This window comes from Coptis chinensis, chromosome 2, assembly GCF_015680905.1.
Source record: "Coptis chinensis isolate HL-2020 chromosome 2, ASM1568090v1, whole genome shotgun sequence".
In the NCBI taxonomy this organism is placed as follows: Eukaryota; Viridiplantae; Streptophyta; class Magnoliopsida; order Ranunculales; family Ranunculaceae; genus Coptis; species Coptis chinensis.
In genome coordinates this window covers 108,441,116-108,502,063 of record NC_141457.1, presented here as the reverse complement: position 1 = coordinate 108,502,063, position 60,948 = coordinate 108,441,116, and the positions used below count along the sequence as shown (strand labels likewise).

Here is a 60,948-nt window from a genome sequence, read left to right as displayed (position 1 = left end):
GAGGTTATAGAGGAAGCCTGGAACTCGATAGCTGTGGATATCCCTGATATTAATCTCCTTAAGAAGCTGGAAAACACTAGGAACAAGCTGACCATGTGGAATAAATATGTCTTTGGCAATATTTTTACGAATATTAAGGCTACTCAGGCTAGGCTGGACTCTGTTTTGGCAAAGCCTTTTAGTATTGCTAATTACAGCAAAGCTAAAGAGCTCAAAGAGGAGCTCATGGAATGGTATGACAAAGAGGAGGATTTCTGGAAACAGAAATCCTCCAATACTTGGCTCAAAGATGGAGCAAGGAATACAAAATTCTTTCATATCTCCACCATCTATAGGAGAAGAAAGAACACCATTGAAAAGATTAGGGATAATGATGGAGATTGGAGAGAAGGAAGGAATGAGGTGGGGATCTCCCTAAATCAATACTTCCAGGGGATCTTCACCTCAGACCAGCCTGAAAGAAACGATCATGTCCTTAACCTGTTTCAACCTTGTGTTACCATGAGGGAGAATGAGATCCTCATTGCGGTGCCCACTATGGGGGAGATCTGGAATGTTGTGAAAAAGATGGGAAGTCATAAAGCACCTGGACCTGATGGTTTCCAGGGCATTTTTTACCAGAAATGTTGGGAGACCATAGGTCCAGATGTTACTGCTTTTGTACAAGATTTCTTCACACAAGGGATCCTCAACCCTGAGATGAATAATACACATCTCACCCTGATCCCTAAGGTTGACAACCCTGATCATGCATCTAAGTTTAGGCCCATTAGTCTCTGTAATTTTGGATATAAGATTATTTCCAAGATCATGGCGAACAGACTGAAAGGCCTTATGCACAGAATAATTTCCCTTTTCCAAGGGGCTTTTATCAAAGGCAGAAACATTGGGGATAATGTGGGGATAGCTAGTGAAGTGTTCCACAATATGAAAAACATGAAAAGTAAGGATAATGGGTGGCTGGCACTTAAGCTTGATATGGCAAAAGCATATGACAGAGTGGAGTGGTCCTTTCTGGATAATATCTTAGAGAGATTGGGGTTCCAAGAAAAGTGGAGACAAATGGTACAACAATGTATAACTACTGTATCTTTTCAGGTCATGCTTAATGGATCACCTATAGATAGCTTTGCCCCTGAAAGAGGGGTCAGACAAGGAGACCCCCTATCCCCATATCTCTTTATACTTGTATCTGAGGCTTTATCCAGGATGGTAGCCATGGCAGAACAAGAGGACAGGATCCATGGGATCAAAATAAAAAGGGCATCTCCTGCCTTAACTCATTTGCTGTATGCAGATGATCTTATCATTTTCACCAAAGCCACTATGGTGGAAAGTGGAAATCTTAAGAGGATCCTGGATGAGTACTGTGAGGCTTCAGGCCAAAGGGTAAATTATGAAAAATCTAGCATCTTTTTCAGCAGGAATGTGTCTTTCAGACAAAAAATTAAACTAAAAAGGTTCTGGAAAGTGAGAAACTTTGCCCCAAAAGAAAAATATTTGGGGGTTCCCATAATGCTCACCAGGAAAAGGTCTGAGGACTTTGATTATCTGGTGGACAAAGTCCATAATAAGATAAGAGGATGGAAAGCCAAGGTCCTTTCACAAGCTGGAAGGACTACTCTGATTCAAGCTGTGATCCAGGCCACCCCCCTTTATGCCATGTCCGCTTACTTACTCCCAGTCTCTGTGTGTAATAAAGTGGACAAGGCATGTAGAGAGTTTTGGTGGTCTGGAAAAGAGGGCTCAAAAAGTATCCACACCTTGGGGTGGGATAAGATCTGCAAACCCAAAGAAGTTGGGGGTTTGGGGCTGAGAAAAGCAAGAGATTTGAACAAGGCCATGCTGGCTAAGCTTCCATGGAAAGCTGCCACAGATGTTAATTCCCTATGGACTAGATTTATGTTTAGCATCTATGGGAAATGCTGGATAGGGGATAGGAAGAAACCCCCAGATAAAGCCTCCTTTTTCTGGAAAGGGGTGCACCACACTTTTAATGATATCAGTGGGGGGCTGATATGGGCCATTGGCAATGGTGAGTCTATCTCACTCATGCATGACCCCTGGATTATGTGTAACAATAAACCTATCACCCTAGAGGAGTTAGGAGTGCAAGCTCCTGAATGGAACTCCTTAAAGGTATCAGATCTGTTTAAAACAGATAAGAGTGGATGGGATGAAGCAAAGTTGAGACTCTATCTGGATCCCTTTGTTTGTGCAAGGGTCCTAGAGATCAAAATAAGACCACAAGCTAACTTGGCAGACAAGATGAGATGGGGGCATGATAGGTTTGGTGAAATGACTGTGAAGTCAGCCTACCACTACCTAAACCCTAAAGATGAGATGGGCCAAAACTCTGAATGCAATATGCTCACCCTGAAAAGGATATGGAGAGCCCCCATCCCAGCTCAATCTCAGTTCTTCATCTGGAGGCTGTATATGCAGATGTTACCTATGGGAAACATCCTTGCGGAAAGGAAAATGGATGGGGACTTTTCATGTATTTTCTGTCTCAAAGATATGGAAAGTGCTGAACACTTGTTCTTTCAGTGTGAATGGATAAGAGCTCTGTGGTTTGGCTCACAAATGGGAACCAGAATACATGAGGACCAGCAGCTCTCACTTAGAGCAAAACTGGACATCATTCTGACCTAGTGCAGCTCAGCTGAGTTTGAAAAGGGATTGGCTGGCACACATATGGTATATATGCTCCAGCAAATATGGAAAGCCAGGAATGAATTCAAGTTTGAGAAAAGAAGGGCAAATAGAGAGAAAATGATCAGGGAAAGCCAGAGGGGAGCAGACAAGTGTTATAAGGCCTTCAGAGAAGCATCCTCAATCCCTAATATCTCCTCTTCTTTTGACAGAAATAGTATAAATGATAAGTTCCCTATAATACATAATGAGAGTGTTGTAATTCGATTTGATGCTTCGTATTGCAGGGAAACTGGATGGGCTGGAGCAGGAGCTATCGCAACTGATAATGAGGGCAACATCATGGGAGCAGCGGTGAGGAGGTACAAAGCAAAGGAAAAAAGAGAAGCAGAAATGGAAGTCGCTTGCTTTGAAGTAAGAAGTGGGCAAGAAGACTGGAGAGACAACATTTTGTGTTTGAAGGAGATAATAGGGAGGTTGTAGAGGCAGTACAAGAAGACCACTGCAGATGGGAATGGAAAGCCGTCGGAGAAGTCATCAAGCAAAAAATGGCAGATGTGAACTCCTCGGGTGTTCGGGATGGATCAAGAGGAAAGTTAATGGGGACTCGATAGGCTAGGTTAAAATGACAACAACACCTAGACCTAGCAGATCTTCCAAGTTGTTTGGTGAGTAAAAACCGTAGGCCTATGGTGGTGTAAGACTAAGTTGTTTTATTTGCTTCTTTGATTATATAATATTAGTAAGATTTGCAAAAAAAAAAAAAAAAAAAAAAAAAAAAAAAGAGTTGGAAATTTGATATTCCATTTACTCTTACCACCACTTTGTTGGTAAAACGATAAAACTATGAAAATGGAAGCGGATGAAATGTCAAGCCACTCAAGTCAAAAGTGAAATTCTAACGTGTAATGATGTTATTCATGCTTTTGACAAAAGTTCTTATGCAATTTGGAGAAAAAACATTAGCTCTCAACTAGGTGGACTCCACAGTCCAGCAACTACACCAACCCAGTAAGTAAATACTTGCACATCTGGAAATTATCTTTTCTTATTCGAATTAAACAACTATTTTTTTATTTTGTAAGTTACCTTATAGACGGACCTTTTTTTTTTTTTTTCCATAAGTTGATTTTATTGGAAAGGAGTGCAAAAACACAGGTAAAATAGTGAGTGAGTACCCCACTTGTGACGGTGTGAATTACAGAGAAAAAACAGAAAAAAAGATTAACTCCCTATTATAAAAGTTCTCTGTGGGTCTCCTAAGCACATTTGTCCAGTCTAACACCAGTTCTCTAAAGTGGAAGTTACGTCTAATTTCCATGTTAGATAACCAAAACCAACATAAACCCTTAATCTCTAGCATAGTGTTATGAAAAGCTCCGTATTCTGAAAGATATGATGGTTCCTAGCTTTTCATATTGTCCATATTCCTGCATATGGTAGAATGCTCTTTAGGATCGCCACCAAACGATTTGTCTCTCCGTCTTGGGCAATCAAAATGAAATTCCTCATATAGATGGACTTGCACGACTTACAGCACGAAAGCGATTTAACAACTTCATTTTCGAGCTTCAAAAATCTGGAAACTAAAACTGAACCTCAAGGTCTAATTTGTTGAATGCAAATCTCATGCTTGCGACCATATTTAGTGTTTGCTTACTGGTATTCATCTCAATAACCAAAGGCTAGCAATCTACAAATAACAAAAAAAAATATTTATCAAGCAGTTCGTAATTAATTGCCACAGAAAATCTCATTGCCACGCAATCGGTGACACTGTGACACATTACACATATAAGCAGGGCTACAGGGGAACTTTCAGAAAAAGGGATGCACGTAACCAAACTACCATGTTAGATAGTGGATCCAAACTAATTTTTTGGCTTAGGAGACAATGAAGCATCTACATTTTTGACTTCAGTTGAAGTGCAATATGCCTAATTAGATCGCATTGAATTTTCTTGTTGAACAAACAGTTGAAATAGATTACAAATACAAAGTACACTTTGAATTGGTCGGCTATGCATGTCGGAGTGCAGTTTTATAAATACAAAACTACTGCCCTATTTAGTATCGATGCACCAAACTACAGTGCTTTCAATGTGCCTTAACTTAAAAAATCAATCTATTTGCACCAGTTTCCACTTTACTATTAATTTTGCTGTCCTTAACATCTCTGGTTTTTCGAAGGACGAGAATTTTCTTGCTGAAGTTGTTATGTTGTTCACCACGGTGGCTCAGTCACCATCATCTTCCTGAATCATAAATCGCACTGGCGCATTGCAATATGTTGTCCTTGTACCATTAATTCTGAGACTAGTTAGCATATATACTCCAAGATCTAAAATCAGAGACACGATCCTGATATCTGTATATCCCGATCCCACATGCACTTTTTTTTTTCAAAATATTAAATAAAGGAGTTCGTCTATCCCGAGAATATTCTTATAGGAACGAGATGTGTAATCCAACGGTCTCAAAATCAAAAACAAATTCACATTCTCTCTCTTTCTTTTTATTTATGATTTTCAAGATCCAACAGTTTTGGAACTCTCATCCTACTAGAATATTCTCGTGGTAGCCCAGGCCGGCGTAAATAAAGTTGTGACTCGGTACTAAATTTTTGCAGTGCTTATAGTAGTAATTACAGTATTTCAAAAAAATTGGGTGCAGTTCTCTAGCTAGCTTGTTTGTTCCATTAAAGAGACTAGAGATCACACGTACTGGACAAAATTTAATGAGTCTGAGAATTTTAAGAAGTCTTCGAAAATCAGAAAACAAATTCTCAAGTGATCATTTTCGGTATTCCCTTACACTGAATGATCAGAGAATACATACTAGTGGTTTCATCACTATCATCATATTAAAATTATATGTTCTTCTTTTCATATATTCTTTCATTACTTTTTCATGTCCATTTGGAATTATTTGAAAAGGATGACACACAAGTGTGGGAGATTAAATGCTCGATGATGCTAGTGTCAGGTATGTAGTGGGGAGGTTAAGCTAATGAAAGAAATTGGGTGATACGACAAAATAAATCGAGTTGGAATTGCACCCAATGTTTTGAGACGTAAAGGAAGGTAAGCCTGTCCATCCCTCGACTTGACCCTCGCACTTATCCTTTCAATTTTTAAAACCTTGAAAATGTGCTTGATAGTTTATACTTAACAAAAAATTATTGATAATACTATTTCCATTCATCATTTTCTTTCTCTGGGCAAATCAGAGAATAAAGTTTAAGAAACATCAGTCATGGACTCATGGATGGACCTTTGTCAATTAGATTCTATCCCAAAAGTAAACAAAACTTATGGTAGATCCAATTCTAATTCAGTGGAAATGTAGATGATGGGTTTGATACCTACTAAAGGTTTCGATGCCTGATAATTAAAGATTTAAAAACCATAATTAATGTACTACAATATATATTTGATTTTTGAGTAGCTTGTTAGAGTGTGTGGACCGAAAGGAATAGTTCCACATTGAACAAGAAAGGAGTTCATCATGGGTTGATAAAGTGGGAAGATCACTAAAAGACCGGTGCCTTTTAAGATTTTGGCCAAGATGTAATGGGTGGTTAAGTGGGGGACAATACTTAGTTAATACGGAGGGAGGCCTGTGCGGTGTGTGTGTCCCAACAACTGGCCCCGGTATTAGATGGTTTGAGGGACAAAACGGATCATCACGAGAATCGATACAAAAAAATCATTCAACCCGAATCGAGTTGGATCTAGTAGGCTCTGAGGTTGAGAAAAGCCCCTCCCTTAGGTTTCCGTTACCCGATTCGGGTGTAGATACTCTTTAGAGTGTGTGGGGCCCAATGGGTGGTTAAGACAATATCGGTACTAGTTATCCCATTTTGATTGTGTCCCAACATAATTTTTTTACGGTTTTATGATTGAGATGATTTTTTTTCCCTAAAACAATCAATTACGAAACAATCATATGATTTATATTCGTTGCGTTACCCATTTTCTTTTCCAGGAAGTTCATATCATAATTACATTTTGATTTTCGAAGCTTGAGATTTTGCAAGCACGTTAGTCAAATTATTATGCCTAACTATCGAAGTATACAATTTATATGAATTAATTAACTTGTGCAAAATTGGTTCAAGCATTTATGTGTGTGATTTATGTCTGACCACTTGTAAATGCCACTGCAAGCACTGGAAGGAAGATTACTATGCCGAAAAGTATAACAATGCTACAGGTAAACCATTCATCTATCACCCAATTCAAGAGCAATAAGGTAGTTATGCGTCATTAGATATCTGGTCACCAGGTGCTTGTCGTCAACTTGTTGCGATGGTTGTAAATTGAAAAGTTGCCTTCAATACTACTATACTAGAAGACCAGAAGCCACATAGGTGAGAATCTGAAAGTAAGGATTCTACTATCTCAGTTCATTTTGTGCAATTTGTTCAAAACGTGTTGTTGTAAAGTCGCGTGAGTTGTGACAGCCTGACAAGCCCTCAAATGTGTACATGTAGAAAATTGCATGAGGAACAAAGCCATAAGATTATTCAGTAGAATAAACCGAAAGCCTATGCCTAATCGGCTATTCTATAGAAGAAATTTGAAATTCTCAAACATTCTTCAACAAAAGGTGTGAAAATGAGATTTATAATCTAACTATTATAAGTCAATTTATAATGACTGGATATTTGATTTTAATAAAACATTGCGCGAAAGACTTATTATAGTTGAGGCCTGTAGTAGCCGCATGGGATTTTTTTTTTCGCTAATAACATGTCTTATATATTAATTAAATCATAACTGGAACATAGTTATCAGCAGATTCTCAGGTAGATGAGTCATGTCTTGGTTATGGATTGCCCATTTCGCCAATTCATTAGCCTCTCCATTCGAAGATTTGTAGATCTAGTGAAACTTACAAAAAGAAAACACATTACATAGAACTGAAATAGACAACCTAATCGGTTCTAATTTCCAGTTAAAAGAGTTCATCTCTTCAGGACTCTCTAAAGATTGGATAACCAGCCTAGTGTCCCCTTCAAACAAAAAAAGGTATCTCTCAAACTTCTAGCCAGCAGAACTACAACCTCTGCCAGCTTTCATTTCAGCCTCCTCTGGGTCACTTGCCAGCTTTCATTTCAGCCTCCTCTGCCAACTTCTAGGCATGCACTAAAGATCAAGTTCCATGGGAGCTGGCCGGCTACAAGGTGGGATGTGAGAAAGCAAAAACTTCAATATATTCTGGTCACACGCCTTGAGAGAAGCTAATTTTTGCGCAGATAATGATAATGTTGGGTATGGTATATATGGTATATATATGGAGTTAGTTTAAATGTGAATGTGTTATTCTCGTATTAGGGTAAACCACCATTTTATATGAGGTTTGAATGAGGCCTAGATGCCTTTTATTATGTAAATCATAGTTTTCAATAATATGACTCTATGACACATCATCTACATAGTACCAACTGCAGGAAACTTTACTCCAAAACTATGCTTATTTTAAGTAAACAAGAAAATCAAATTAATATATCAAATATATATTATGAACAAACATTTAGTTCAACAAATGAATTTAATTTACCAATGATTAAATCCGAGCCTAGTGATAATCATTATGTCTTTAAGACAAATTTGTTTTTTTTTTGGTGTTCAAGGTTGATAATCAATTATCTCCCAAGATAGAACGGGTTTTCATTCTAAAGAATGTAGCACTTCAATTCCAAAGAACCAATAAACACATCATTGTGTTTGTACTCAAACAACCAAAAATTTGTAGAGAGAGAATGCACGAAAAATAATGCAAATGACTTTTTCCAAAGATTATTTTAAACAAAACATGCAGTCGAGTTTTATAGAAGAGAATGTACATTTTCGAAGAGGTGCATCTTTTCGAAAAAATACGAAAGTTTGAAAAGACACAACCGTTCAAGCAAAAAGACAAATTACGTTACGGTAGTTACATAAACTACCTTCTAGAATAAATATTACTTACACTAAGAGCCCAAACTTAAAGTATAAGTCACATCATTTCTACTGAAGTGGGTACACTCAAGACAATTTCTCATTTATTACTAAATGATTTTTAGACAACTCAAATGTCTAAGAATTCCTAAGATAAGGAACTTCTTTTCTAAACCATTTTTCCAACACCAACACGTGTAACTATATCTTTCTTATCAATATATATACAAAGCTTACCTTATAAAAAAAAATTGTCATTCAAAAAAGACTTTCAACACAACTTGTTGCACACGTTTGTCTTAATTATTTGTAAAACTCGTTATCAATCAAAGTTTCACATGATAAAAATAAAATAAAATAAATGGTTTCTAAATATAATAAACCCACATAATTTTTTTTGTTTGTTTTTTGTTTTTTTAAATAATACATTTAATTTGATATCTAATATAAATTATACAAAAAGGTTTGGATGTCAAGCGCCGCTACAAATTGTGAAGCAATCCCCTTCTGGATACCAAAAACAATCATTTAAAACACATTCATTGGAACCAACTGTCATTACATTGTTAGTTATCCAATACTTTATGCATTATGCTAAGCAACTTAACAGTTTTCAATGCTAAAAAACCAAATGTATCAAACACAAATGAAACAGTGTTGGTTAGTGCGTTTTTTCGTGTTTCTCCACTTTTGTTGCAGCTGCGCTATTGGTTGTTTCGCTATTGGTTGTTTCTCCCATGCATCCCAAAGACTCCATTACCAAATCCTGTTTTCCTATTGGATTGTCGGTTTAACAAAGGTATCCGATTGCAGCTAGGGCTGGAAATGGTACGAGTTTGGGTCGGATTCTCACTCAAAACTCTCTATCATATTCGGATTTCAGGATTTCAGATATCTATATCCATATCCATTAAAAAATTAAACACCAAAAAATACATTATTTTAATAATTTTCATATATAAATGTAAAATATAAATTAATTTTTAGGCTTCAAAATATGAATCTTGTTAAATGGTTCGGGTTTCTAGATATTCGGGTCGGATTCTAGTTACAAACATAGAAACCATATCCAATAAAATAGATTTGGGTATGGTCGGATTCGAATTGAAATCCGTACCATTCCCAGCCCCACTTGTAGTGTTGGACACTTGCTTGGACCATAGACTAGAGTTTCAAAACTCTAAGAAACAGCAAAGTCAAGTTATAGAAGCAGGGATGTTCTAAGGTTGAAAATTAAAAATTAAACTAAACTTGACTTTCTTGGGTGTGCACCTACGACTGCATTTAGGCCTTGTTTGGCAGCCTGTATAAGGACACCCTATCCAAGAATAAGTGACGTGGCAACAATGTATAAGTTGTATTGTTGTTTGGTCCAACAAAAAAGTTAAAACCGTATGCAACCCGATGAATAGCGCGAACATAAAAACGGTGATATAAAAATCCAAATGAAAAGGAGAGATACGGTAAAACACGCTTGGGAATCATGAGAGAGAAATAAAAGAACTTGTTTTTGCTCGTGAAAAAAAGTTTGGTCTTCTTCTTCCTCCATTCTCTCTAACTTCTTCTTCTATTTTCCTTCACAGTTCTTCTTTCTCTTTCTTCAATGGAGGAACCAAAACCTCCTCATCATTCTCTAACAAATTCCACATGAAATAACATTTGAAATCTTTGACCACCATTAATGACTAGACCCATGCACTATTTTTACAAAGAATAAAAAACCATAAACATCTATTGGAATTTTGGAGTATTTGTTTTTGCTTATAGGGACTGTTGGAGGGCATTGGTTGCTTAAAATCGTTTGTTTTGAGTGTTTTCAATTAGTCTTCCTAACTTGAAGTCGTTATGCATGAAGAAAGGTAATTTTACCATCAAGTTCAATTTTTCAGAGTTTTGTTATTTTATTTTGCTTTTATCCCATTTTTTTTTGCTTTAAACAAAATAATAGGCATGGATTAACCAATCAAAGTGCGAACCAAACATTGGACAAACTAAGTTTGTGACAGATAACACCTTTCAAATAAAGTAATTCATCTACAGATTTGTGTCACCTAAACAACTTTAAGTAGTACAAATTAAGTTGCAGCCAAACAGAGCCTTAACTCCTGGCTAATCAGTGTTCAAGATTCCGAACGGAATGTCGGAATTCTATTGGATATTTTGATTTTTCAAAAAGACAAAAAACAACATATAGTCGAAATATTGATGATTATGAAATTAGTCGAAATCAAAATATTGTAAATTTCGGTTTTCCAGATTTTCAGAATTCCAATAATTTTGAAATCCTAAATTATGCACCTAATGCATTGTGCCATTGTGCAATACCAATACTCAATTCGTTCAATGACTTGCAAAGTTGTGAGTGACAAATGGACTAAAATCACATAATGGTAATACGCGTTATCCCTATTTGGAATTTTGGACCACAGCACTCAATGAAACAAAAGTCATTGAAGTAGATTGATTAGAAAAGTTTGAGTCATAGTCCTTCCCATCCAATTTATTCAATTCTAAGTCATTGAGGTAAATCTATAATACAAAACAACTCAATTTTTAAGCAAAGTTATAAGGGCTTAAATGGTGGTCCTAATTTCTTTGTGATCTGTGCTAATGCTTGAAAAGTACTACTTATCTGGATCTCTGCTAATGCTTGAAGAGTCCTATTTACCTAATACTTTAAAATAGACAAAAACCTCCAAAACCTGACTAAACCTTCAAAACCCTTTTTCTTCATGCCCTAAAAAAACTTAAACGAAAATCATCAAGCCAAAAACTGCTAATCAACCAGTTTTTTTTCCCGTTTTATTCTCAAAATTTGCGTTTGTTATTTTTGGCAAAATATATACAGGATAACTTGCCATTGTTTTCTCCTTAAAGTAAACACAAGCTTGGCAAAGTACTTCCAGACTCAACACTCAAGTACTAATGGATAAATGGATGAGGCTATAAAGAATAGAGGAAAAGGAATCAATGTATATACAAATGGATTCAATCATGTAAACATTGGTGAGTAGTTTTGTTGAATCCCTGCTCCTGTGGATTTGTTTCATAGTTTTATGAATGGAGAATTTCCAATCTTGAGGTTGGATCTATCACTCCATGAGCAACACATATAAGCTGATCCTATGTTAATTTTGGAGGGATCAGGTAAGGCCGCAAGGCACCATGGTCAGTGTTATTTCCTTCAAATGACTTCCCACATATCATGTTTGGAACCTATACCCACCCACCCCAAAAAAATAAAACTACACATTGAAAATAGAACAAATGATATAATGTGGTGACTTGACTGCCAGTTGATAAAACATAAAATGAATAGTTTACCTACGAAATGAACGATGAACTCAAACGTAAGTAAAACTAAAACTATTTATGATGCTATGTTGCTTATCAAAGTTTCTACTCTCAATTCTATCGAAATAGAGTGGAGTAAGAAATTCGTTCCACTCCTAGTGCTCTAGCGTTGAGTGTTTTCTAATCTAATTAATCAGTCTTAAATCTAATGAGAGTTTTACGAAGGGTGTTATACTACGATACCTATATGAAATTGATTATGTTGAATTTAACTACGAATGCTATGGAAATATGATTGATTTTGAATCTAGATAAAGGATTAGAGGGGAATTGAATCCACCTCGAATCCAACTTAATAACCTAGCATAGATTCTTGTATCTCGATTCTTACATTCTTACGGCAAGAAATTCGAGTTCTAATCCCTAGTCATGGCATTTCTACCAAATACTAACTAGCATGTGAGGTCGTCCACCCATTCTCATGGCGAATCACGATCTTCTAGAGTGGAATAGATTCTACAACGATTCTACACTATACCACTAAGTTTTCATCAAAGCTTCATCAACCCCTTTAATGGAGGTTTTAGCATTGAGTCATCAAACCATCATTTCCCATTGAATTATAACTACACATCATAGTAAAATTCTAACTTAACTAAATTAACTAACAATGTTTTAATCTATTTAAATTACGAAATGATAATCAACAAGAATTAAAACTAGATCTATAAATTGAGATGACAAAAATCGAAATTGACAAAATAACTATTTTATTTATCTAATCAATCAAGAACAATGATTCAAAGACTTAATCTAAAACAAGAATTGAAACTGGAACTAAAACTTAATTAATCTAATCAAAAACTAGATCTAGAATTATCTATATGGTTTTAGGTCTAACTAGCTACCATTAACAAAGAGCTAAGCTTTTGTTTTATATGTCAAGATCCAAAAATCGTGCATGGGCTTGGAGCCATGTTTTGGGCCGAGAATCGTGCCCAAAACCCAATTCTTTTCAAATCCAAAAGGCCTCTTCAGTTGCAGTTGGCTTCAACAGACTTTCCGTCCACTTCTGCTCCTCTGATTGGGTCAAGGCTTAGACCATTGGAAAGCTCTTTCCAAGCTGGTCGTTTTGAAATAAGGTAGGCCCCATTCGAGGTCCGAGTCCAAAGATACGGCCTTCTAAGTTCTCACGACTTTGAGAAATTTGCTTTTACGCCACGTCGACTTTTCTTTCGACCGGCTTTTAGAAAGGCTTTGTCTTCTTGAATCTTGGCCTTTAATCACAGAACTCCTTAGCAACCGACCTTTGCTCCTTTATCTCGCTAAAGTGGCACATTTCTGCACGTAATGGACTTTGACGTCTGAAATACATAAAAACACGTAATCAGTATTAACTTTAATTATTACTCACATAATAGGTCTAAAAGTATGACTGTTACAGGGTTAAAACTACAGTTTTGGGCTCTTATCACCAGTCCATGTACTTCGATTTAAGAATGGACTAGCATATAGTGTTAAGACGAAGAAAAAGATAAAATTTATCATTGACCATTTATCAAAACTACGCAACAGTCCTTTACAAGTGGTAAAATGATTTAATGCTCAAAGGACCAGAGAGCATAAAAAACAACACTACTAATCTAACATTCTTGATAGCTTTAGGAAGAACAACACCTTCGTCTTTTAGAAACAGAATCTACTTCATGAACTCCCTGTAAAACCACATTCTTACCATTCATCATCCATGTTATGTCATGTTTCTATGCTATATATTTCAAATTTTCAATCTATGCTTGAAGAGTCCTATTTACTTGGATCTCTGCTAATGCTTGAAAAATACTATTTACCTAATACTCTAAAATAGACAAAAGCCTCCAAAACCCGACTAAACCTTCAAAACCCCTTTTCTTCACGCCCAAAAAAACTTAAACAAAAATCATCAAGCCAAAACCATGGTACGAATCTATAATACAAAACAACTAAGTTTTTAAACAAGTTATAAAGGCTTAAGTGGTGGTCCTAATTTCCTCGGGATCTATGCTAATACTTGAAAAATCCTATTTACCTAATACTAAAGAATCTGCTTGAAGAGTCATATTTATTTAATACTCTAAAATAGACAAAAACCTATTTACCTGATACTAAAGTGTACGCTTGAAGAGTCCTATTACCTAATACTCTAAAATAGATAAAAACCTCCGAAACATACTAAACCTCCAAAACCTCGACTAAAAACCTCTAAAACCCATTTTCTTCATGCAAATAGGTATAGTTATTTCACATATTAAATTATATAATTGTTTCATTGTTTAAATACCCATATAGCTTCTCCTATCGTTTGAGAAATGTGTATAAATTGAATATGGATTACACAAGGAATGAACAATTAAAGTTGTCTACGTACACTCCACTTCTAGATGAACAAATTGTTCTCAATACATATACTCGGCTAAGATGATTTTCTAAGGCATATTCAGTTAAGGGTATCACAATGACACTAACAAGTTCAATTTAAATGTCAAAGAAAAAAAATGATAATTCTACTGTAAAAGTTAAATTTACGTGTATTCATTTAATTATAATTCGAGTGGCGTAACCACGAATTAAACTCTAGTTTATCATATACTAGTGAATGCCTGTGCCAGTCGGCACTCTAGACACATTGCTTTTGAACAACACCCCAAAAGAGACCATCTCTATGGTAGCATTGTATCGATGATATAACCATTTCCAACAATTTTATACTTCATAATCATTTCATACACATACTCAAGTGAGTTTAATTATTGCAATTCTATGCATTTCATTTTATCACAAACCAACTCATTACACATACTCTTATACATTCATTAATTTAATACATATCAGAATGAGAATGATGAAAATAAAGGGAGAGAGTCTTCAATTAAGAGCATCATCATTTTTTTTTAAAAAAAATAAAAAAATCCAGCAGAGTCTCCTTTGTATTTTCAACATTTCAAAAACCTAAATCCTGTCATAACCTGAAAATCAAACAATACAATTCTCATAGATCAACCATACCAAAATATATAACTTCATATGTATACATAACACAAATTACTTCTAAAACTAAAAGACAACTCATTAAACATTAAAGAAGACTTTGCATAATTTTTCACCTGGGGCTAATTCTAGTAACGAAAGGAAAAAATAAAATAAAATAAATACTCCACGCCCACTTATCGAGTTCCTCATTTCTCTCATTCTCCTCTCTATGCATACTATTCACACCATTCTGCTACCATATGGATAAATCTGCCATGGAGCAAAGACTACAATCATGTCGCTGAAAAATTATGGCAATTTAACTTGGTACCGCAAAACAAACCACATACACATGATTTTTTTTTAGACTTGATACATTTAGCATATTGTTTACAAAAGAGATGGTTTTCAAAATAAAATAATCTCTATTCTTATTTTAAGTATCCACGCTTATCATCAACAAAAAAACTATCATAAAACTTACATAGCATATATATGGATACAATATATTCTTTTATTTTCTAAACCAATAAAAGTAACATTCTTTAATTTCTCACTTGCCTTTTCTCATTGGTATCGATGTCCTTAGAGAAGAACGGGTAACGACATTTGTAGTACAATTTCTTGCATTAGGTGGAAGAAAACGGATATTCTTTTGAAGAAGTACATCCGACATGGCCACATAGAGTTGCCCATGACTGAAAACCGGTGTCCTCAAATCAATGCCAACATATTTCATCGACCGGCCTTGCGACTTATTAATTGTCATGACATAAGCTAGTCGAACAGGGAATTGTCGTCTTGATAGTTTGAAAGGCAACTCGCATTTGAGGGAGCCGAGATATTCTTGGGATGAGTACCGGATTTCCAGCTTTCTCTCGGTCAAAATTTTAGCTTGAAGGACTTTACTCAGATATTGAAGCACCATAAGTCGCGGTCCCATTGCAAAGGCCATCTTTAGGTGCTATGTTCCCGAAAGCAACATTATAGGGCATCCGTGTTTTAACTTGAGATTGAAAGGTGGTAAGCTAGAAGGGTCGAGGGAGTTGAAACTTCGGTGGGATAGTGAGCCCCACTTGATTATCAATATCATCTTCGATGATTTTATCTGCCGCCAAATACTCAAGCTTCACCAGAAAACAAATTCAGTGCAACCTCATTAATTGCACTCACATCATCATTACGGGCAAGCAAGAATAGTGCGATCGGTTAAGAAATTTGGAGATTCGGTGTGTCCATAACATCCAATTGGGGATAGACAGAGAAGATGAGTTCTTGGATATTGGTACATTTCAAGGCATTCCATTCGGCAATTTATGCGCATTCTTTGGGATTCGAACCAATCTAAATGAATCAAAGCAAAAATGAATTCATTAGTTTCTAAAATAGTTCGTTTATATATGGAACTAATGGAGAAAAAAAACATTCTAATTAGAAGGCATTAGTAGCACACCTCCAACAAAAATCGGCTAATTCGACATTCTCGGACTCGCCATTTCAAGCCGCATGTTCTCGTACTCAAGTGCAAAACTTCTAAATAACTCCAAAGGAAAAGCCAGTAGTGATGCACCAACAAATTGCTCTCTCGCCTAACGGTATAATAGCAAGTGTTTGTCGAAAAATCACCACCAAGAACTCCGTAGTGATACCACCAAATATCTTCTTGTTTCCACAAATATCTTGAAGTGTTCTATCCACGGCCCTCAACACAAGATCTATGTTGCATGGGCACCTCGGTCCCAAACAATTAGTTTTGTTTCTTTAAATAGGTCGACAAGGTCAGAATGTTTAGTGAAGCCGCAAAAGTAGTATCCATCACATCAATTGGAATTTTAAATGTAGAATGAGCGGTCGCCCACCGCATAATAATGAGATGCAATTCGATGATGCCACCATGATGACAATAAGACCGCGTCTTTTGGCGTGTGCCTTTGCAATTGTATTATACAAAAAGTTTTCCCCTGCACTCACCGCTCCATTAAAAAGAAAAGTTTGCCTTTGTCACCATATAATGAATCACTCACGCCAAAGATAAGCATGAAGTTGTTAGGCATTAAGGCGACTCACATCAATCTGCTGACCTCTTCTCCTATGCCTTCATGCTGAAGTTGGCGTTGCTCCCAAATGAGCCTATTGCCAACAATTTTGCTCCAATCCTCCTTTTGCTTTGGCATGGGCGGGAAATCTTCCAATGTCTTCCCAGATTCTAAAAGGATTTGTTCCACCAGATATAAGCCGTAATCTGTTATTTGCTCATCAGTTGGATCTGGGATGTCGTGCTTTGTTCGAAGCCAGTGTCCAAGATCATCACATATACTCGATGCAAATTTGCTCCAAAGTAGATCTGGTCGTAACGGATGACACTCTAAAAGAATTACACAAAACAACCTCCGCAGTTGATATCCAGTTTTCATTATCGCCGCCTCTTCTAGGCATTGTATCCACTCATCATCAGCTTCCAACAGCCCACGGGCAATACATGCTTCTTTGTATGTGTAATGCAATACGGTATCACCAACTTTATAAAGATATGCAAAGGAGGTAGGCCCTTTTACAACAGTAAGTAGCAAACGTAGATAAAACCTCTCCCCGGCATTGGGGCTTTCAAAATACATCCTACCAATGGAAGGTCCCTGAGTCCTAGGAGTCCACTCTTGAGAGTCTTTGTGAAAACATAGTGTCTTGGAAATTCTTGATAGGTAAATGCTCGTGCATTTGGATCTTCAAAGACAACACTTAAAGAAAGTCATCGCCGTGTTGAGGTTTGGGTCTCCGGCTCGGGCAAGAATTGCATCCATGGGCTCTTTGCTATTGAAAACAACCCTATGCATGCCTTCCAAATGAAAAGCCAATCGTTGACACTTGGAAACTCTTTATGCATTGATTTTGAAATAGATGCCATGCAAACTAAGGGTTGGTCCAATGTACCTTGCATCGATATATTCTTCAATCTCATCATTTGTTCCTACCGCCACCATCGTTGCTTTGTCATAGCCTTTGTAGATGTACTTGTTAATATATTTAAAAGCTTGACACGATGCACAAACTTCAACATTGATATGGCGGTCAAACATTTCGCATGATATGCATTGTAGGGAACAACATCTCCATTATCAACTTTAACCATTTTATTCCTCCTCTTCACAAAATATTTCTTGCCGATTGTCGCTCCGGTAAATGGAGTACCCTTTTTATCCATAATTGTTTCCTCCACAAACTCTTTTGGATAGGCTTTGGTGCATCGACCATTTTCCATACATGAAGCACTCGGATCTCGATCACCACGGGGGCCATGAACCATGCACTTCTTCACCGTTTCAAACAATGCAGGGTGGGTGTCGGGTCCGGGAATTCGCACATACAAATTTATCCACTTGCTCACTGTTTGGATCTTGTCATCATCGCTGCAGAAATAAAAAGGCAATGCATGTGTGGAAGACCCGCTTCTGAAATTCAATGGTATAGACATATGCAACGACCGGCCGAAGATATCATTCTTCAAGATTTCTTTCATAATTGCTTTTCGCGTTTCAGCTCGAATACCGCGCAACTATTTCAGGCGAAGTGTCGAAGTCCGGTGTTCCTTGAAAGATCTTTAATTTCCCGCCAATTAGGGTTTGTAAATCACCGTAAGAAAAATATCCGGGTGCTTATAGTGCCGGGTGATAGCCATTGAATCCTGAAAAATCTCGTACATGTGCCTTGGACTTCCAACATGCGAGGAAGGCAAAATGAACCGTTGGCCAATTTGATCGGGGACTTAATCCCTCAAGTGCAACATCATCAAGCACTTGTACACATCCGAACGGATGGTGTCTTGATTTAGTCTAATGTATCGCAGACGGGTTCGCTCATATGCAGCCCAAGCATCAACCAAAAATTCATGCAACAATTTACACCCTAGCAAGATGGATGAGTACTCGCGGGTCGTTCAAACAAACGGTAGGCGTAATACAATAATTGGGTGAGTCTTGCATTACTTGGAGCATTTCTCTTGACGCCCCACAACTTCAAATCAGGTGACCAACCCAAATCCCCATAAGGAAACAAGAACATAATGCAAAGGCAAATAAAGCGGGATGGCATTCGCTTATCCCGTTCCAACTCATGCCCTCCTCTCAAGCTTAAGTACAATATCACACATGGCATCAACCTTACTCCCATCTCCAGGCAATATCACTGCAATCTCATCAGTTGTTGGAAGATTGTACCTTCGTCTATCCGAACGCGGATCATAGTGTAGATGGACCGGAACATTGTTATTCTCAGAAGCATTTTCAGTTAAAACCTCAAATGCTTGCTTATAGATATCACAAAACTTGTGGGTCTGCAGAAGAGTTTCTTGTACAGTTTTCAACATTTCTCTTGACAAATTCGGGTTGCGATTGTAGCGGTGATCCAAAGCAGCTAGGGGATCATAAATATAAAGTTGCGAAAACTTAGGTTCCATCCCCGGATCAGGCAACAATGAACCGATTTGGTGCCGCAACTCCCCATGGACAGTGAATGAGGTTGGACCACGCCCATGTAACACACGATCGTTAAATTTGCAACCAAGACTGATAAAGGCATTACACACATTATATTGCCGAATCTGCTCACGGAATAATCTTGCACGTTTATTAGATCCTTCGAATAAAGATTTAAGTGCCGAAGGCAGTGGAGAAAGAAGCGGTAGCTTAACTTTTCCTTTGTAAAAAAAGCAAGTTCCAAATAAAGGTCGGTTGCGCCTTGATTTTGATAACTGTTCATCTTTCCAATGAAGGGCCGAACAAAATGGACAGAGAACATCCATCTTTCCTAGAAAGTGGCGGCGATTTGGAACAGGAAGCACATGGGCTCTATGAGGATTAAGAATTTCTTCTTCACTTTCATCAAATCGGTCATATCATGATCAATTTGCAAAAAATAGACCTATGATATATCACGCTTTACGAAAGATATGTTGAAACCTAACAAAAGAGTGAGAATTTAAGCACTTGACTTACATAGTGTTATCCTCACAACTTTGCATCATGGATATCTTCCGTGATAGATGAAGAGGACCCAACTTTCGTGACGTTGACCTCGTTTTCTTAAAGGAATTGATATGTAATCGACATAACGTCTTTTTCCCTCCTTTTCGATTTTGTTGTGCTATAGTCCTTTGATCGATATCTTTTTCTCTTCAAGACGCCAGGCAATAGATCTCCGATTAGGAGGTGCAATAGAGCTTTGTAGGGGAGGCACAATAGATAAGAGATTGGGAGGCACAGTAGATCTTCGATTAGGAGGCGCAACAGATAACACATTAGGAGCTGCGGGAGATAGTCGATTAGGAGGCACAACAGATAATCTATTAAGAGCCGCAGGAGAGCTTCGATTAGGAGGCACGACAGATAACCAATTAAGAGCTGCGGGAGATTTTCGATTAGAAGGCACAACAGATAACCAATTCGGAGCCGCATTAGATCTTCGATTAGGAGGCACAACAACAGATAACCTATTCGGAGCCGCATTAGGTCTTCGATTAGGAGGCACAACAAATAAAATATTGGGAGTCGCAGTTGATCTTCGATTAGGAGGCACATATACCAGATTAGGAGACACAACATTTCTTCGATGTGGAGGCACATATACCGATTGGGAGGTTACGCTATGGAATTGGAATTCGGGTGAACTAACGATTCCCTTCCTCTCTCTTCAACGCGCTCTTTAACCATGATTGCCTAGGAAGGCCAATTGTTAAAAAATTTGGAAACACACAAAGTTAAAGAATCAAAACGGAGCTCTAATCAAAGCGCGCAAATGAAGACTCAAAGTAGTAAATATAAAAAGGAAACCAACCAAAGAATGCTCGTAGACTTTTCACACTAAAGTAAGACCACCAGTGGAACGAAGTAAGAAATTGCCTTCACTTACTTCTGAACGGTCAATTTAAATAAAATCACTTCCTATTAAATAAAAGGATTCTCCACTTCCTATTAGATATTGAAATTATAACAAATTGGCAAGAGTTTGAGTTGTCGAGATATATCTAGGAATTAACAAAGAAAATTCTAATTCTAATTAAGTCTACATTTTAACCATCTATTCTCCGCTACCGATATATATCTAGGAATTAACAAAGAAAATTCTAATTCTAATTAAGTCTACATTTTAACTTCTGTCATTCTCCACTATCGATGGTAAAAAAAAAGAATTCGAAAGTAACCCAATTAAACGCTCTAGTAACGACACCAGTACAAAGTTAAAAAAAAAATAGCACACCAAAGACAAAAATAACGACACCAAAGACAAAGTTAACAAATACCCATTTTTTAATTCAAAAAGAAAAAACAAATAAGTTAGGGGGTTCAATAAAATTCGAAAAGAAAAATTGAAATAAGCTAGAGGGTTCAATAAATTTCAATAAATTTAAATATGCAAACAGTATAATGTATCAACTAACACTAAGAAAAACAATCTCAAGTTAACAAATCTCAGATAATACCAATGCAAAGATTCAAACAAAACACCTAAAGATGTAAAATTTCAACCATTTTCAAATAACTCACATCAAAACACCCAAATCTAACAACAAAAACCAAACTAAATTACAATCCAATCCAAATTTCCAATATCAAATCAGATCCAAAACCATTAAAAATGATATTCAATAGATAGATACTCAAATAGAGATTGTAATCGTACCTCTAAAATGCCGAAATAATTATATTTCAAATTCTTTTGGCAGAGCTTTGAAAACAATGCATGGAAAACAATGTATCGATCCTTTTTCCATCTGCATATAATGATGATGGATAACCGCTGCCTCTTTGCACTTTTGGATTTCTATTCTACGCCTATGCAAGTGGCGTAATAAATTGATGATGATTTCAAACTATGGCGTGGAATGTTCGTGCCAAGAGAAAAAGGAAACGATTAAGCTAGGAAGAGGTTTTTCCAAGACGAGATTAAACAAATAAGCTAGCAGGTTTTGATGGCTTATTTCTGTTTTTTTGGATAACCTTTGGTTTTTTTTTTGGATAACTAAACCTTTGTCCGAGGCAGAGTTTAAATGAGCAAAACTTTAATAAGCTTGAACCCCTTGACCGGTGTAAGAGAAGCGTAAGCCCGTGAAAAACCAAGTGAGAGTCGTTCGTCTCTTTTCAAGAAATTAAAATGAAACCCGTGATCTCTACCATTAGATCTTGGTCAAACAGACGGACCGTTCTTTATTATAGTTTTGTCTTTTAGAAAAAAAAAAAAAAAAAACCCTATCTTATTATATAGATTGAAATTATAACAAATTGGCAAGAGTTTGAGTTGTCGAGATATATCTAGGAATTAACAAAGAAAATTCTAATTCTAATTAAGTCTACATTTTAACCATCTATTCTCATTACCGATATATATCTAGGAATTAACAAAGAAAATTCTAATTCTAATTAAGTCTACATTTTAACTTCTGTCATTCTCCACTATCGATGGTAAAAAAAAAGAATTCGAAAGTAACCCAATTAAACGCTCTAGTAACGACACCAGTACAAAGTTAAAAAAAATAGCACACCAAAGACAAAATAACGACACCAAAGACAAAGTTAACAAATACCCAATTTTTAATTCAAAAAGAAAAAACAAATAAGTTAGGGGGTTCAATAAAAATGAAAAAAGAAAAATTGAAATAAGCTAGAGGGTTCAATAAATTTCAATAAATTTAAATATGCAAAACAAGATAATGTATCAACTAACACTAAGAAAAACAATCTCAAGTTAACAAATCTCAGATAATACCAATGCAAAGATTCAAACAAAACACCTAAAGATGTAAAATTTCAACCATTTTCAAATAACTCACATCAAAACACCCAAATCTAACAACAAAAACCAAACTAAATTACAATCCAATCCAAATTTCCAATATCAAATCAGATCCAAAACCATTAAAAATGATATTCAATAGATAGATACTCAAATAGAGATTGTAATCATTACCTCTAAAATGCCGAAATAATTATATTTCAAATTCTTTTGGCAGAGCTTTGAAAACAATGCATGGAAAACAATGTATCGATCCTTTTTCCATCTGCATATAATGATGATGGCAACTGCCGCCTCTTTGCACTTTTGGATTTCTATTCTACGCCTATGCAAGTGGCCGTAATAAATTCGATGATGATTTCAAACTATGGCGTGGAATGTTCCGTGCCAAGAGAAAAAGGAAACGATTCGCTAGGAAGAGGTTTTTCCAAGACAGAGATTAAACAAATAAGCTAGCGGTGTTTTTGATGGCTTATTTCTTTTTTTGGATAACCTTTGGTTTTTTTTTTTTGGATAACTAAACCTTTGTCCGAGGCGGTTTAAATGAGCAAAACTTTAATAAGCTTGAACCCCGCTGACTGGTGTAAGAGAAGCAGTAAGCCCGTAAAAACCAAGTGAGAGTCGTTTCGTCTCTTTTCAAGAAATTAAAATGAAACCCCAAGATCTCTACCATTAGATCTTGGTCAAACAGACGGACCGTTCTTTATTATAGTTTTGTCTTTTAGTGAAAAAAAACCCTATCTTATTATATAGATTGAAATTATAACAAATTGGCAAGAGTTTGAGTTGTCGAGATATATCTAGGAATTAACAAAGAAAATTCTAATTCTAATTAAGTCTACATTTTAACCATCTATTCTCCGCTACGATATATATATATCTAGGAATTAACAAAGAAAATTCTAATTCTAATTAAGTCTACATTTTAACTTCTGTCATTCTCCACTATCGATGGTAAAAAAAAAAAAAAATTCGAAAGTAACCCAATTAAACGCTCTCTAGTAACGACACCGGTACAAAGTTAAAAAAAAATAGCACACCAAAGACAAAATAACGAGTTACCCAAGACAAAGTTAACAAATACCCATTTTTTTAATTCAAAAGAAAAAACAAATAAGTTAGGGGTTCAATAAAAATCGAAAAGAAAAATTGAAATAAGCTAGAGGGTTCAATAAATTTCAATAAATTTAAATATGCAAACAGTATAATGTATCAACTAACACTAAGAAAAACAATCTCAAGTACGTTAACAAATCTCAGATAATACCAATGCAAAGATTCAAACAAAACACCTAAAGATGTAAAATTTCAACCATTTTCAAATAACTCACATCAAAACACCCAAATCTAACAACAAAAACCAAACTAAATTACAATCCAATCCAAATTTCCAATATCAAATCAGATCCAAAACCATTAAAAATGATATTCAATAGATAGATACTCAAATAGAGATTGTAATCGTACCTCTAAAATGCCGAAATAATTATATTTCAAATTCTTTTGGCAGAGCTTTGAAAACAATGCATGGAAAACAATGTATCGATCCTTTTTCCATCTGCATATAACAGTGATGGCACTGTCGTCTCTTTGCACTTTTGGATTTCTATTCTACGCCTATGCAAGTGGCCGTAATAAATTCGATGATGATTTCAAACTATGGCGTGAAATGTTCCAGGCCAAGAGAAAAAGGAAACGATTCGCTAGGAAGAGGTTTTTCCAAGACAGAGATTAAACAAATAAGCTAGCAGGTTTTTGATGGCTTATTTCTGTTTTTTTTGGATAACCTTTGGTTTTTTTTTTGGATAACTAAACCTTTGTCTGAGGCAGTTTAAATGAGCAAAACTTTAATAAGCTTGAACCCCGCGACTGGTGTAAGAGAAGCAGAAGCCCGTAAAAACCAAGTGAGAGCTGTTCTGTCTCTTTTCAAGAAATTAAAATGAAACCCGCATCTCTACCATTAGATCTTGGTCAAACAGATCTGGACCGTTCTTTATTATAGTTTTGTCTTTTAGTGAAAAAAAAAACCCTATCTTATTATATAGATTGAAATTATAACAAATTGGCAAGAGTTTGAGTTGTCGAGATATATCTAGGAATTAACAAAGAAAATTCTAATTCTAATTAAGTCTACATTTTAACCATCTATTCTCCGCTACCGATATATATCTAGGAATTAACAAAGAAAATTCTAATTCTAATTAAGTCTACATTTTAACTTCTGTCATTCTCCACTATCGATGGTAAAAAAAAGAATTCGAAAGTAACCCAATTAAACGCTCTAGTAACGACACCAGTACAAAGTTAAAAAAAAAATAGCACACCAGCACAAAATAACGACACCAGCACAAAGTTAACAAATACCCATTTTTAATTCAAAAAGAAAAAACAAATAAGTTAGGGGGTTCAATAAAATTCGAAAAGAAAAATTGAAATAAGCTAGAGGGTTCAATAAATTTCAATAAATTTAAATATGCAAACAGTATAATGTATCAACTAACACTAAGAAAAACAATCTCAAGTTAACAAATCTCAGATAATACCAATGCAAAGATTCAAACAAAACACCTAAAGATGTAAAATTTCAACCATTTTCAAATAACTCACATCAAAACACCCAAATCTAACAACAAAAACCAAACTAAATTACAATCCAATCCAAATTTCCAATATCAAATCAGATCCAAAACCATTAAAAATGATATTCAATAGATAGATACTCAAATAGAGATTGTAATCGTACCTCTAAAATGCCGAAATAATTATATTTCAAATTCTTTTGGCAGAGCTTTGAAAACAATGCATGGAAAACAATGTATCGATCCTTTTTCCATCTGCATATAACAGTGATGGCACTGTCGTCTCTTTGCACTTTTGGATTTCTATTCTACGCCTATGCAAGTGGCCGTAATAAATTCGATGATGATTTCAAACTATGGCGTGGAATGTTCCAGGCCAAGAGAAAAAGGAAACGATTCGCTAGGAAGAGGTTTTTCCAAGACAGAGATTAAACAAATAAGCTAGCAGGTTTTTGATGGCTTATTTCTGTTTTTTTTGGATAACCTTGGTTTTTTTTTTTGGATAACTAAACCTTTGTCTGAGGCAGTTTAAATGAGCAAAACTTTAATAAGAACCCCCTGACTGGTGTAAGAGAAGCAGAAGCCCGTAAAAACCAAGTGAGAGCTGTTCTGTCTCTTTTCAAGAAATTAAAATGAAACCCGCATCTCTACCATTAGATCTTGGTCAAACAGATCTGGACCGTTCTTTATTATAGTTTTGTCTTTTAGTGAAAAAAAAAAACCCTATCTTATTATATAGATAATTAATAAGTTGTTAACTAATTATAGTAATTAGAATGGTGGGAGCCTAAAGCACAAGGGAAATGTGTCCTGGGTTGTTGAAAGTTTGAAACAATTCGTCTCATATTATATACGTACTTTTAACGCTGATAAACAGTTTCACCTTCCCAGGATAGGATTATGGAAAAAAAACCTTCCCGGGATAGAGCATGAGTTTCCATTACACCCTATAATTTATATATCTTAATTCCCGAAGAAAAAGTGATTACTGGACTAGGTTGTGAATTTTTTTAAATTCATCTCTTCATCACCGTACCATATATACGATAAAATTCTATAAATTATTCTCCCTCAACTTGATCTTTTCCGGCTGATTTGTTGTCAGATTAATTCGGTTTTCTTTTTAATCTGGATCCTGCTCCTGTCTCATTTCATATATTAAATTCACTTGCGTGTCTTCTTTTATCATTATATCTCCTAATTAATCTCTAATCTTAGTTGGTGTGACATTCCAAAGTGTCTAAGATAGCTAAGTTCAGAAGATTGGTAAGTTCTTGAGACATGATCAAAGCAGATGGACTACTAAATTAAAGTGACTTTTCGACTAAATTACACTTTGCATGTCTAACGAAAACAACATTGGAACTTTTTTTTCCATTTATAACTTGTAACATGGACACAATTTAGTAACTCATATCTCCACACAATTTAGTAAATCATATCCACATTCAATTCATGCTATTAACTTTCTGAATTAGCGAAAGTAGTTATTTTCTAGCCTACTTTGTTTGAATTCCAACTGCTCCATTTTATTCAAAGAGTAACGCAAAGAATTTTTTTGAGTTAATTAAGCTTTGGATTTTGTTTATATATATGAATGTTTTTTTTGTTTTGTTTATATATATGAGTGTTAGAGAATGAAATCTTGAAGTAATATTTCAAAAATAGGAAAGTCTGGGTTCTAGTTAGGCTAACACATCATCAGATTGGTTCACCACGCCTAAATAATGTCAATTGTCTACGCGTAATTTAGATTAGGACATAATACCAGGGTGTTTCAAATTTTCAATTCTACTGAACAATTTTTTCTTTCTTTTTCCCAAATATCTGAACCTTCTCCCAACCTGACATAATGCTCAAACACTCTTGGTGAATTTTTCATGTAATACTACAAAAAAGAAGCTAGCTGCACCAAAAAAAAGCGGTATGCGGGTATACTGTAAATTCTTGGTAATCATCTACATCTAATGGGAAATCAACTGAAGATTGTAAATTAATTCATCAAGCAGCTAATGAGTAAAGTTCCATATATGTGTTTCGGACTTTCAGTACGTGCTCCAAATTCTCATCTCAATAGCAATGATTTGGGGCTTAAAAGTGATAAGTTTTAATATATAGAAAGCAGAGGGTTCACCATAGTGGTGGTAATCTTACAATTAGAATTATAGTTTCTTCATCTTATAGGCATATATATATATAGCTAATCTGGCACACTGGTACTCTGAATTCAGAAAGTTAAGGGGTATCTCTTAAAAGGAGAAGTGGGGTCTTCAGATCTTGCTTTATTAATGTTGAACACCACAGTGTACATTTACAAAAACTACTTAAATAATCGAGATCTTATTTGTTTCATGGTCCACCCCAAGGTTGAAAGCATGTACGTTAAATCGAGGGATAATAAGTTGCAAGACAGTGCGTTATTTTTTTGGAAGGGGAAGGTGGTGCCAATGAGCTTTCATTGACTCGGGGAATCTAATTCCTCAAAATTTATGTATTATGGATCTCAAAGTTGCAGTTTTCAAACCACAATTTTATATGAAGAATGCATGGCAAATGACGTAAATATACGCCAAAATATTATATCCAGAATAAGCCATATTCCCTGTTGCCTGCTTTTTTGGATCAGGAAGAAAAAAGACTTGCTATGAAAGAAAGAGGAATCATGAGTCAAGAGTCAAGACTTCAAGACTTCAAGACTTCAAAATTATAATAATAATGCGTACTTAAATTAAGCATTTTTTTTAAGTTCACAATTCCATTCCTTTCATGAACAAACGGACGTTCTGTCAATGTTAAATACAGTTAGGATGATGGAAGCTTAACATGACATATTGACATGCGACAAACCAATTGTAGACAGTCACTGGTCCAAGGGTTTTAATATAGTTTGAGGTGCTGCTAATGTGATCTCCACATAAACCTAACCAACTTAGTTTACGTTTATATGATTCTGCAAGTCTTAAAATTTCGTTAATGGAGATGGTTAACCTGAGATTACGTCATTACGACTACGGAAAATGTCGACGTCTTAAGTTCCATTTCAAGAGAGCATCCCGTTGTCCACTTGTTATGAGTTTGTCAAATATGACAAAGACAACCCAGCTGATCGAATGATTTACTCTTGTGTCCTACTCCTAGTGTCGTCACAAAAGTGGGGAAGCGGTAATTTTGAGAAATGCGGATGGAGTGTGTTCCACGGAAGGGGTGGGCAATGGGCTGGGTCGGGCTAGCCCGGTCCTAAACATTTGAAGCCTTTTAGATATTAAAGACCGGGTCGGTCCAGCCCTAAAGTCAGCATAGAATTGGGCCGGGCCAGATCACAAATCTAAATCTCAAGTCCTGATTCTATCCTAAGTCCTCTTTAAATATTTTAAGGACACGCCTATATATTTTATTCTTTTTACTACATCAGTTTAGGCTAGCGCTCATTGTTCTTCATGCTTGCTAGGTCGACAAGTTTTTGTTATATACGACAAGTTATTGGAATTATCCTTGGGTGTAAGTGATAAATTACAAAAAAAAAATGCTATTTTAATTAAAAATATTTAACAAGAGTTGGACAATTATAGTATGTGTATTTATAGTTAAAGTGTGAAACTATAACTAGGGTTTGGTTAGGGTCGGGCTAATGAGGGCTGAATTAGGTCGGGCCTATATATGTTTCAAAATCTTAGCCCTAGCCCTGCCCTAGAAGACATTAGGGTCGGGTCGGCCCTGCCCTAAACTCTGTGAGGGCTTTAGTTGTGAGGACTTTATAGGGCTTAGGGTTGGGTCGATCAGGGCCGGGTTAGGGTCGTTAGGGCCAAATTCCCACCCCTAGTTCTACACGAGATGAATTCGCGTCAAATGGCAAAAACACAAATGGCGCCACTTAAAGTGGCATAGAAATAAAAATATGTCATATGGCACCACTTGAAAAGGTGTGGAATGATTATTATTATTATTTTATTTTTTTCTATTGTGCGTTGATCGAAGTGGCGTTGAAATATGAAAGGTTTCAAACTACGCCAGTTGAAGTGGCATAGTATTTAGCTTTCAAACCATTAGATCGACAAAACCTACTCTTTATCCATATATAACACTGTTTTTTTAGGAATAGAGATGAGGAGTTGACAACTATTGGACTCAGCTTTAGGCTCTGTTTGGCCATGTGAAATTCGGTAGTATTCGACCATGTTTAGGGTATAGAAAACAAGTGGTGGATACTTCAAAAGTAATTACTCTAGAAACTGTTTGGTCCATTTTTCTTTGGAGGGATTGTCTCGTATTGTTTTTCATTGTTTTTTTTTTCAACTCTCCCAATAGAATAAAAATCGAAAAAAAAAAAAACAGATCGACCAAAGAAAACCCGTATCAATAACTTCAAAAAAAACAAACTTCAATTTAACATAATTTTATGGAAGGATCAAAGCGGTCGTCAGTCGATCGGAATGGGGACGGTGAAAAGAAGTCATAGACCGTTTTTTTTTTTTTGCTTACTTCTTCTGATTTTGATATATAATTTGAATTTGAAAAGGTGAAGGGAGGAATTTGTGAGAGAAGAAAATGAGTGGGTGAAGAAGAAGACTCAATATTTTGACTGTATAACTCGAATGAATAAAATGATGTTTTTTTTTCTCTCTCTCTCTCTTGTATTTCTCTCATGTATTACGGTATCTCACCTAAACCCAAAGATCCACTGTATATGTTTTTTCTGGTTTAACAATTTAACAAGTTACTGGTCCTTTGCAAGAGTATAACACACAACCTAGTTATAGGTCACTCAAATTTTATGGGACCCTTTTAGTGAGACACGTGGTGTTATTGTGGTGCAAAGAACGGTATAAAGTGCGAAGGGTTTGTTTGCTGTAGAGGTGTGCATGGATACCCAATTACCCGAACCCGAACCGAACCGGAACCATTTATAGCGGGTCTGGGTCTTAAAATATTATACCCATTTAAAGTGGGTCTTCAAGAATCGACCCGATAAAAAACCGAACCCGTTAGAACCGAATAGTAAAAAACCGATGGGTACCCAAACGAAACCGGAACCGATTAGTTTGATTTTGATATATAGAATTTAGTATTATATTACACTAAATAAAAACAAACCCAAACATTATTATTATATATAATATTATATATAGTCTATATTTGTTAGGTGTAAAATTATACTAAATATATATAACATTTAGCATAATAGTGAATGTGTGTTATTAAATGCATCTTTTATAATATTACATTAAATATGTGTATTATAAATATTAATAATAATAATTACGTGTCTACGTCTATACTTATAGTCGTATACTATGAATTAACTTTTGTCTATATTAACTAATACATGAGCGTAATGCGTGTTTGATATATTACATGTATATATATTAGATAACGAATACGTGCAATGCTAACTAACAATTGTGCGTGATACATGTGGTATTTATTCTATATATGACGCATTACGTATAGTATAATATACATATGTTCGATTTAAAATATACACATACATATAATATATGAGAATGTATTTAAAATTTTTAGATAACTTTCAAATATTATTATTGAATTTAGGACCATTATTTCTTATGAGAGGACAAAAATATCGATGACAAGTGTTATAGTCCCCGTAAACCAACTTTTATATCGGTTATATAACTAAAAAAAATAATTTTAGCAATAAAAATGTATAACCCGATAAGGAACCGAAATCGAAACCGAACCGACTTAATTAATGGGTATGGGTCTGGGTTTTCAAAATATAAAAAAAAAAAACCAAAAAAACCGAACCCGATAGGAACCGCTAAAAATAGACCCATAACCGAAACCGGTAAGAACCGACCCATGAACACCCCTAGTTTGCTGAGAGTAAAAGACAAACAAAAAGACAAAAAAGTGACGAGTGGACACGAATGCCACATCAGCGGCTCAACCGGTTGGCTTCCCCATGCCTCATTAACAAGTAGAAGTAAATAGAATCATAGTTAAAGATTTCGGAATTTCGACAAATTTAAAAATCGGAATTCTGGTCTTTATTCCGCTATATTCCAATTGTATTTCGAAATTTAATATTTTTTTTACTCTTGAACCAAAATTCCAAAATTCTCAAAAACCAAAATATTTACTGGAATTTCAAGAATTCCGTTGAAATCACGAACTATGGATAGAATAGATAGGTAATTACGGTCTTTTTCTAATATATAGGCAAATATTCTAGACTTCCAAATTCTGGGCAGGCTAAAAATTAAAACTTATAGATACTAAAACTGTTGTTTAATTTCTAACTTTATGACCGAGTTTATGTATATACCACAACTATTTTTCTATCTCCATTTCTAACCACCATATCACCACTCTACGGTGCCACCTCCTATCTCTCTTTTCCAATATTACTTCTGAATAAAAACATATATATATCCATGAACATAAGCTGTTAAGAAAAGAAATATATATGTATAAGAAAAACATAAAAAGTTTGAAAAAAAAAATAATAAAAAAATAATATATATATATATATATATATATATATATATAAATATATATATATATATATATATATATATATATATATATATCGAATGGAAACAAATGGTCCTATATCCCCTATACAAATGCCAAATCATGGCTCCAATGATTCCTCAAGCCACCAGACATTTGGCATAATTCAAAAAACCAAATATAAATGTCTTGATTTTGAGTGACGAATAGAATGTTAAGTGACACCAAGCCACTTCATTTGTCAATTAAAATTTTTTAAAGTACTATACTATCCCTATTATTTCAATTTTGGGAAGAAGATTAGGCGGGCACAGTTTCATCTTTTTGAGTTTTGGATTTTAAACGTTCAAGTGGTGCAATATAGTTTTTATTTTATTTTTCTTTTCATTTTATGCAAGTCAAAGGGCGATGAAAGCATTGGACGCATTTTCGTACTTTCTATCCTTTCAATTAAAACATTGGTTTTTAGATTTTGAGGGTACAAACTTTTAGGGCTGGTCATCGAGTCGAGATATTCTTGAGTAACTCGAGCTTGGCTCATCGAAGGCTCGACTCAAACTCGTCGGCACAAAAGTATGAATCGAGTTTGAGCTTAATTTAAAACTCATTCTAGATAGTGAATAGTTCGAGTTTGAGTAGCTCGTGAGCTACTCGTTTTATAAGCCCATACGTAGTATATATTTTACAATTTATACGTTATTTTATACTTTATACCCAACTATAATTTATAATTTATACTAGTTTTAATGTTTTATATACATTTTTTTTTGAGTTTGAGTTTGAATTCGAATTCAAACGAGCATAACTGAACCTGAGCTCAAGTTTGAAATGTAAAACGAGTCGAGCCAAGTTGAACTTGAGCTATTAGTAGAACTAGAAGAGTTGAGCTTGAGCTTCAATATTAAGCTTGAATGCGAGTTCGAGTTGAGCTTCTACATGTGCGAGTCGAGCTCGAATATAACAAAACTCGACTCGGGTATCTCGATGACCACCCTACAAACTTCAAAACCCTTGGACTCGGCCTAATACTAGAGATATCCATAGGTTGGTCAAGCCATCAAAATAAAGGAATCCTTATTTATGTTCTATTGTTCTGTGGGGGAGATTATTCTATGATGACGCACGCTGTAGGGAGGTAAATTAGAATAGCAAAATTCGCGGTCCCTGCACTAATAAATTCCTTAGTCTTTTTAGGTGACCACGTTACCAACCTCCCAATGAAAAGTCGCACGTGCATTGGTTCAGTGAAATTGATATTGGTGGCCCAAACTTTATTCTTGATTGTACAATCATATACGCAGGATCATACAAATTTGTTTGGTTAGATTAAATAAGATCAAATCAAGGTGACTTCCAAGGTGAGCAACGTTCTTTTATGACACAGAGAAGATATTCTGATTACAGGATTTACCATCAGATAGCTGACCAAGATCTTGATGGCACACACTCATAGACTCATTTAATCACCAATCAAATTATGAGATATATGGTATCAAAATTTGATTTGATTCAAGGGTTGAAATCATTCAACATTATTACTTGCATAATCAATGGACATTATTACTTGCATAATCAATGGGATCACGTAAAAGGACCAATACTAGGGTCATAATCATTTTGCACTATACTCTATCTTTGACCAAAGTTGACATGGGGATCACATTATTGATGGTTGGACTACAGGTCTACAGTTTACCTGCAGCTCAGCTCATGCTAGTTTCTAGGTACGAGGTTCAGTAATCCTTTTTAAACTACCCTAATTTCTACCTTAAGTTTTCACTCCCAAGTAACAACTGGTGCGAATCAACTCATAATTACTGTCGTGTAAGTTAAGGAATCAGGTTGACCCATTCTCAAAGGAGGAGGCACCAATTGAAAATAATTAGTTGACAGTGTCATTGAGGTATCCATATTCCATACTAATTCAAAACACACAGAGCAAACACACAAATGAACAATGAAAATGAAAAGAAGAGAAAAGAAAAAACAATCCATATGAATATATGATCAAGCCATCAATCAAGAAAAAATAAGGATGTAGACCGCAATCTCAAATTGAATCTTTACTTTGAGTATTTGACCATGACAAAGACGTTTGAGGCGAGGACTTACTCAAAATGTTACCAAACAAAAAGGACTTACTCAAAATTACCCATAAATTGCTGAGGGCGTGAACTGAAAAAAGGAAAGCTCCTACTTCCTAGAACGGGAACAGTTTTAAATATCAACTGAAGTAATAGTAGGGCAGGGATCGGGTCGGGTTCGGGTCGGATATGGCTATATCCGAATCCGAATCCGAATAATTTTATAATATCCGAATCCGAATCCGAACCCGATTATATTCAAATTTAATATCCGAACCTAAAATTATATCCGACTAACCCTCGGATAACACTAAAAATTCAAAAAGCCCCAAAAAATATATCCGAAAAAAGACCCGACCCCGAACCCGAAGAATAAATAAACGGAAAAATTGACCCGAACCTGAACTATCGGGAACAAACCCGACCCGATTCCCTGGTAGCTAAAACTGCTCGTTGGTAAAAAAAGGAAAAAAGAAAAGAAGAAAAGTCAAAGAAAGATGAACAAGGGTATTAGTGTAAAACGAACCAATCTTTAACTGTTAGGTTCCAAGTAAAGTCCAAAAGTGTCATATGGCGGCAACAAGCCATAAAACAATCCCCCCCCCTCTCCTCTAAAATCTCTCTGAATATAACGGAGATATCTAACTTTCCTGTGCAAGTTTGTTTATGAAAATTTTCTCACTTTCTCTCTCTTCATACAAAGTGTTTTAAAACCAGACAAAATATTTTGTTACAACGGTGATGCACTCACTCACTCTAATCTAAACCTTTACCGCCCACCCCATCCCTTCTCTCTGCTACAACCCGACGAGAAACTCCTTGCTGGCAAGATTCCTTTCTCTGTCGTTCTTACCAAAAAAAAAAAAAAAAACAACAACACCTCCACCGTCATGTCTTTTCTCACTTTCCTCTTCACATCTTCCAACCATTCATTTCTTGAAATTCATGCTCTAGGGTTTTGGTTACTAAGTAGTAGTAGTAGTAGGTCTAGTCTAGTTAGTCCATGGGCTGCAGTAGTTCAAAACTAGATGACCTCCCGGCTGTTGCGCTATGCCGTGAGCGCTGCACTTTTCTAGATGATGCTATTGCTCAACGATACGCTTTAGCTGAATCACACGTAGCTTATATTCATTCTCTTAAACTAATTGGTCAATCTCTAGAGCAGTTTTTTGATCAAGATCTTGTCGATAATAATTATGCTTCTATTCCTTCTCCAATTCTCAATCTCCCACCTCACAAAAAAGGTGATCCAATTCAACCGGCTATACCAATTTCATCTAAGGTTGTAGATAATAATAATAATAATAATAAATCCCACACTCATTCCCATTCCCACTCTCACTCCGGTTCTCATCTCCATTTTCATTCCGATTCCGATTCTGATGGGGACGAAGATGGATCTCTACATCATTCGGGGAATTCGTCTCCTTTACATTTTCAAAATGAACATTTTCAAAATGAAAACCGTTATCAGAATTATCAAGATGACCAAGGAGAAAATTTTGGTAATTTTATGAATATGAATTATATGAGAAATCGATCTACGCCGTCGGTGGTCCATGAACAACGACCAATCAGTCCAGAAATTATGCAAATGAATGGTGGATCTACATCTTCTTATTATCAAAATCAAGAGAACCTTAACAACCCTTATCCTTATTATAACCAACCAAATAATTACCCTCCTCCTCAATACTCCAGTTTTTATGGTTCAGGTTCGCCGACTTATGGTTCAGCTTATCCTCCACCACCACAAGCATCCGCAGCTTCTTCCTCGAAACCACCTCCACCACCACCGTCACCACCTAGAGCATCAGCTTGGGATTTTTTGAACCCTTTTGAAGCATTTGAGAAGTACTATCCTCAAAATACGCCGAGCAGGGATTCAAGATCAGTGAGAGAGGAAGAAGGGATTCCTGATTTAGAAGACGAGAGTTTTCAAGATGAAGTTGTTAAAGAAGTCCATGGAGAACAGAGATTTAGTGAAGGGGGTGGTAAATATTCAAAGAAATTAGCGGAAGATGAAGAAGAAGAAGAAGAAGAAGTAAAAGCAAATGATGGGGAAGGATTTTACGAAACGAAGGAGGCGAGTGGGTCGGGTAAGAATGATGGAATGGAGTATGAAGTGCATTTGGTGGATAAAAATGTGGTTGGAAATGAAGACAGATCTGAAGAGAAGATCAATGTGACTGCATTTAAAGCTAAAGTTGGTTCACGGGGTGTTTCTGTGGTTATTAGAGAAATCAAATCTCAGTTTGATAGAGCTTCAGAGTCTGGAAATGAGGTTTCTATGATGCTTGAAGTTGGAAAAGTCCCGTTTCACCCCAAAAACGCTGTTTATCAAGGTAGGCTTCCTAAATATTCAATCTTTTGCAAAAAAATATGGAAATTTCATCTTTGCTTCTTCCCAAAAGCTAGTCTGTTTCCCCAGTAATTAATTTAAGATTCTGTGTTATACAAAATGGAAGATATTATTTTTATGGCTATGCATGCTATAATTAAAACTGGGTCGTATTTTAATCTGCCGAATTTTAAATTGATTTTTGTTTACCAGTGTCATCCAAGATGTTGCATTCAATTACGCCTTCGTTGTCGGTGGTATCTTCACACCCATCTACCTCTAAAAGTGCTGAAACCTCAACGAAAGCTGCCTCTGTTTACTTGGACTTGGGTCAAAATGTGGGAATGAGGTCTGGCAATCTTTCATCAACCTTGCAGACGCTGTACATTTGGGAGAAGAAATTGTACAATGAAGTTAAGGTATGCTTTAGTATGCGTTTGTTGTTCAATACTCAGCTCTTTACTAGTTCATGTCATTTATAAACTGATTCTGTCCTTTATATGTTTCTTTAACTGAGACTCGAGAAACCTTTTTTTTTGTGGCGTCTGTTGTGGTAGAACTGTTTCATTCGTATGCTTAAAAATTGAAAAATATTCACTGCTCGGGGCCCTCATTGAACTAGAATTCGCCTATATATGCATTGGGTTTTTACCAATCAAGTACTAATATATTTAGTTATAGTAGTAGATACAGTAAGCTCTACATAGGGGAATTCAGAATAAAATGAATAGTTTTTCAAACAAATGTATTTTGTTTAATTAAACATATCGTTGAGGTCATAATCTGATGATGATGGTGGTGGTGGTGAGTGGTGACTGATCATCCATTCTGTAGACTTGTATCTTTGCGATTCATTATCTTTCTGACTGCTCAAGACCAAGTTTGCTGCACTCGTACAGTTATATTTGCTCGTTTTTGTCGGTAAATATGTTGTGAGAAAAATTCTTCATATGCTTCTTCTAAGGTATCAATTAAAACTCTTCTTAAACAATATATTTTTATTTTGTAATATACTTCGCAATAATCTTTTGTAAATGATTTTTATTTTATTTTTTTGAGAAGCTTTTGTATTTACATGTGAACATCGAGTTTTTTTTTTTTTTTTTTTTTTCCTGTTTATGTTGTTGTGACCACTGTTTGAGCTCTAACTGTTCTCTGTAACTTTACACTTGCCTATTTGCTTCGTGGGATGTATCTTTTGATAGTTTCTTTTTAACTTTATGCTTCTACAGGCTGAGGAAAAGATGCGGATAGTCCATGAGCGGAAGGTACGACGGTTAAAGCGTTTGGATGAAAAGGGTGCGGAAGCTACGAAAATTGATGCCACTCGAACCTTAGTCAGGACTCTATCCACGAAAATAAAAATTGCAATTCAGGTCGTCGACAAAATATCAGATAAGATAAATAAGTTAAGGGATGAAGAGCTATGGCCACAGATTAATGAACTAATTAAAGGGTATGCTAAGTTTATGGTGCTTTACTAGTTCTTGAAAAATATCTTTCCTTGCTTTTAGTACTCATTTTTTAGTAATTCTCTGACCTTATTTTCATCGGTTCACATTGTTTTTCAAGTGTCTTTATGGATATCGTCATGCGTTCTGTTTGAATGGCATTCGAACATGTATTTCTGTTCATATCTTAGTAATACGGATTTTTTTACTATAACAAATTCTTGTTCTGATTTATCAAAAATTGATAATAATAACAACAATTCTACTGCAACATTAATTGTGGCCCGGTTTGCTGAACGGGCCTATGCACTGCTCTGCTTTTACTCTTGAATCCCATTCTCACTTGACTTTAAAAACTTAAAAGAAAGAAAGAAATCCTTCCTTGTTTCACCTTTTCTTCGTACATGATGATGATATTTTATCTATCGTTGCAGTAATTACCTCAATCACAACTATTTATCAATTTATATTGCTTTGATAACCTCCCCTGGAGATCTTGGCGAAGACGTCATTGACACTGGTAGTGGTCCTTGCACATAATCGTTTTTTGTTTTGATTGTCATCCTCTTGTCACTACTAATTAGTAGTTTTTAAGCTTATATTGTTTATGGTGGTACTGGCTATTTTGTTTTTCTTGTGTTTTAAAGCGCCTTCATTCTGCATTTTTTTGGTTGGTTATTCATAATATTACCTGTATCAGGTTAATTGGAATGTGGAAAGTAATGCTTGAATGCCATCGGAATCAGTGCCAAGCGATAGCTGAAGCCAAAAACTTGGACGCAATAACGTCAAACAAGAATCTTGATGCTACGATGAAGCTAGAACACGAGCTTCTAAACTGGATTTCAAGCTTTACTTGTTGGATTGGTGCTCAGAAAGGATATGTCAGAGCCTTGAATGGTTGGCTGTTGAAATGTCTTTTTTATGAACCTGAGGAAACAGCTGATGGAATTGTTCCCTTCTCCCCTGGTAGGATTGGTGCCCCACCTGTATTTGTAATCTGTAACCAGTGGTCACAAGCCATGGAGAGAATTTCGGAGAAGGATGTCATTGATGCCATGCGAGTTTTCACATGGAGTGTGCATCAGCTCTCAGAAAGGCATAATCAGGAGTTTCGACAGAGAATGCTGCCAAATAAAGATATGGAGGGAAAGGTTAAGCTCTTAGAAAAGAAGGAACAAAAAATGCAGAAAGAGTGGCAGGTGATTGACAAGAAGATGGCTATGGTCTCTGGGCAGGGCATTGGTCTTCCTATGCCTGGAGAGATAGTTCATCAGAGTGACACTGCAAATATTAACAGTTTACACTTGGGTCTGAAGCAGATCTTTGATGCCATGGAGAAGTTCACAGCCAGCTCAATGCAAGCTTATGAGGAGCTCCAATTACGTTGCGAGGAAGACAGGCTTGCACGAGAAAATGCTAAGGTTCCATAAGCTTGCAAGGGAAATATGTGATTTCGAGATTACAAAGATTATGAGGTGCGGTTAAATTCAGCAAGCAGCATGATAATGTTTCATAAGAAATACCCAAGAGCTTTTGATGATGCACATGGTTGAAGAGCTTCAGCCGAGAATTGGGTTTGGTACATCTGAGAAGACATTGGAAGTCAAGTTTTTGTTGATCTGGGTCCGAAGTGGGTGGGAATCTTTTGGCCTCAATTCCAGCTCTATCTACAGAAACAGGCCAAGTACTGCTGATGACGTATGGGGACTTGGTTGCACATTGATGGAAGCTTCATCTACAACAGTGTCTTGATTACTGCAATTTGGCACCAAGAACATTTGCTAATTCTGCTGTTGGCTAAGAAATAGAACCAGCCACGTATTGCAGCTTGGTGAAGTAGCTCAGACTTGCTTACTTCAAGGTGGTGAAAGACTTGCACCTCAATGGGCAGCAATGTCGTTTAGTACTAAAATATAATGTGGTTAGTTCTTGCCGTGGGCTTCAGTGTATGCACCCGAAAGATCGGCTTGACACATTAAAACTGCAGCAGTAAAAGATCGGCTTCTGGAGCTAATGGTTCTAAAGATCAGAACACCATTCTTTCAAGCAAGGCAAACATGGCTCGGGCGCAAGTGACGCATACGCCTGTTTGTCTAGTCTTTTGTATAATAAAATGTAATGTTTTCCTTCCATTTATTCAATTTAATTTTTGTACAGAAATACAATTAAAGCTAAATTATATTTAAATCCTCATCTCGGAAGGGAAATGTGACTGTGGTTAGATGGGTTTGGCAGGAAACATCAATTTGATGTAAACTGAGGGCGTTTATCTTGTGACTTGTGAGGTACGGAAGTGTTTCCCAAATCTTGCTTGTTTTGGTTCGTAGGTTTGTTTCGGAGCTCATTAAAGTTCTTGATGGTCTGAATTCTGCATGTAAGGTGATACGACAAAGTGTCTCCATGCCTGATGCACAAGTAGGTAAGTCTTCATTTAGCGAGCATGGTTTTTACAAGTGGTGTTCTGCTACACAGTTGTGAGGGTAAATTACGTTCTACTGGTGGAAAAATATTGTTAGTAGCTACACTGTATCATCATCATGTTTTCTCTGTCAAAAACTAACGCTGCCACCCCCACCTCTACCAACAACATCATTACCTATGAGCCCATGGCCATCCATCTACTAAACTGTCCTACAGTCCCCACTGATTTATAATAATTCATACAAATTGGTCCACTCTCATAAATGATAAATCAACAAAATTTGTGGTGTCCGTAGAAACCAATCAATATAGAGAGACAAAAAGGAAGATAACGGCCAAGGAAGGAGAAAGGCGGCATTAGAAAGAATGATCAGGTAGCGATAATGATGGGCGGTAGACGGGGAAGTTGTGTAAAATGGGTAGCCGCCTACAGTTAAAATGGGGATGCTGTATTTTTTGTTTGCTTTTACATACAGCAACTCAGGAAATGCTGTGGCACCAGATCATCCTTCATAGTACCTTATTCAATGGTGTCATGTCTGAAGTTTGATTGTCCTTTTAAGGAGACAAGATTGACTATTCCAAGATTTTCCATAGATCTCCAGCGCGTCCTTGATATAGGCACGGTTTCGGGAGTTTGTTTTAGTGAAAACTAATGGAAAGGAAAAGTATGTAGTAATCCACTTTTTCCATAAAAAAAAGTATTTTGTTTGTATTTGTTTGTCATGGAAAAGGAATAAAGTATTTTCCTTTAGGAAACAAAACTAAGGAAAATGAAAGTATTTTGAATCCAAGACTCGACCCACAGATTTGAGAGGAAAGGAAAAAAGAAAGAGTTGTTTTCCTTTTCTTTCTTGAAAAAAAAAAAAAAAAAACGAGAAAAAGAGAAAAAAACACTTGAAAAATATTTTCATTTCCATTTAGTTTTTGCATAACAAACACAAATTTAAAATTCATTGGAATAGAATTTTCTTTAAATTTTTTTGTATTTTGGTAAAATTTAAATAAAAAAATAATGGATGAAATAAAACCATGTTTGTTTCAAATACTAAAAAAAAGAAAATGGAAATTTACTCATTTTGCTAAGGAAAGAAAAGGAAAGGAAATCTATAAAATGGTCACTTTGGAATAGAATGGAATGGAAACTAAATTTTGGTATTGTATGTTTGGTAAAATGGAGAAAATAAAGGAAAACCAATGGATGGAATAAAACCATGTTTGTTATGCAAATACTAAAAAAGGAAAAGAAAATGGAAATGAAATGTGTTTATTCATGTTTTTTTTTTCTCTTTTCTATTTTATTTTCTATTTCATGTTTGTTATTCGAAAACTAAAGAAAGAAAATAAAACAACCATTTTCTTTTTTCTTTCCTTTCAAATTTGTGGTTGACCCTCAGAAAAAAAAAAGATAATTTTCCCTTCATAGTTTTATTTTTTTTTCACAAGAGTATGTCCAAAAACTATTTTCCATTTTCCATTCGAAAACTAAAGAAAGAAAATAAAACAAACATTTTTCTTTTTTCTTTTATGGAAAAGATGGACCAGAATCAAATAGTTTTTCCTTCCATAGTTTTGTTTTTCCATTAGAAAAACTATTTTCGCTTTCCAAAACAAAAACGCATGGCCTTACTTTTTTTATTTCATTCTTTTAGTTTTATTTTTCTTTTCCTTTTCTTAGTTAAGTAAGTAAACAAGCGCACCCATAATTGTTCATGGACAAGAAAACTTGAAATCAAAGTCCAGTTCATTGTATCATCCATCATATTATGGAACCAAACAAGGGCAGATTATGCAGCCCATCTTTGGGCCCGTCCATTCGCTGTCATTTAGTGGTTTTTGCTTCTTTGACGATGCCGACCATAGTTAAACTAAGCTCCAATCCAATTTTCAGACATAGTTGCATTAAACAAAAAACCTTTTTTAGGGGAATTTAGATCTGAACTAGTTATGTGAAAATGCTAATATGCCTCCTGTGTACATCCTAAATTCAGTCACTTAAGGTAATGTTCTAAGAATACGGCTGGGTCATAGGGATGCAAATGGATATATAAATATTCGAATTCGATTCGTATAATTTTTTATGTCCAAACTAGTTTCGGATACTATCATATCCACATCCGAAAATATCTGATCCAATTAAAAAAATTAATAGTTATTATATATAATTAATTTATTAATTTATTATTGTATAAAATTATTATATAAAATCATAAATTAATAATATAAAACTATAATAACACAATAATAATAATAAATGACAAAATATATATATAAATAAATTATATATATAATATATATAAATAAAATTTTAATTAATATTAATTTTAGGATAGTGGATATTATCTGAAAGCAAATAAAATTCGATATTTTAAAATGGATATTATGGAATAAAATTTTTAATATCCATCGGATTCAAATTCCTATATCGGTATAAATTTTCAGGTTCATATCCAAATCCAAACCTATCCATTTGCACCCTTAGGCAGAGAATATGATTTTTATTGGATTCAGACACGATCAAATTAGCTTTGCATAATTGCATCCGAAATATAAGATCCGAATTATTTAAATCAAAATATAAAGATTAATCAATGATTAAAAGCCATCATGAATGGGTCATCTGTAAAGGCTAGGGCCATTCTGGTCAAACCATGATAGTCCGATCAACTCTACCAAACATGATTCAGATATATATAAAATAAGGTCCCTCAACTTTTTAAAGAAGAGTCATTCCAAATGATATATTTTTTCCTTTGCTTATCTTTGATAGTGATAAAGATTTAGATGACTAAAATATGATGGCAACATTAGTGGAGGGACCAAAAAAAAAAAAAAAATCTACATATTCATTCTTTTATGTTTTATCATAATCCTTTGGTATGTACATGATCCACAAAAAAGGAAAGCACGCACACTGTGTACAGGCTCATTATTCTTCATGTCTGGAGTATGGTATTTAGGGGTGGAACTTGGGTCGGGTAAGTCCAAGTCCAATGGACTAAAACCCGATTTTTGTTGGTTTTGGACTAACATGTTAGATCCGTGGTCCGGGCTTGGTTTTGTAAAATCAAAATTCGATTTGGGTTTGGATTGGGCTCGGGTTAGAATATTAAAAAACCAAAAAACTCAAGCCTGTGTGCATATATGTACATATATATTTCAATTCTTATATTCTTGTAAAAAATAAAGTTTACAATCTCTATTTTAGAGAGAATAATGTAATCAACAAGGTTATTTTTCCTTTCAAACAATCAAATCTCTTTGATTTCGTGAGAAGATTTTAATTTTGGTATTTTTTACCTCCTAATTCCGAAAAAAACTCTGAGAAGTTTGACCAACCCGACATAACTCGACCTAATTCAAATTGGTTGGGCTACGGCTTTGGCTGAAAATATAATGACTGACTAGGGCTTGGTCCCAGGCTCGAGTTGAAACATTTGAAATTCGAGTTGGGCTCGGGTTATATCTCAACCCGACCCAACCCGCCCGAGTTCCACCTTAATGGTATTAATGCCTAGCTTAGTTACAACTATAGTCATTATTCTGAAATTCCAACGGACTAAAAAACTGGAATTCCGTTCAGAATATTGAGGATAGTGTCAAAATTTGCAAGGTTGCCATAATTTATAACAATCATTGATTTTTTAGATCTAAAAATCCAAAGGTATTAGATTTATTCTCATTTGAAAACCCGACCTCTTTCTAGTTTCTCCCATTCTAATTAGAATTTAGAAACATATTTAGAGAGTGTCTGTTTTTTAGTTTTTGTAAGTGTTTAATTTTTGGTGGGTGTTTGTTTTTCAGGTACTTATAAGTGGTAAACTTTTTTTACGGTATATTTTTGTTACTTTTAAGTGCCAAAAGTGTAAGAAACAAAACTTGATTTACAGAAAAAATTTCAACCTGACATCAATGGTGGATGATGTTGGATTTACATTCTATCATTTCTTTTCTTCATTTTTTTTCTTCAATTTTGATTTTTCTCACTTAAAAACATTTAATTTTGATTTATATCTTGATAGTGTTTAAATCCTTAGATCTATGGTTATTTATTTTTTTTAGAATTGGTTAATAAACCAAGTTTAATGATTAATTCGTTTTTTTAATCATTTTTTTCTCCAGAATTCCGATAATATATCATTTCGATGTCGTTTTGGTTTTTTGAAAAACTGAAAAATATATAGACAGAATTATGAAATTCCGTTCGGAATCATGAACCATGGTTACAACTTACAACCCATATAGACCATCTTTTCAATTTCATAATCTAATTGAGCTACAATGGAACTTATCCATTAAGTAATCATAGTCAGGATTAGAAGAAGAAAGACTATAATGTGATAACTAATAAAACTGCTAATGAGTGGCATTGGCTAAAAAGAAACAAGAAATCACGAACCCACGATTTCAAATTTAGTAACCCTCTCTTTGACAAAATAAGTTTTAACCTTTTTTTTTTTAAAATGCCGCTTATACCCTTTCCAACCGACATAAAATTTTTTTTTTTAAAATACCAATTCAACCCATTTGTGTTATATTTAAAGCAGAAAAATTTTCAAACTCCGAAACTACTTTACACTGCGCGTTGCGTTTTTAGTGGAGAGCAAAGATCGAGTTGGAAGTGATTAGACAAGTTTCGTTTTTTCTATGGTTCTTTTCTTGAAGGTGTTTAGACCACCAGTCGATAACTTGTTGAATTGAACATTTTTTAAATTGGCATTACATATTTCATGAAAAATAATTGTTCATAAGATAATTATGGATTTATGAACAATGAGTTTTTTTTTCATAGTTCAATTTTTAGTATTTAACAAATAAATGTTTTAAATTCTTCGTTTATAAACATTGATTGCATTCATTTTTAATTAATACGGACTATAACAATCAACAAAACTTCATTAAAAAATGAACAATGTTCAATGTTATTTAATAATGATTGCTCATGTTTGATGTATGAACATTGTTGATGTATGAATAGTGATTTTTCAAACTCTCAAATAGGTATGAACAATCTATTATTTATTTATTTTAGAATTGGTTAATAAAGGTTTAATGAATAATCATTAATCATTTTTTTCTCCATAATATATGAATAATGAGTGTTAATATCTGCTTAAATGTATGAACAATGATTATTCATACTAAATACACCGGGTCGTTTCGTCTGAGCCGAGCCATTAATTATTTCGTGTCAGGAATATACTTGATATTTCATCTACACGATCTGTTTTTTATTTCACTTCAAGGATATACTTTAGTTTTTATCTATCCAGTCGTTGTGAGTTATGAGAAAAAAAAAATGTCCTTTGAGATTTATTTATTTTTCGGCAGTTTTGTACAAAAAGTCACTCCATCCATGAAAAAGAAAAAAAAGTCATCGTAACTGTGACGTAGCGTTACTGAGTGGTAAACACGAATGCTCCCTGCGTGTAATTTTTAACAAAATTTAATCAGGGAAAGTCTTCTTGAGTATGACATGGTACAGTTATAGAATTAGTCTTCTTGAGTATGACATGGTACGGTTATAGAATTACACATTCTTCGGGTTGAAAAGACAGAATTTGAGGTTTGGTATGAGATAAGAGTCAAAGAGTTGTGGCGGTTAAGCTAAACACACAACAGAGTGAACACTCGTGCGGACATCTTTGACTGCATTTTTAGTTCATTTATTGTATTCTCTGGTTAAACAAGATAATTAAGTTACTAAGTGAAATGAGATCAGTACATCACAGGTCAAGACACTGAGAAAACGAAAGATGCTCTCGTCGTAATATATACATATAGTATCATGATCTAGAAGTCTAGAACACAAACGCAAGTAGCGTTTTCATTATATGGTCTAATATAGGAGCATTTACTTGAATATAAATGTCCATAGTATATATCATCAGAAATGCCAAAGGTTCAACATGGACCACATGTCCACATGTCCCAATGCTAGGATATGATCGACAATGCGTAGTAAACATCTCTTTTGCTGGTCAAATTGTTGTAGTTGCACGAAAAGAGAGATTTCCGAGACAATTTGTAGGCGGGGTCCAAGACTCCAAGCCATTCAACGCAGTTTGTTTGGTGACAACGCTTCAATAAAAGCTTTCACAAACACACTGATATATCAAACGAAAACCCAAACTCATGAGTTCCCATCTAGAAATTCTTAATATTTCATTTAGGTGTGTGTTTGTTAAATTTTAAGTTTGGCGGAAAGGAAAACAAATAAAACTTGTGCGGACATCTTTGACTGGATTTTTAGTGGAATTGAATTCTCTGGTTAAAAAGAAATAATTTTAAATGAGATCAGTACATCACAGGTCAAGACACTGAGAAAACGAAAATGCTCTCGTCGTCATATATACAATAATCGTGTTTGTTTCTAGAAGTCTAGAACACAAACGCAATAGCGTTTTCATTATATGGTTGAGCATTTAGTGTATTGAATATAAATGTCCATATTTATCATCAGAAATTTCCAAAGGTTTCATTTTCCATTTCCACAAAAATTCGACAAGTTAAATTTAAAGACAGTAAAATCTTTTCCATTTTTGTAGTTCCATAATTGTTGTAGAAGTTTCATTTCGAGACAATTTGTAGGCGGGGTCCAAGACTCAAAAGCCATTCAAAAAGTTTGTTTGGTGACAACGCTTCAATAAAATTTTCCTTTCACTGATTATCAAAAGAAACCCAAACTCATGAGTTCCCATCTAGAAATTCTTAATATTTCATTTAGTTTGTCGACATTGCACTCTAACTTACTTGTCGGGGTCCCAAACTGCTCAAAGAGTATGTTTGTTCTTAATTAAAATGAATTCATGCCCAGAATTTGGTGCACTCATCGTAAGGGTGCCCATGTGTTCACCATGAGATTTTATATGCAAGTGTCCCTTTGTTCTGTTTCTTATTCCCTCTGATTATTAGCATCTAATAAGTCCCTTAAGAATGACTACCAAAAAGAAGAATCCACTTAAAATAGGCAATTAATTAATGTGGTTATTGGTCAATGAGCATTCAATGAAATTGGAATTGATTGCCAATTCTGGATGATTTATTATATGCAAAGGTACTTTCATTATAATGTTTCAAAAATTAATTTCTACAATATTTTGATTATGGGACACATGACCGAGTGTTTTCGTGTTGTTCGTTGAGTGCCATCTCACATTCCGAAATATTTTCATGAGAAAACCTTGTTTTTTCACTAGGATCTTTGTAGCTTGATGACAATAACTCTGTAGACTTTCCTTTGCCTACATATTTAATTTCTTCTTTTCTGTTTCTCTTTTCGGAAAACCTGATATACATACCTAGCATTATACACACCATGGGAATTCTGATACCTGTCCAAAAATTTAATCTAATAGTGTGTACTATTTTATCAAAGTCAACCACTGTCCAATGCAGTTAAAAAAAGTTAACTGTGAAAGCAAAATACGTACTCAAAACGCCAGGTAGAGCTAGTAAGTAGTTCATGGTTTACGAACAAGTGAATTAACAAGAAGTAGGGGAATCTCATACTCTTCGGCACAGAGAGAGAGAGAGCTAGCTCTCATTCTTGTCTCTCATAAACATGGCTCCCAAACAAGAACAAGAAGGAAACTAACAAACTTGCAAACCCCATACACTGAACTTATCAAGTCATGGGCTGTTTTCAATCATTTTTATTAGCTAAAACTCACCATGAACAAAAACCATACAACAACAACAACAACAACAACCCTTTCTTTAATCCACCTTCTTCTCCTCCTGCCAAATCTGCCAATCCTATAAACGGTAATACCGATGCTGAAATACCAACTTTCTCTTCCTTTTCTCTCTCTGAACTTAAGTCAGCTACTAATAACTTCAGCTCTGACTTCATTGTTTCTGAAAGTGGGGATAGAGCTCCTAATCTTGTTTACAAAGGCCGTTTACAGAATCGTAAAATGATCGCTGTCAAGAAGTTTACAAAGTTGGCTTGGCCTGATCCTAAACAATTCTCTGTATGCGTCTTTTTTTTTTGGCCTTATATTTCGTTTAGTTTCATTCTTGTTTACTGTTTGAATGTTTATCTGTATTTGTGCTAATGAGTATTTTGGATATTAGGAGGAGGCACGGCGAGTTGGGAAATTGAGGCATAGAAGGCTTGCCAATTTGATTGGGTATTGCTGCGATGGCGATGAGCGATTGCTTGTTGCAGAATATATGCCGAATGATACACTTACAAAGCATCTATTTCATTGTATGTATGTTTGTGATCTTGGTAAAGTATGTCACTTTTTTGGTTAATCGTTTAATGAGGATTGTATTGGTATTGTAGTCCTAAGCATGTATTACTCACAGAATTGATAAAAAAAAAGGGCCTAGTTTAAATGTAACCAACATGGTTCTTTCTTCGTGGACTTTTCTGTTTTTAGCAGAAGTAGCTTTGGGGAGAAGAAATATGATTTAGTTTTTGTTAGTTTACCATTAAACCATTTCTGCAAACGCCTGATCATAGTGATAGCTAATACAAGCGTGAGTTAAATTTGCCGTGATGCGTATACCATAACGATATAATATGCAGACTTATTTTCTCGCTTTTAGATAATAATTGGATAAAACCCCTTCCTTGATTTCCAGCTCTACTATTAAGTATTAACTGACTTGATGAGTTGATTCTATGTTTAGTCTGTGCAAGCTATGCTTAGATTCTGCTGATCTTCCTGATCTTTTTTTTCCATACCAAATATTAGATTGCAACAATTGTGACATTCTGTTATTATCTTCCATACCAACAGGGGAAAATCAAGCCATCGAGTGGGTCATGCGTTTGAGAGTTGCTCTGTTTATTGCAGAAGCCATAGACTATTGCAGTACTGAAGGTGGACCATTGTATCATGACCTGAATGCGTACAGGGTTCTTTTTGACGAGGTTGCAATTCTTTTTCAAACATGTTATTTATTCCTATCTACTACTAGATAATTAGATATCAATAGTGTTCATTTCAATTTTCACTGATCTTTCAGCATTTTATCCGTGTAGGATGGTGACCCACGGCTCTCATGTTTTGGCCTTGTGAAGAATAGCAGGGATGGGAAAAGTTATAGTACCGATCTTGCATACACACCTCCAGAGTATCTTAGAAATGGTATGCACTTCTCATGTGCACATGTTTTGCCTTCGCTGCTTGGGACTTGTTTATTTCTATTTTTCCGCGTCAAAGCTGTTATAGTTCATTTTTTTTGAATGCATAGTAGAGATAATTAATAAGTGCTCTAAGCACTTATCTACTAGCTTTTGTCTGATGTTATATGTCATGTGGAACCTATTAGTTTTAGGAGTAGCAGTTATAAAAGCAGAAATTGATTCTGAAATGATTATATTTTCTTTCTTGTAGGAAGGGTCACGGCTGAAAGTGTTATATTCAGCTTTGGAACAATCCTCTTGGATCTTCTCAGCGGAAAGCACATACCTCCAACTCATGTGAGCATTTCGTATTTCTAAGCCATTCAAGTTTAATCACACAAAACACAGAAATTTTTATAAGTATCAGCAACCGTTGCTGTGCATTTAGATCTTAAGACTTACTTCCGAGATACCATGAATCACTTCTGTTTGCCACATTACACATGACACTGAAACCTGTTGGAATATGAGTAGGTTTCAATAAGAAAAAAGAAAAGAAACAAAGACCAGGGAAAAAACTTAAGGTCTTTGGTCAGTCAATAGATTTCCGTGTTCTGTATTTTGGGAGATAGGCAGAAATGAATACTCTATCCACATTGGTGTCACATTATGGAATATGTTTATCACTGGAGTCCATATCTCTTTCCCTATATTTTTTGGGGTGGAAATGGATACATAAACCCAAATCCCATTTTTGTGTATGGAGAACCAAGCCTGTAAATCCCATGTTGTTGGAGAAATTTTTGCAACTCTTGCTTCGTTACTAGTTTTGTCTTGGATTACTCCCTCCAGGCTCCATGTATAAAACGTCAATAGCTTAGAAGTTATTATGTCTTGAGAACATTGCCGTGTTCAAGTTGAGTTTTTGTTTATTCATATGGTCGCCTATCTAATGCAGGCTCTTGATATGATACGGGGCAAGAACATCCCTCTTTTAATGGATTCTCACTTAGAGGGGAAGTTTTCAACGGAAGAGGCATCTGTGGTTATTGACCTTGCCTCTCAATGTTTGCAATATGAACCTAGGGACAGGCCCAATCCAAAGAAGCTTGTTTTGACACTTTCTCCATTGCAAGCAAAAGCGAATGTAAGTTCCCTGGTGATTCTTGTATAAGTAATTACAAGCATGTAAGCGAGCTTCTTTCTGTGAATGTGAATTGTGGATCTGTGTGAATGTATGCGTTAATACAGTTAGCTTTTGAGGATGTAAAATCCATGGGTTGCAGTTCACCTTTTGAGTTGTTCTCACTTTCAATGTATATCTTACAACAAACCATTGTGCTGTATTGTTGTTTCTGGGATAGGATAATTACTTCTACTGTGTCAGGAAAAGTTGAAGGTTTTTGACAGAACTATGTACTTGGCCATATTGATCATTAGTAGTGATTTCCCACACAACATTTCCTACCATTCTGTTGCTAAAAGAATAAGTGGTTTGACCTAACTAAGCTGACTCAGGTGATTATTCAGCATTGAGGTGAGCTGAGTCCAGTTCCTACATTGAGAACTTTGTATAAATTACAGAACAGGGTTGTGTATTGGAAATTCTCCGTTTGTATAGTATAGCCTCTCGCTGTCATTTGCATGCCAAGCATGAAAGAGCGAAAGAATAAGTGCTCATCTCTGAGATGTTTGCTTTCATGTATGACATTCTAGGCCACTCAATTTCTAGGAGGGTGGAAATTGTAATTCTCCTTTGTAGTGACCTTTAAATTGATACTTGGAAATCTGGTTATCCAAGTTCTGCTTGTCTTAAGTTTAGGCAACATCACATTGAAACTCTTCACTTGCAGGTTCCTTCTGGTGTCATGATGGGCATTTCAAAACAAGAGGAAGCCCCATCCAACCCACAACACCCTCTATCTCCAATGGGAGAGGCCTGTCAAAGAATGGACCTCACTGCTATCCATCAGATTTTAGTAGCAACACATTACAGGGATGATGAAGGAACCAACGAGGTAATTGAATTTTTTAGGGATGAGTGAGATATGTTCTTACCAAAATTCTAGTTGAGGGTTATGTATGTTGATTTTTCCAGTTATCTTTCCAAGAGTGGACACAACAAATGAGAGACATGCTGGAGGCGAGGAAGCGTGGGGACTTTGCCTTCCGTGATAAAGAATTCAAAACTGCCATCGACTGTTATTCACAGGTATTCTTCACTAATTTCCTTTCTAGGAGAAATATATGTCCGTGTTTTTCATCAAAAAAAGAAGACTAGAAGAAAAAAAGAAAGTGTGTTTGGGTGTTGTCCACTCTTTATGCACAATAGGCTATGTATATATATTGAGGCTATGCACAATATGTTGAGGAGAAAAAACAGAAGAAACAAATCCTAAGATCGTGAAAATTTTCATACCCCAATTTTTTTTTTTCTTGCACCTCATGCTTGCAGTTCATAGATGTTGGAACAATGGTCTCACCAACAGTTTATGCAAGGCGAAGTTTGTGCTATCTTCTCTGTGATCAACCGGATGCTGCTCTGCGTGATGCAATGCAAGCACAATGTGTCTACCCAGAATGGGCCACTGCTTTCTATATGCAGTCAGTTGCCCTTGCAAAACTGGAAATGCACAAGGACGCGGCAGACATGTTGAGTGAAGCTACAGGCCTTGAAGAAAAGAGGCCGAGGGGTGGGAGATAATCTTGAGAAATCAATTTACTCGATCAGCTCATCAATAATGTGACCGGCCAGCCATGATACATTATCTTAGGCACAAACTCGGTAAAATCTGCGTAATTTCAAGTTTGAACTTGGTTCATAATCAGAGATGTAAGATAGAGGGAACGCTTGGTCATTTTACATAAATGATTTTTTTTTCATTATTTCATCAAACAAATCTGGTTCCAGTGTAGTATATCAGCTAAAGAGAGGAGCATATATGTACGAATTATACAATACAACAAGATTGTAAAGAGATCAATGATTATTTGTCTTAGGCAACAAATAACTCAGCCTTGCCATCAATGAAGAGGCTCATGAACTCTTCTCCATCTACAGTCTCCTTCTCAATGAGGAGCTCAGCAAGCTTGTGGAGTATGTCAACGTGGGTCGTAACTATCTGTGTAGCCCTTGAATATGCCTTCTCTACCAACACTCTCACCTCTGAGTCCACCACATCAGCTGTTGCCATGGAATAATCCTTCTGGGATGACATCTGTGCAATAAAACAGGTGCAAAAATAAAAACCATTAGCAAGGGAAATAAGAAAGTATAGAACAGATGTACACCAAGTATGCCAAACTAGATACCTGTTGACCCAAAAATGGGTTCCCTCCCCCTCCACCTATGGCAACCTGCCCAATCTTTTTACTGAAGCCAAATCTCTCAACCATCTGCCTAGCTACCCGAGATACCTGCATAAAGTCGTTTGATGCGCCGGTAGTTACGTTGTTTTGTCCAAATATCACCTCTTCAGCTACCCTGCATTGAGGATGAGTGAGAGTGAGTAAAAGAAGTTGGGTTTTTAAATACAGACTCTCCGACACAATTAGATTTGGGAGAATGATCACACAGAAAATAATTTTGAAATCAAGGCAACATAAAATTTTCTTTTCATAGGAAATCAACTCAGTTTGTTTTAAGAGGAAAAAAGGGAAGATGTTTGCATGACAAACCTTCCACCAAGAGCAACAGCCATCTGATTTTCCAAGTAGCTTCTGCTATACAAGCCAGATTCAAGCCTTTCTTCGCTTGGAGCAAAAAATGTCAGACCACCAGCTTGTCCACGAGGGATGATAGAGATCTTGGCGACAGGATCATATTCAGGCATAAGTGCACCAACCAGAGCATGCCCAGCCTCTGCGCACAAATCACTTAATATTAAGTATAAGTCATCCAGGATAATTATGGTTTCATATGAGAATGCAACGTGAAAGAAGATTGAGCATCCTCATAAAGTTTACCATGATATGCTACAAGTTTTTTTTTCTCCTCTGACACCACTGCATTCTTCTTCTCTGGTCCAGCAATAATCCTCTCTAGGGCATCGGATATCTCATCCTTGCTTATCTCCTTGAGCTCACGCCTAGCAGCAAGAATGGCTGCTTCATTCATCAGGTTTTGCAGATCAGCACCAGTGAAACCAGGGGTTCTTCTTGCAACCTTGTCAAAGTCCACATCTTTTGCAAGCGCTTTTCCTCTAGAGTGAACCTGTTGTACAAGTTTTGTTAGCGCATTAATTGAATACAACATCACAGCATAATGATAATTGAGATTTATGAAAAAAGATTTGTGAAATCGCGAAGGACTGAACTGGAACCAAAACTCCCAAGGAATATTCAGCTAACAGTATAAGCAATATGCCTAAGGGTTCTGAGCTCTATTTGGGTGCAATGAAGCTACATACACATTTGCTGCATTAAATTGAAATGTTGTACCTGGAAACTTCGTAATGTAGGATACTTAGGACAGTCCAACAACGAGGAATATAAAACAATTTTTGCATCTCATCGTTCTTTCACCATTTTCTCTTTGGTTTCTCCATAAAATTCTCCATATTGTTTCTACCACTATGCAACTCTCAGGTTTGTTCATTTTCTTGGCACAAAAGTTAACTCTTAACTAGACAATTTAATTCAACTATAACTTACTAAGTACAAAAACAAATAAAGAAATAGCAGAATTGTTCAAAACCAACCTGAAGGATCTTCACTCTTCCAGCGACATCAGGCCTGTCCACTGTCACCTGCCTATCAAACCTTCCAGGCCGCAGCAAAGCTGAATCTAGAACATCTGGCCTATTCGTCGCAGCCAACACAATAACTCCACTATTTCCTGAAAACCCATCCATCTCAGTTAAGAGCTGATTAATAGTCTGCTCTCTCTCATCATTCCCACCTCCCATTCCAGCACCACGCTGCCTTCCCACCGCATCAATCTCATCAATAAACACAATGCAAGGCGCCTTCGCCTTTGCTTTCTCAAACAAATCCCTAACTCTCGACGCTCCAACACCAACAAACAACTCAACAAACTCCGAAGCAGCACACGAAAAGAACGGCACACCAGCTTCTCCAGAAACTGCTCTAGCCAAAAGAGTCTTTCCAGTACCAGGAGGTCCAACCAATAAACAACCCTTGGGAATTTTCGCACCAAGTGCAGTATACTTATCAGGATTCTTCAAAAAATCAACCACCTCTTGTAATTCCAATTTCGCCTGGTCAGCACCAGCGACATCGGCAAATGAAACACCAGTTTCAGGTACTTCCTGAAACTTAGACTTAGACCTACCGAAATCCATTGGCCCACCAAGCCCACCTGGTCCACCTGGACCGCCTTGAGCTCGGCGAAACAAGAAGAACAAACCAGCAAATGCAAGGACAGGAAACAATAAGTTACCAATAAAATTAAACAACCCATTACCAGTATCACCTTCAGATACCGAAATATCAACACCATTCATTGCTAAAATATCAATAAGGTCTGGGTCATTCGGAAGAATGACGCTAGCACGACGTCCGTCGATAGCAGAAAGCTGTAAAACACTTCCATCTTTACTAAACCTCACTCTTTCCACTTTCCCTTTCTTTACTGCATTTAAAAATTCACTGTATCTCCATTGAGTGCCATCTGGAAGATCAGATGTTGATTGGGTCTGAGGCTTTGGGGCAGTTAAACTAAGGTTTTGTGCAAAAGGGGAGGAAGTAAATGAGTTGGCTTTTGAGGCTTCAGCTTGAATTACAGGTGGGGGTGAAGATGGTAGGTTATCTATGGCTAAAGCTGAAGGGGTTGTTTGGGAAATTGTGGAAAATATTAAAGCTGCTAAAGTGGCATGAGAAGGAAGGTTTTTGAGTTTGAGACTGGATTTTGTACTAGTTTGAGTTTTTCTTTTTGAGAGTGATAATATTAGGAGTGTGGAATTTGAGGTTTTGGAGTTGTGTAGTTTTGTTCCAAGGAAAGTTGAAGATATGAGAGGATTGCTAGTTGATGCCATGCTTTTCTTTCTTACCCAATCTTGTTCTATACAAGTATTTGAGGTATAGACTCTTTTTTTGAGTTGTTTTGGCGTGAGGATAAGAGAAGTGGTGTGCTGCGTTTGTTTGATGAGCAGAGTTGCGAATTTCACATTTGCGTTGTATTTGTACATTTTTTTGGCTTGGAATTATGTGGTGTTGTACTACGTGGGCTATGTTATACCCATTTACTAAAACTTGGTTAAGAAGGGAGAAAATCAGAAAATGTACAGAATAGGAGAGATTTGAAATTGGTGTAGGAGGAATCTTGATCACAAAATTGTTCTTCAATTTTTCGACAACTTTAATATACCCCGTGGAAGAAAAACAACTGCTCGAATTCTCTCCGACATAACAAAAGAATAGAACTACTTAAAAATACCAGCCACTAAAACTGTTACATTCTTGTTTATTTCACCATTATTCAGTTTCATCTGTATATGCATTTACCAAAGTAATAATACCAGCCACTAAGTGAATGCCCCTCGACCTGGGCTCAAAGCCTCAAACACTAATCCATATCCAACACTGGCAACTGGAATTTCGATAAAAGAAAAAAGGACTGTCTCATGAACGAATTCAACGAAATGAAGTTCAAATTTAAGTCAAATCTGCAAATGTACCTGCCTACCTGGTATTCTGGTAAAGGTTCATATACTGTATTTCTAAATTCTAACTCTGATCGTTCTTTTAGATAATTAAGTTTTCAACAGTCTTCAACACAGTGTAGTCTCAGAAACAGTAAATAGCTAAATATACACGTAAACAAGGAATTCGTGAAACCATAATATATTAAGTGGCGCTTCACGACACACTATGAAAGAAAACTTCGTTTATCGAAACACTGGTGTAGGGGAGTGATATTCTCTATACAAAGACGCTTAGCATAGTGGAACTAAGGCACCGACTGTGATATCGTCGCGATCCACGAGCCAACAAACGCCACAAGACGGATCGTGATCATCACGCGCGAACTACATCAGGCAGTGACACATACTCCCTATCCATAAGCAATCATGACTGACGGAGTACTTGCACTAATCCCGACCATCCACCATCGATCACGACGCAAGCTACTTGCTTTCGATCATTCCTCACTCCTCATCATCACAGCAGACCTATGTAGATATTTCTCACATGCTCCCATGATCCACACCCCACGTTGGTGATATCCTCTACACGTGGAGGGTGAGGATACACTCCGAATCTCTATAAATACCACTCCTATGAACTACGCCAGACCTGATTCTACTCGAGCCTGAGCCCGTGAGCAAGATCGAGGCGATTCGGCTCCAAAAAGCCGAACTTCGGTCTCACCCATCTATTCATATCGTCCCCAGACCGCTTTGTAGAGGAATAACACATCACACCTTTACATTGGCCGCCGTGGTGGGGTCTCGACATTTGAGAAGCCAAACCACCTTTACACTAATCATTAGCAAAACCAAACCGTAAAGATTCTCAAGCCCACGGCATGGCAAGCCTCGGCTCAATTCAACTCTTTGGCCGGCCAGCTAGGAACCATGAACGAACAAATTGCACAACTCAGGCAAGAAAACGTCACCTTACGTGCACAAGTAGATACACAAAGCCCACTAGTCGGGGTAATCACGACGACGACGTTATCAACGCGTCACCAACAAATCACCGAGCTAAATCAAAGGCTCGACAAGAATGCGGTCAAGAAAGATTCCACTCAAATAGTGCAGAAAATGCTGAAAACCTATCGCGCCTCTCCATTCGCTGCCGAAGTCCTTCACAAGGTCTCGCCTCCAGACTTTGTCCAGCCACGTTTTTCCATCAGATGACGGTCAGATTACGCCCGAGCAAAGATATAGCACGATATGCTCTCAAAGCCTTCCGCTACATAGCGGCCAGAAGTTCGACCATCTCCATCTCCGCCGGAGACTCTTTCCAAACAAAATTTAAAGGACGCCCATTCGGACCGGTTTTTCTCCCCTCGAGCCGACTCCATACGAAGCTTCGAACGCTTTCACCGACTGATTCGCGAACCAAGACGATGTAACAACAGACGAAGAAGGGTGATCTCAATTCACTCTTCCATTTCACTCAAGGGGAGGAAACCTACGCTCTTCTTTAAGCCGGTTCAAAACAGAGCTCTTGGACATGGAAAGCGGCCTCAAGGAATCATTTGCCGCAGTGGCTTTCACAACCGCCTGCCGCTCCCGCAACACCGGCCTCACTAGGTCGCTCTTAAAAGACCAACCCGACACGTCGGCCGAGCTGTATCGCGAGTGGATAAATACATCAAGCTGCAAGAGGCTTTGTTAAAGCAGAAAAGGGAAGCAGAAGAAGCAGCAGCAGAAGAGGAAGAAGTTTACGAAGTCGCATCATCATCTAGGAAACGACCACGACAACAAGGGCAACCCTCCAGACCCAAACCAAGAAATGATCGGGAATTCGCCGTGCTCACCAGATCTCCTAGTCACATACTAGAAAAGATCAAGCGCGTCCGCGATTCTACCGCCTGTAGATACGACTGACCCGCCAGACGCCTGGATCCCTTCTTCGCTTTTCATCACAAGAAATTGCCATGAGACCGACGTCTGCTGGGGGCTCAAGCATTACTTGCAAGACCTGGTCGAAGCTGGGCACATCAAACAGTACACTAACATCCCTGACGGCGACCTGCGCCACAAACTCATGGCCCCCAAAGATTCGGCAGGTCCCCACCCAAGAAGGAGCGCCCGAGGTCTCACGCCCTCTCACAGCCGAGGACGCGCCCTTTAACGCGCCATCCAGACATCGCGGCCAGCCAAGACGTCGCGCGAAAGCACGCATGTAAACCATCCACATGATCACTTCCAAGACGATTCCGTCTCAAGTTCACGGGAAAAGCGAAGGCGCGTCGGAGCCCTTCATGAAGTATACAATTTCTCTTCACAAGCCGCAGCCATGCCGCGCAGTTCAGGAAGAAGAACGGGAGATATCACCTTCTCCGAGATCGACCTCAACAAGGTCTGCCTCCCGCATAACGATGCACTCGTGGTCCACGTCAAAATCAGTGACTGGACCGTCAAGCGAGTTTTGATCGACCCTGGTAGCTCGTGCGATATTTTGTTCTATCACACGATCCAGGAGATGAACTTACCAAAGTCGGTCTTCATAGACCCCATTGCACCCTCTTCGATTCAACGCTCCGAGCCGTCAACCTAATAGGAGACATCATCCTCCCAGTCTCAGTGGGATCCCGGGAAGACAAAGTCAGCTTCAACACGCGCTTCAGCGTCCTAGATACCAAGTCGTCCTACAACGCCATTCTAGGACGACGTTGGATACATCAGATGCAGGCCGTACCATCCACGCCGATCGTCATCCGCTTTTTCCCGGCCCAAGGGGAATGATGGAACTTCGAAGCAACCAGCTCGAAGCCCATCATTGTAACCAAATCATTGCCGCAACCAAGAGCGAGGAACCTCCCATCTCCGTCAGCAACGAACCTACCAACTATACTATGGCCAAGGATTTAGTGGCTGAGGTGAGAGCTAGCGCAACAAAACAGTACGCGGGGAGCTCCAGCAAGAGTTTTCAGTCACCAGCCCCGATCTCAACCACTACCAAAGCACTAGGCATATCGACGGTTCAAATCCCAGAGATCGCCCCATTGGGCAGCATCACGAACAAGCACAGCCTCGTGCTACCACCACCACCTCCCCTCCAACCAGCAGAATGTCAGGGAACTACCCCAGTTCCTGTTGTCACGCCAACAGCAGTCACTTCTGACCCTGTTGTCGTAACCACAGCGGACGTCCCAGTTCCTCGACTCATCGGAACCAACACACCAAGACAGAGCTCAGCACGCAGCCACGAACAATTTAACGCCTTTAGCTGCGAGAGCTGCCGCCGACTCAAGACAAGCAGCAAGTGAACCTCGGAACCGAAGACGACCCTAAACTCGTCTATGTGGGAGCCAACCTCGACCCCACACTTAAGGCTCAACTTGTAAAATTTCTGTCCATGAATAAAGATGTGTTCGCTTGGTCGTATATTGATGTGCCCGTATAGACCCTAGTGTAATGTCGCGATGCCACCGGGTTAAACGCCAACCCCGGTGTTAAACCGGTTCGACAACGCCCTAGACGATTGTCACTACGCTTTCAAAAAGCAATCAACGACGAGGTAGATAAGCTCAAAAAAGTCGGTTTCATCCGCCAAAGGTCGACTACCCGAATGGATCGCCAACATAGTGGCAAATCCCGAAAAAAGAATGGCACCGTCCGCTTAAAGGCGCCGACTTCACCAACGCCAATCAAGAAACTCCAAAAGATGCCTTCCCCTACCAAGAATCGACCCGGCTAGTCGACTGGACTTGTGGGCACGAGCCGCTATCATTCATGGACGCCAGATAATGGGTACAATCGATACCACTAGTGAAGAAGATCGAGAGAAGACATCATTCATCACCGAACAAGGAACTTATCGTTACAACGCATCTCCCATTCGGACTAAAGAATGCGGGAGCGACCTATCAGCGGCTAGTAACTAACATGTTCCAGGACATGTTAGGGGATACCATGGAGGTCTACATTGACGACATGGTTGTCAAAAGCAAAAAAAAAACCGACCACCTCACCCACCTCGAAAGCAAAGCGTTTCCGCACTCACGACGAACCGGAATGAAACTGAACCCAGAGAAGTGTCTTTTTGGTGCGTCCTCCGGAAAATTTCTCGGATATCAGGTCTCGCAACGAGGTATAGAAGCAAATCCAGACCAAATTCGGGCGTTCATCGACATGCCCGACCCTCAAACAAAGAAACAGATACAAAAGTTGTCGTATGGTCACGCGACTCAACCGATTCATATCCGAGCATCGACAAGTGCCGACCATTCTTACAAATACTCAAAAAGGCGAAAGCAATTCTCATGGAACGATCAATGCCACCAAGCATTCGCCACCCTCAAAGAGTACCTCACAACACCTCCCGGCCCCTCGCTAAAACCAACCGACGGAGAAACTCGGGGCTCTATCCGGGGTATCCGATTTCGCCATCGCCGGGGTCCTGTTCAAGGACGAACACAATTCAGAAAGGCCGATCTACTTCACAAGCAAGACACTCACTCCAGCCGAGAAGAACTACTCTTATATAGAAAGAGCGGTCCTTGCTTTGTTATACTCGGCAAGAAAATTCAGACCGTATTTCCAGGCTCATCCAATCAAAGTGCTGAGCGATCTCCCTTTGAAGAGGATTCTTCACAAAGACAACAAGACTACCAGGATGGCAATATGGGCAGAAGAGCTGGGCGAACACCATATGGACTTCGTCCCGCGCATATCACGGAAGGGTCAGGTCGTTGCAGACTTCCTAGCAGATTTCCCAGTTGACGACCCTAATTGGGAGGCTGAAACAGAGGTCGCACCCAAGAAAGGGAGCACGCGAAAATCCCGGGTCCCTCTACGCCGATGGTTCCAAAGAACCCCGAGGCAAATGGTATGGGAATCGTCCTAGTCTCCCCCGAGGGAGCTATGGTAGAGAAGGCAGTTCGGATAGACTTCGCAACGTCAAACAACGAAGCAGAGTACGAAGCACTAATAATGGGAATGCGCGCGGCGATCCAGCTGGGAGTAAAGGAGATCCAAATCTTTAGTGACTCGCGAATCGGTCGCTCTCGCCAGTTGCAAAAGAGTACACTACCCGGGAAGGTAACCTCTCTAAATACCTTCAAAGTTGTTAACAATTTGCTTCCGCCATTTAGCGAGCCGCCGATACACCATTTTTTGCGTGGACGAGAACCGCCACGCGCAGATAGCTTGGCATATCTAGCTACCCGCATTAATCGAACCGCGGTCCCT

General features: G+C 37.0%; 3 protein-coding genes and 1 long non-coding RNA gene across 4 annotated transcripts; 2 read left to right on the top strand and 2 right to left on the bottom strand.

The window, feature by feature from the left end:
- Positions 1 to 7,499: 7,499 nt before the first annotated feature.
- On the bottom strand, positions 7,500 to 8,035 carry LOC147520336 (uncharacterized). Its single transcript, XR_015214405.1, has 2 exons — positions 7,760 to 8,035; positions 7,500 to 7,725 (listed from the first exon to the last, which is right to left on the bottom strand). It is a non-coding gene; the product is annotated as an uncharacterized LOC147520336 (long non-coding RNA).
- Positions 8,036 to 34,440: 26,405 nt separating this feature from the next.
- On the top strand, positions 34,441 to 39,810 carry LOC147520335 (uncharacterized). Its single transcript, XM_086591875.1, has 4 exons — positions 34,441 to 36,167; positions 36,377 to 36,582; positions 37,396 to 37,619; positions 38,315 to 39,810. The coding sequence occupies exons 1-4, from the start codon at positions 34,826 to 34,828 to the stop codon at positions 39,045 to 39,047; spliced, it is 2,505 nt and encodes an 834-aa protein (XP_086448001.1). The 5' UTR covers positions 34,441 to 34,825; the 3' UTR covers positions 39,048 to 39,810.
- A 7,612-nt stretch (positions 39,811 to 47,422) lies between these two features.
- Positions 47,423 to 52,131, top strand: LOC147520334 (serine/threonine-protein kinase BSK1-like). The gene is made up of 9 exons (XM_086591874.1): positions 47,423 to 48,014; positions 48,118 to 48,253; positions 48,792 to 48,925; positions 49,037 to 49,142; positions 49,392 to 49,477; positions 50,079 to 50,267; positions 50,974 to 51,138; positions 51,219 to 51,332; positions 51,576 to 52,131. The coding sequence occupies exons 1-9, from the start codon at positions 47,673 to 47,675 to the stop codon at positions 51,822 to 51,824; spliced, it is 1,521 nt and encodes a 506-aa protein (XP_086448000.1). The 5' UTR covers positions 47,423 to 47,672; the 3' UTR covers positions 51,825 to 52,131.
- VAR1 (FtsH extracellular protease family) lies at positions 51,979 to 55,239 on the bottom strand. Its single transcript, XM_086591873.1, has 5 exons — positions 53,821 to 55,239; positions 53,087 to 53,333; positions 52,799 to 52,982; positions 52,433 to 52,604; positions 51,979 to 52,338 (listed from the first exon to the last, which is right to left on the bottom strand). Exons 1-5 carry the CDS (start codon positions 55,114 to 55,116, stop codon positions 52,117 to 52,119), a joined length of 2,121 nt encoding a protein of 706 aa, XP_086447999.1. The 5' UTR covers positions 55,117 to 55,239; the 3' UTR covers positions 51,979 to 52,116.
- Positions 55,240 to 60,948: the final 5,709 nt, after the last annotated feature.

Coding starts and splice junctions, on each gene's coding strand:
- LOC147520335 (XM_086591875.1), top strand. CDS start 34,826: ATGGGCTGCAGTAGTTCAAAACTAGATGACCTCCCGGCTGTTGCGCTA. Junction 36,583..37,395: donor AATTGTACAATGAAGTTAAG/GTATGCTTTAGT, acceptor ATGCTTCTACAG/GCTGAGGAAAAGATGCGGAT. Junction 37,620..38,314: donor ATTAATGAACTAATTAAAGG/GTATGCTAAGTT, acceptor TACCTGTATCAG/GTTAATTGGAATGTGGAAAG.
- LOC147520334 (XM_086591874.1), top strand. CDS start 47,673: ATGGGCTGTTTTCAATCATTTTTATTAGCTAAAACTCACCATGAACAA. Junction 51,139..51,218: donor ATGATGAAGGAACCAACGAG/GTAATTGAATTT, acceptor TGATTTTTCCAG/TTATCTTTCCAAGAGTGGAC. Junction 51,333..51,575: donor CCATCGACTGTTATTCACAG/GTATTCTTCACT, acceptor TCATGCTTGCAG/TTCATAGATGTTGGAACAAT.
- VAR1 (XM_086591873.1), bottom strand. CDS start 55,116: ATGGCATCAACTAGCAATCCTCTCATATCTTCAACTTTCCTTGGAACA. Junction 52,983..53,086: donor AAAACTTGTAGCATATCATG/GTAAACTTTATG, acceptor ATTTGTGCGCAG/AGGCTGGGCATGCTCTGGTT. Junction 52,605..52,798: donor GCTGTTGCTCTTGGTGGAAG/GTTTGTCATGCA, acceptor TCCTCAATGCAG/GGTAGCTGAAGAGGTGATAT.